The 70,281-nt window shown below is 41.5% G+C and overlaps 1 protein-coding gene across 2 annotated transcripts; it reads right to left on the bottom strand.

Annotated features, from left to right (window-relative positions):
* Window positions 1-9,845: 9,845 nt before the first annotated feature.
* Window positions 9,846-57,616, bottom strand: LRRC8B (leucine rich repeat containing 8 VRAC subunit B). 2 transcript variants are annotated; one of them, XM_060232167.1, is made up of 6 exons: window positions 57,522-57,616; window positions 41,545-41,615; window positions 40,467-40,542; window positions 17,939-18,038; window positions 14,127-16,285; window positions 9,846-13,090 (listed from the first exon to the last, which is right to left on the bottom strand). In XM_060232167.1, exons 5-6 carry the CDS (start codon window positions 16,260-16,262, stop codon window positions 12,818-12,820), a joined length of 2,409 nt encoding a protein of 802 aa, XP_060088150.1. In that variant the 5' UTR covers window positions 16,263-16,285; window positions 17,939-18,038; window positions 40,467-40,542; window positions 41,545-41,615; window positions 57,522-57,616; the 3' UTR covers window positions 9,846-12,817. The 2 variants fall into 2 exon arrangements, with proteins under 2 accessions (XP_060088150.1, XP_060088149.1); XM_060232166.1 differs by lacking the exon at window positions 41,545-41,615 and having other exon boundaries at window positions 12,706-13,090; window positions 57,340-57,537.
* Window positions 57,617-70,281: the final 12,665 nt, after the last annotated feature.

The raw sequence follows: 70,281 nt of genomic DNA, 5'->3' as shown, positions 1-70,281 counted from the left end.
GGGCTGGTCACAAAAGTCTTCACTGGTCTTACAGCCTCAGTATATCTGTCACAATTTCAGAAGTATGATATAAAGGCTGAGAGAGCTCCACTCAGTTCATAATATATGACATTCGAGTAGTCAGAGGAAATCACCAAAGAATTTTTCAACATAGCCACAGCCTACACAGATACTTATATGTGGCAAAATTCTGGTTGCAAGGTTCTATTTTCTGAAGTCTTGCAAACTTATATTTTCTGGAGAATACTGATACTTTGTTGCATTGTGAACTGCTTGAAATTGTCTATATGTCTATATCCTTGTGTTGTATTACCAGGGATGATGTGCCTGCTAGGCGACCTTAGGCAGTCACCTAGGACAGTGGCCCTTGAGGGGCGCTGAATTGGGTGTCCGTCACATGACTCGTGGCTGCACATGCTTCCTCTTGCCCTGGCTCCCCAGATGGGGCCTGGCGGGGTGGGAGCAGCAAGGCACCTGCCTTCCATTTGGTGTGGTAGCAGCAGCCCTCCTGGAGGCCCTGTGCCAGCCAGGCAGAGGCATGGTAGAGAGCAACAGCTCAGGCAGGCAGTGCCAGACAGGGCCCAGAAGGGCAGCAGCAGTAGTGGCAGGAGCAACAAGGCACCCTCTTCCCACTCAGCCCAGCAGCAGCAGCCCTTGCAGCCCAGCCCCATCCAGGACTGGTCGCTGCATGTGGAGGAGGCTGGGCTGGCCAGAGAGGTGGGGACATCCCTCAAGCTCCCCGATGGCATGTCCTTCAGCAAGGGTGGGGAGAGGAGCCCAGTGGCCAAGCTCAGCTGCAGCCACTGGTGCAGGGAAGCCGACCTGCTCTTCTACCAGCTCCATCTCATCCTCAACTTCGTCTTCAGCCAGATAAGGGCGCCTCACCTAGGGTGCCAAAAAGCCTGGCACTGGCTCTGATGATTTTGTTGTTTTTTGAATAATAATTAAGAAAATATAAATAGTCTTTATATTGAGTATACATTTATCTTTGGATATACACTGTGCTTTAGTATTTGTTATAGCATCTTACACTGTGGTCCTTCTGTGTTATCAACATGCATGTGGGACCTGGAGATCTCCCAGAATTACAGCTGAACTCCAGATGACGGAGATCTGTCCCCCTGGAAAAAATGGATGCTCTGGAAGCTGGACTCTATAGTATTATATCTAGCTGAAGCCTCTTCTCTCCCTAAACCCTACCTTTCTTCAGACTACACCACAAAATACCCAGGAATTTAAACTCCCAATGCTTTTTTAATGTCAGATTTTTCTGCCAACAGAGGGAGTTTCTGCAGGTTTGCAGAAACACATTTAGTGCAAGTGTGGCCCCAATCTGCAGATTTAGATATCCACAGCTGGGGGCACACTTGGGAAACATTATATAGATGAATAAATAATATTAATAAATTGAAAGAAAAATTTTTCTCTCTCTCAAGCCTGGGTACCACAAATACTTTCTACACATTTGATTTGTAATGCATCCCTTCCCAAAAGCTTACTTTCTGTGGCATACAAACTACCCCTTTTTGAACTTGCAACAATTTTCCCAGTCTGACATTCTATCTGTTGCCCCATACTAGCTCAATATAATGTTCTTATATAAAGATGGTTCTAAGATAGGCTTGCTAATGTACAGATGGCGCTTGGAGTTCTTTTGGTATTACAACTGATCTCCAGGCTGCAGAGATCAGTTCCCCAGAGGGTGGGGAGGACATGCTCTCTGGCATAACATCCCTGCTGACCTCCTCCTCCTCCCCAATCTCCTTTCCTCAAAAGCTGGAGTTAGGAACCCTACTCTCAGACAAAGTAGATTCATGCTGCATTCACATATGGCAGGGGTGGCCAATGGTAGCTCTCCAGATGTTTTTTGCCTACAACTCCCATCAGCCCCAGCCATTGGCCATGCTGGGGCTGATAGGAGTTGTAGGCAAAAAACATTTGGAGAGCTACTGTTGGCCACCCCTGACATATGGCAGCCAGTCACCTCCTGGATTGTCCACCTAGTAAATTTCAGTTATGAATGATTAACATAGTGCAACCCCCAATGCTATGTGGAAGCAGCTTCAAACTACTAGGTCCAATATTGGTTCTTGAAGATCCTCAGAATTGAGCTTCGCCAATTTTTTCTGCTGAAATACAGATGGACTGGAGGAAAAAGCACAAGGCTCCATGTGTGAACTGCCTCTTCTATGTATGAAAAACACTAAAGTTGTATTTTTCAATAAAACTATGAATGCTACTTCAATTGTTTCTAGTCTCTTTACTAACACCACCAGGCTAACAGCAGGTATAGGTGCAGTTTTCTTCCCAACTGATAGTGCAACTCTCGAATTAGCTTAAAACAGGAACAGTCCATTTATTTTCAACTGGTAATTCACACTGCATTTTAAACTATGTGCAAAGTTATTACAACATACAAACATAACAGCAGTGTGGCAGCAGCTGTAACCACAGCAACAGGCAAAACTGGTCTCCTGTTTCACTAGGAAGCTTTTTCTGTTATTATACCTACAAATTTACATACATAATTTTTAGTCTCAACATGCTTACTATAACACACCTAGAAGACTCAATATACCATTCCTCCAATAAAAAACTTACAATTCTTCCTTCGTACAATGTTTCTCTCTTATTGTGCACTAGCTCGGTCTCTCAAAATCGGCAAATAGTGCTTCAGAACTAATCCCAGAGCTACCATTAAAACTCAGTCTTACAGGTGTGTTCAGTTATCTCCAACTTTAACAATTCCAACCTGTTAATGTTGCTAAACACTACCAACCAGATGACTATTTCATAAAAAGTATGATAGATCCCATTCATTGTTAAGACCAACAGGTCTTTAAATAAAAAATCCATCTAATCTCTTTTTGGATTGGATTTGGATTTATATCCCACCTTCCACTCCGACTCTCAGAGCAGCTCACAATCTCCTTTACCTTCCTCCCCCACAACAGACACCCTTTGTGGGGGGGATGGGGCTGAGAGGACTCTCACAGCAGCTGCCCTTTCAAGGAAAACCTCTGCCAGAGCTATGGCTGACCTAAGGCCATTCCAGCAGGTACAAGTGGAGGAGTGGGGAATCAAACCCAGTTCTCCCAGATAAGAGTCCACACACTTAATCACTACACCAAACTAGCTCAAGTAATTTAGTGGTATTTGTCTCAATATCTCCCATTTGTAACCTTTCCAGGACAAAAAAATCTAAGGGAATCAAGAGTATGCCTCAATTTAGAAAAATGTTGGGAGCATCAGTTACAGAATTCCTCAGTCTTGATCTGTGTTCCAATACATGTCTTGATCATTTTCATGGAACTCCCAATGTAGACATGTGAACACAGGCAGATGATGGCATAGATAGCCCTCTTAGTTGAACAGGTGGTGTGATGTTTTAAATAACCTTATAAATATTTGGGGATGAATATATTCTTTTACCTGAATTCAGAACTGGCATGCCAAGCAGGATCCACATTTAAAGTTTCCAGGTAGAATATCACTTTCCCTTTTATTTCTATTGAGATCTGAATGCACCAATACATCCCTCAGATTCTTGGTCCATTTGAAACCAATTGCTGGTGGTTTTTGACAGTCCAGGATATCATCTACTAAATACCAATGTTTCTTCATAAGTTTACAGACCTTGTGAGTCAATGGAGAAAAAGACATGGCCCATGTGATATTTTTCATTCACACTCCTGTTTGTATTTTAGAAGCTCCTCTCTTCTGATTTTCTCTGCCCTAAACCTGGCTGCAGCTACAATATGCCCAGGATACCCCCTCTGTCTGAACTGCTGAAACAAGTTGGCACTATAGATTTTATAATCTTTCTCATGAGTAGAGTTATGTTTTATCCTGAGAAACTGACTATATGGTAAATTATTTCAAAGGTGGACCAGATGGTGTGACTGGAAATGAAGGAAGGTGTTTCTGGCAGTAGGCTTTTAAAAGGTCGTTACCGCCAGCTTATTATCACTAGTTCGAAATACTATGGTATTTAGAAATGTGATTGAATCTCTGTCCCACTTTTAAGAAAACTTAATAGAATGGTAAATCTGATTTAACCATTGCAACCATTCGTCAATTGTTTCCTCATCATCATAAATGGCCACCACATCATCAATAAAATGTTTATAGTATAACACCTTGATGTAGAAGGGATTCACAGAAAAATTACAAATAAATGGTTGGCCTTATGCAAAGGTTGGAAGACCCTTATCTCAGCCATAAACAACGAGTCACAAACTTTCTGGAAGCTAGTCAATGAGGGCCTCTCTGAGGTAGTTAGCATACCCTTCATGTATTGCCACTGGAGTTTGGGAAAAATATTTTGCTTCTATTTTTGCTGAGACCTCTGGCCAGATTCTGAAATATAGCAGGTTGATCCACCCCAATCTGATCACTGGCCCTCAGTTATCCCAGAGACAGTTAACTTTTTAATCACACATATGCATTCAGGTAAAGCCCCAGGTCTGGATCTCATCCCAATATATCTCTTAAAAGTAAATCTAGCTTGGTGGAGCAAACTCTTGGCCCCACTTTTCACCCAAATTAATGAATTCGGCATCATTCCCCAGTTATGGAAACATGCAGTGATATGACTCCAGTTTCAGGGATACTCACACACAAGTCTGTTAAGCTTGCTTGAACTTTAGGAACTGACATGATGCCAGCTGGAAAATGAAAGAACAAATTCAGATCTGCGGTTTTGTTTCAGTAATAAATTGACCCATCAGAGTCAAATGGTGACAATAGCATTTATTACAGATTGTAATTTAAATCAGAAGTGAAATTCACATTCACAGAGCCAATGTGGTATAGTGGTTAGAGTGTCAGACTAGGCACACACTCTCAGCCTAACCTACACATGGAATTGTTGTGAGGCCAAAATAGAGGATAGTGATGTAAGCCACTTGGAGTCCTCATTGGAGAGAAAGGCTGAGTATCAATGATGTATATAAATAAATGAAACTTCTGTATGATCAGGAAATTCCTTAGTGTAAATCAGATGATCATGAAGTAACATTTGCCACCAAAAGCTATGAAAATAATTAAATGTGTAAAAACCAAGCAAAATGTCTTCATTAACTTTGTGGGCAGGATTGTTTCTATGAATTCTGCTTTCATTCCACTAGGTGGACTCAAAGAGCAACATTTCCCAAAGTTCTGAAACAAATTGTCTGCAGTAAGGTTGATAGTATTTAAATTTAGCAGCCTCTATCAAAAGAACTCACTACAGCTTAAAAACAGAAAGGAAAAAATGGCTTCCTCATACTTTCAAAAATTAGTAAAGTTTCAGTAACTCAGTGGTCCAAAATAATTTGGAAGAAGTTCAAATGAAATCTTTAAGTTTTTTTTTTTTTTAAATCAGCCTCAGACCACACATGGGCTTTTTAGGTAGTGATATCTGAACTATAAGTCATATAAGATCTATAGCTAATGCTCTAAAATGCTGTGAATTGTGTATCTATATAGTTCTTGACAGGTGGTTTAAAGAGCAAGAAAGTTGGCTGGAATTGGGGAAGGTGTGTGTAAGAGAACTGAAGTGACTTTGTGTGTGTGAGAGAGAGCGAACACGCATGGAGAGGCATGCCAGGAGTAAAGTATTCTGACTGGATAAGGGAATGTGATGGCACGCAGATAGATTGGAGAGGCTGAGGAGAGAGAAGAGCAAGCACCTAGGTATGGTGGGGCCCGGGAAGGTGCCATGCTGCTCCATTTAACCCCTCCTTCCATGTGTATGGCTCCTCCATGCGGCAGAAATGGTCTACAGTAGAGACTCTGGTGCTGGAATATGGCTTCCTTGGCCACTCAGCGTTCCTGTGGCCGGCCAGTGTCTCTGCATGGGAATTTGGAAGTCGAGGTTAATTCCCCCCCCCCACCAATACACACACACGCACACACACACGTGCAATTTCTCAGCATGAATGCCTGCTTCAAAAGAGCTGGAGGCTGCAATTCTGGGTGCTCTTGAGCTGGGAGGAAGTCCTGCTGCAAGGAGAAGGCTTAACTTCCAACTCTAGACCTGGTGCTTGCTGCTAGCCGCCCTTTTCCTCTTCTTGCTCTCCTCCTCTCGCCTGGCATCAGTGAGGGAGTGAGAGAAAAATACCATGGCAAGGGTGCAGAACGAGTGAGACAGTGCAAGGGGAAGCAGGCGGGCAGCTGACTAGCTGCCCTGAGATCAGCGATCTTCCCCCTTCAGCTTAATGGTCAAGAGGGGAGGGGGAAGAGAAGCCCCTTCTCTGTTTGGCAGCTCCTGCTGCTGGGGCTGAGCTGGCTGCTGGGGGGAAGAAGCACCCAAGTCCCGCAGCCCCCCCCTCTACAATTTTATCCTCCACCCCCCCCCCCCCAAAAAAAAAAATTCAGGCTACAGGCCTGGAGAGGAGCAGCTTAGTGGTTTTGGAAAATAATATAAGAAAGGCTAGGTTAGATACATATAATGTAGGGATTTGCAGAATAAAGCAGCTAGGAAAGGGAGATATGATAAAATCCAGGTTTACTCCTTTCAGTTACACATTTTTCAAATATTAGTCTGGAGGCAGAGTTTCCAACCGTCAGGTGGAGTCTGAAGATCTCTTGGAATTGTAACTGATTCCCAGGTAAGAGAGATCAGCGCCCCCACCCCTGGAGAAAATGGCTACTTTGGAGAGGGAACATTATGGCATTATATCCTGAAGTCCCTCCCTAGATATTTCTCAGCCTGGAGTTGGCAACTGAAGCTGGACACAGGCCCATAGCCAGGATTTTTTTCTTGGGGGGGGTAGGCAGGGGGGGCAGTTTAGCATAGGGCTGCCAAGTCCAATTCAAGAAATATCTGGGGACTTTGGGGGTGGAGCCAGGAGACTTTGGGGGTGGAGCCAGAAGACATTGGGGGTGGAACCAGGAACAAGGGTGTGACAAGCATAATTGAACTCCAAATTCCTTCCTTCCATAGAAAATAATGGATAGTGGTACCTTCTTTTGGGGCTCATAGAATTGGGCTCCCTGGTCCAATCCTTTTGAAACTTGGAGGGTATTTTGGGGAGCGGCACCGGATGCTATATTGAAAATTTGGTGCCTCTACCTCAAAAAACAGCCCTCCCAGAGTCCCAGATACCTGCGGATCAATTCATTATTTCCTATGGAAATAAGTTTCTATAGGGAATAATAGTTCCCAGCAGACATATCTCTCCCCTCTCCCCACTTTCTGATGACCCTGAAGCGGGGGGAGGGCCTCCAAACCGGGGGATCCCCTGCCCCTACCTGGGGATTGGGATCCCTAGTTTAGCATGGTGAAGCTTACTTTTGAGAAAACCTTCTAAGAGGATCAAGCTGCTCAAAGGAATGGAGAAGCTGCTCTTGTTTTGCTTTGACTGAGCATCTGATGTGTATCTATTCCAGGTCAGGGCTCACAAACAAAACATTTAAAGGAAATTCATACTAACTTTACCTGTAGAGAAATGTATTCTACTTACTACGTTGGACTGTTCAAAATGCACTTTTAAAAAAGCACTTTTCTCTTTTAACATAGCCTCATCCAACAATTTAGAAACACTAATAACCACCTCTCTGGAGACAATGAAATAGAACAGCGGGCCAGTTCACACCTCCAGCTAGCGACTGTAAGCTCGCAGGGAAATAAAAACAACTTTTACCTACAAAAGGGATTTTTTTTTCTTTCACCAGAGCTGACACAACACAGATGGAGGGTGGGGGGAGCATTTGCTCCCTGTGGCTATGGGGCTGGCTGGAGGTCTGGCTTAGAGGTTATTGCATAACCTGAACTCTACAAGATCCTTACAGTTTTTTACTTATTTTATAAAGTGTATAATTTACAATTTTTCTACTATGATTAATGGTTGTAGGGGTAACACTCACACTAGTTGGGTCATTGTTACCAAAAGGGGGGTGGTTTTGAAAAAATTGCATTTTTCATGTTTGCCTGCACCTGGAAGTCATGTTGACCTCTAGTGACTGACCCCTACTGAGGACTTGGAGGATATTCAGAGAGGTAGCTGAATAAAGCCTACACTTGTCCTCCCAACTTGGTATTTCAAGGTCTCCTGTCCAAGTACTAACCAGAGTTGACCCTACTGATCTTCCAAGATCTAATTACATCAGGCTTGCCAGGGCTATCCAGGTTAGGGCAAAAAAGGTTTAAATGAGTTATGATCTAGAATGATTCTGGTGGCAGAGTAGTTTGTTGGTACTGAGGGAGGCAGGAAAGTAGACTGTGCCTTAAATTCAAGATAAGTCCTAAGAAAGAAAGGGATAATAGAGCTGCTATAAAGTGGGATATGAAAATAAGATACAGCAAGGGAAGGACCACACAAATGACATAAAGCCGCAGTGACGATAATGTAGAATAGCTTCCTGTCATCTGTTCTTTCTGGTAGATACCATAATATCCCTTTCGAGAACAGATCATGTAAATATTGTCTACTGGAACCAGATTAATTTACCAATTTTTTCTTTGTTGCCCCATGTTCTGTAAGATTTGCCAGCAACTTCTTGATCCTGCTATTTCTAACTTCTCTGGCCCTCCGGAAAGAATTAGCCAGTATTTACTTGCTGATAAATCTACCAGTTTGACTGCATTAGTGGCTGAGTATTTCATTAATTGTTTTTAGTATTTTTTTTCTCAGTGACATTGTCTTAATTGCTTCTTTCATTTTAGATCCAGTTTGTATTTTTATTTATTTTATTATGCCATTAAAGGTCAAGAAATAGAAATAGACTAGCTTCCCTGAAAATGTTGGGGGGCCTTCATTCAGTTCTGCTTCCCCGAGCTATACAAGGCCAAGTTATTTTAAGGCATGGCTTTAATGGAGGATTGGATTATGTTGCTGGTAGGCAATAATAGATTACTACCCAACCGTTGATAAAAGTTTTAAACTTTTTTACATACTGTATTTTAAATTTTCATAGTAATCTGTTTTGAGTCTCTAATGGGAGAAAAGGCAATTAAAATGATATTAATAAAACTGGTAAATTATGGTATTTAAGCACCTTTCTTTCAAGGAGAGTCCAAAGAATCTGGGCTTTGCAGATTAGGGAAAAGAGAGGTATTATGACAGAGCAGGGATGGCCAAACTAGCTCAACGCAAGAGCCACATAGAATAAAGTCAAATGTTTGAAAGCTGCAAGGAAGAAAGGAAGATAGATGGCAGGAGGGAGGGGGAAATGAAAACAACTATAACTATTAACACATTCTCCAAGCCACTGGCTGGCTTGGAGAAGTGATTTGAAGAAAGAAATACCTTCTCCAAGCCAGCTGACTGGGTGGTGGGGGCTTGGAGAGCCACACAGTAAGTATGAAAGAACCATATGTGGCTCCCAAGCCGCAGTTTGGCCACCCCTGTGACAGAGGTTTACAAAATTAGGCATGGGGTATAAAAAGTGGACAGAGAACTTTTCTATTGTCTTCCATAATGGCAGAAATTAACAGACAGAGGATAAAATGAGGCATTGTACATCGTTGCCAGTGGGTAAAGCGATGGCCACTAACATCAAAAGCTAAAAAGGGTGTAAGACAGATTCATGAAAGACAGACCCACCAATGGTTACTAGCCAAGGTGACTAAATGGAAACTCATCCAGAGACTATAAATCTCTGAATGACAGTGCTAAGAGGCCACATCAGGGGAAGGTTCTATGTCCTGTTTATTAGGTCTGATTGACCACTGTGTGAACAAGATTCTAGATTAGAGTGACATGGTCCCAATGTTATCCAAACCTGAATCAACAAAACTGTGGCTGGATCATGCCCATAATGTTTATAGTTAAAAAGAGGGCAAAATTTAGTCATTTAGAAGCCCAGAAAGTGAACAAATTTTTTAAAATGCAGTTGACACAAACTGGATCAGACATGGAGGCAGACAAGTTAACATAATTTTAATTCAAATATTTCTTCAACAAAACTTGCTAATATATGTAAAATTGAGTTTAATGGAGATCCTCCCCCCACAGCAGCATTATGGAAACAAACTGAAAAGCCATTGGATATAAAATAAGTACTATATACAAATATGGTCTGAGGTTACCATAGCTTGTCCTAAATTATGAAGGTGGAGTTAAGAACCAACTGTCTGAGGTTCTCTTCATTCCAATACAAAATCTTAAGTGTGAAGGCTGAAAATGGAACAAGAGTTTTTAGTACTTATGCTTCAGCTCTGCCATCAGAATGATGGGGTCCAGAAGGGAAACCAAACAAGGCACACTGTGGCATGCATTTAGGTCAGAAATACCAGCCTTTAGAACGTCTCACTTTTTGTTGAGACTACTTTGCAATGAAGTCAAGGTTAAGGGTTGATTTGATTCCTGCTGCATTTTAAAAAGGGAATTTATATGCCCAGTTTATTCAGTTAAGAATCTATGATCAAGCAAGGTATCATCCACTAAAATGTCTGGGTCATGGTCATAAGGTTTTTAAAAGGCTTCCAAGAACAAAGTCTGGTCTTTCTTTAAAAATGATTATTCTAACAGATGCTTTGGAAAGTCTGTTTTAAAAAATCCCTTATTTTTGCTAGAATGCACTTCCAAAACAACAGAGAATAAAAATCTGGGTAAAGGGAATGGTCAACAGACCAATTCATTACTAAAAAATTAAAAACCTTGCACTCAACTGAAAAACATAAAGTTCTTTTAAGGTATAGAATAGGAAATGCATAGAACACTCGTTCGGGCTACTAAAACTAAGACAAAAACTTTTTCTTCCATTTTAAAACTCCAAAAGATCAATGGACATTAATCAAAAGCACAAAGCAAGTAAAAGTTTTAAACACTTATTGTGTGCATGTTCTGTTAATCAAAGACTTTCAATTACAGTAAGACAAATTGCTCGGGCTTGATGCCATTTTACACATTCAGAGGTGCAAGTCAGAAGCTGAAGAGTAACCAAGAAGAGTTTAAAAACCCAAAATGATAAGTCAGAGGGGCAAAATTGAAGACAATATCGTTTACATAGTTGATGAGCACAAGAAGTTGTACAGAGGCATCCCTCCCACCAAAAAAAACAGAGATCTTTCTATATTGCAAACCACATCAAAAAAAGAAAACCACAGACCAGCCTGATTATTACCATTCTTTTATGGTTTTGGTTTTTATATGGCAGCCTCAGGAGATCTCATTGCATGAACCTAGAATGAAAGCTAAACACATGGACTGCCTTTGCCAAATGTAGTTCTGTTAAGCATTATAACTTGTATTTTACAAGGTAAGAAAGTTTGATCTGAATAACTAAACAAAGGTGGTAATCTAGGATATTGCTTAGCAACTAGTTGTAATCTGTACCCCAAAGTATATTCTAACATAAACCTGGGAGAGTCAGAGCTGCATCAGCTCCACAGGAAACCCCTCCCCCCAATCTTCTGTTCCCTGAGAACTATTTAAAAGAGGTCTTTGGAATGCAATTATTGTGATGAACAAATATTAAGATATGAAGATACCGTTGGAAAGCTTTTTCTTTCGTCTTAAGTTTGTGGCGTTGCTAATGGGAACGACATACAGAGATGAGTGAACTTTTTCTTAAAGAACTGAGTAAAAAATTCAATATAAAATTATTACAAAAAGAGCACACATTTCTCTTTCAACCCAATCTCAGTAAACAGGCATTAAATTGAAATTAGTTAAACACCCAAATACATCATACAGAAGTGTAAGGTATACTTTCTCTGAATGCATGCTAGCAAATTTTTACATTTATATTTATATATAATTAGGGGGGAAACCACACACATACAACAAAAGGATGATGTTGGGCAACCTTGGATACAAAATACAAGGTACTTTTGCACAAAGTCTTTTACCCACTCTCTAGTGACTATTAAGACTAGCATAACAGAAACACGTCACTCAGTTATTCAAAGCCCATGGGTTAAGGAATGAGGCAAGCTGAGAGTTTTAATCAACACCAGTTTTTGCTTTTAAACATTTTTTTTAAAAAACACCACACAGTTCCTAATGGCTTTACTCATATTTTCTCTGATGCCTCAGTGTACTTATTAGCACATTAGTACAGCAATTGGGAATGGGCAGAAAACCAGGAAAAACAAAAACAGATATTAAAGAGAACTAGTCTGGAATCTTTACACTATGTATTATAGTTCCAATTTTTTTTTTCAACCATGCAAAGCATACCCAGAGTAGGCGACATATGACAAAAACTACTTGTGTAGTTCCTCCAGTCTTTCAACCTTGGTCCAACTGTATGCAATTATCCTATCTACATACAGAGTTAATTCCATTACTCCTGTTTCTGTGTCCAAACAGCAAGTTGTGTACTGAGACAGTCTGCTCACAGCTCACCAGAGAACTTCTCAGGGGAATTCCAGTTGAGCTTGTGTAGGAGAAGCTCCTGGCAGCTTGCCCCCAAACACCCCAAGCTCTAAAATTACAATAAATTGTTCAGTGCAATAAATAGTGATGGATGGCCTTCACTAACATAGTGAACACATGTGAAAACGCCAGTCTGCATTTTTTTGGTCCTTACAGGGAAGTATTTATAAGAATTACTTTCTAAAAGATAAAGTCTTCAAAACAGGAACCTTACTACACTTAAACAGTAATCTTTTACCCCAGTGCTCAAAGTCTACATATACACTAGCCACTTAACTCTTTCTTTCAAATCATTAATATCAAATTATTTGCCCAGTCTTTTTTCAAGATGTACATTTTTAAAAAGACGCAAAATATTCTTGTGAATAGTGACATGAATCAATGCATACAGCTGCAGAAGAAGCCACAATTTCTTGCATTTCTTGCCTTCTCATGTATAATTTCTGCAGAGGTGTGATAATAATAACACAATGCTTAAGAGTGTTTTTATTGTACACACACACTCTCTCTCAGACTCTGTCCAAACATATTTGCAAGTGCTCTGTCACACGAAGAGGAAGAGTCATTAATAAACGGTCTTCTACAATTAAACAACTCCGCTTCAGTGAATTGCATTCCTCCAGCTCAGCAGGAAGAGACTCCAAGTGGTTTCCTATGAGTTCCAGCTGAACAAGGTTCAAGAGTCCACCAACACAAGGGGACAAATTTGTCAGGCTGTTATATCCCAGAAGCAAATGTTGAAGTTTTCTGCACTGAAACAATTCATCTGGAAGTTCATCAATCTAAAAAAATAAAACAAGAAATTCAGTTAAAGGCTTCTTAATGTGTTTTGCAAATGACAAAATACAGGATCCAACAACTAATTTGTGTGACCTACTTTAGGGCTATTGCCAACACATTATTGACTTCAGTTTTGGCAACTGAGTCTGTAATTGCATGCAGCAAACCAATCAGCTGAGTAGTTTGCTACAAGTCCTATGAAACAATTCTTCATGAGGCTGCACCATTTCTCAGGTGACCTCAATTGACACACATACATTTGATCCATAATAAATAGTTATTGCAATGCTCTTTCTTCTTAGATTCCCCCCCTCCCCAATGGACATCATGACCACCTGGTAAACTGATAAACAAGCCTGATAAACAAGACTCAGACTCCCGTGGTGCTTTAGAATGGGATTTCATATATGCTGTATAACTGTACATCCCTCTGACAATCACGTTAAATGTAACATATAATTTGGACCTTATGCAAGGCTGCTAATGAGCCCTAGAAAAGTTGAATATCAAGCCAAGAACTCTCAGTCCAAATCCTCCCCTGGATAACCATATCAGATACTGTTAGATCAATACTCAATGTATTCTTAATAGAAGGGGAATGTGACAGACTGTCAGTTATGCTGAACACCCACCAATTTTTAATCATGCGCTCCCATGTCTTATGCAGTCAGTGATGTTTCAGGAACATCAAGTTATGGGCCTTTAAATCAATAAAAGAACGCAAGCCACTAGAGAAAACAAAATCAATAAACCTAAATGAAGACCAACCTGCTAAGTCAGCTGTGTTTGCAATAACACAGCCGGTTTAGACACAGGATGGGAGTTGGAAAAGTGAAGTGATAAACAAGAGGCAGGAGGTGGGGCTGCAGCCCATTTAAACTACCTCCACCCACCCACCCCCAAACTGGTCAATTCAAAAAAGGCCACATATAAACTCTTTCCTACGTGGGCTGGCAGCAAACCCCACCTCAGCAAAAAGAGGCAGGAACTACACAATCTTTCTGATATTTTTTTAAAAAATGTTCTGCTTCTACTTACATGGTTCTTCGTTACAGCAAAGTACTGCAGATTTGTTAAATACTGGATTTCTGCAGGAATAATGGTTAATTTGTTATAACTAAGGTCTAAATAATGCAGCTTTGTGCAAAGAAAAAGTTGCAGTGGTATTTTTTTAATGTTATTATGATCTAAGTAGAGCTGCTCCAGATTTGCTAAGGTTCCAATCTGCACTGGGATGTATGAGATGTTGTTGTGCCACAATTTCAGGCAAGAAAGGTTCTCAAGGTGTTGAAAACTAATAATTTCCTCTACTGTTCGGAGATTGTTTTCTTTCAAATCTATTTCATGCAAGTTGTTCAGGCTGAAGATGGAATGTGGAATACGCTCCAGGTCACAGTTGATTAATTCCAATGTTCTCAGGTTTACCAATTTCTTCAAGGTGGTTAACACTAGCAGTTTTTTCCCCTCATTGTCAATAGATAACTTTTGTAGTGAAGGCAACTGGTCTGTCACCACCTGAGGTATGCGGGAAAGGCTAATCTTTAAGTGAATTGCTTTCAGACTCACAAGATCCTCAAAACTCTCATTGTAGAAGAGATTCTGGGGTTCTAGGACATAACATCCAGTAAGATACAGTTCCTGCAAATTTTTTAGATAAAAAGTCCATCGTGGAATCTTTCCCAGGTCAGCTGATTTTAAACGTAGAACCTTTAAATTTTCTTCTAAGAAGTGAAGTGCTGGAAACTCCACAGTTAATGATGAATAATAAACATTTACTTCCTTGAGATTGACTAGCTGGCTTACAGATGGAGGAAGCTTAACTTCAGGAATAAGCTCCAGGCTTAGAACTTCGATCTCTGTCAGTTCAAAGACATCATCTGGAAGACCATTAAGCATGAAAAGGTGAAGTGCCATCTTGTCCTGGGAGTTTCGTATCAGCCTGCTTTTCAACCTGTCTAAAGGCCATTCGTTATTTAGGCTGATCTGCTTCAACTTGTTTTCACTCACCTCAGAGAGGAATATTGAGAACCTTTTTGAATACAGAGGATCATACTGGTCTGCTACATGAAGCATAAATGCAAAGTCATTTTTCACATCAGGAATATCACTGTAATTGCTCTGCTCCCTCAGTTTCTCAAAAGAATATTCTTTGAGTGAACTTCTCAGCATCCATAACAAACTGTAAGTACAAGTCAGGCCATACAAGATCACCAGAATAACATAAAACGAAGCTAGCACTTTAAAAATTTCAGCTAAAGAGTAAACACACTGGTATCTCTTGTACCCAGTAAAAACTTGAATATCAACTACACAGTCAATTTCAAGAGTAATAAAGGTTAAATAATAGGGAACATAAATCATGATTAGCACAAAAACAATGACCTTGAAGACAATCTGTTTTAAGTACACTCTGTAAATTACATCTTTTTCTTCTACATGCATCCTGAATCTTTTCACTTTTTCAAAAATTGCTTTCGCTTGCTCTCCTTCTTTTCTGTCTAGAACACTTGAAGAACTCTCTTTCCCAGCAGCTTCTAATCCTGTCTGTGAGAAAGATATAGATTGCCGCTTGCTCTCCGATTCTGTTAAATTGGTAGGGGAGGGAAAAAATGTTTTAGATTTTGAAAATGACAAAGTCCTCACAGACTGTTCAGTAACTGTTTCTGACAGGGCACGAGTTGTCCAAGGAGAATCAAAACATTTGTGAAGTATGGCTACGAAGTGCTCTAGCCTTGAACTTGTGCTGGGATAGTAAAGCCAAAAATTACTGCAAGCTGCAAAAATGAAAGTATGGAGAAGCACTAGGTATGGAAAAAATTTGGCAAACCAATGAAGCTCCCTTTCATAACACACAGCATCGATATAAGAATACTGTTGTCGATGAAGATAGTTCTGGATTCTGAGGGGGAGGATTACTGGTGTAGCAGAACTGGAGGATATATTAAGGTTGCTTTTGACCAAATCCCAAGGCACCGCACAATGATTGTCAAACTCAAGCTTGCACGGAAGACAACATAATAATCTAGTTTGAGTGAGCTGGAGAGCCCCAGCAAGAACAGCAACAAGCAGCATTATCATGGTGAGGTAATAGCAGAAGACATCCCACCATGGTTTCAAGATGTGGTACGATGACTGGGCATCTGCTAAACATCTGAGTTCAGTTAATGTAATCATGACTTGCTTATGGAAAGTAACAGCTGGAAAAGAAAGAGAGAGGAAAAATGCTTTACTGGGCATTCTGAACTATCTGTTGACCTCAAGAGAATTTCCACCCCGTTGAACAATGAAAACATCAAAAAACATGTTGAGGGTTCAAACTTTATGAAGTCTTACTTGTTGCAGATCAAGTCTTTGAAATGTTGACACTGCATTAGTAATTCATACATATTGCAAGCCATGTGAACTGTATATTACACAATATACCCAGAGTGCTACTAAAGGCAGTGTTGACTTAATTTAACTTAATCTAAGAGAATGTATGAAAGGCCCATAGCCAGAAATTTTTATGGTGAAGGGGCATGAGTACACTGAAGGGGTGAGTAAGGTTGCTAGGGCCCCCACCAACTGAAATCCTGAGGCTCATGGGGTTCAGCAGGACCTAGTGATGTTACAATGAATATCAACAGTGGCAGTTTTACAGTATGTACCATATGATCTGTGCAGTCACAATCATGCAACTTTGAAGAGATGGGCTATTCGGCATATTAAACAATTACCCTGGCAATACGTGTAAATGTAGTTGAGCTGTTAGTACTCAATTACTGCTTCCCATCGTGTAATACCAAAATGGTAAATGTGTGTGTTACTGACTAGTAAAGGGAAAGTGCTCTGCACACATGTAGTGTCTGAAGTTCTGGCCTTCAGTATAGGGGTTATCCCCAACTGGAATTTATTTAGATCCTCCCAAAGATCTCTCTCTCTCTCTCTCTCTCTCTCTTTTTTGCAGTGAGAAATAATGGGACTTATGCCATGTCAGCTCTTTGCCCATCTGCAGTAAAGCACTTCTTATTCTGCAGTGAGAGATTCTAGTTTAAACCTGACTATCCTCTAGCCCTAAAGCTAGAAATTTTGCGTGTGGGTATAAATAGATGAGTTTGACAGTGATTAGGCATTGATGAGTACTCCAAACATACTTAGAGGCATACTTTTTAACACAAGCCGGCTGCAAGCAACGTAGTGGCTTGGTCAGTAAGAGGTTAACTTACTTGGCTCCAGCCATTTGACAGCTCCTTCTCCCTTACTCCTGAGCAATTCTGCAGAAACCACTTGTACATCTCCCCCTATATCCCCACAAGGTAATGTCCTAGACACTTAAATTTTTTAAATGTAAGCTGTTAATTCAGAGAAGGGGCATGGCACATTTCCAGAGGGTACAGCCCCTATATATATAAATTACTGTACCACAAGGCTTGATTACAAAAGTTAAAAGAAAAAGGGGAGTGAAAATATAATAAATATCATGTTAATCTTAGTGTCATCTCACCACTGCACTATTTCATCCCTTCTACAGTAACTAGATGGGAAGGGAATTTTCAAGTTCCCTGCTTCTTACACTATTCTGCAGTTTCTCAACTACTTCCCTTCTAAAACCTTCAAAAGTGTTTTCAGCTGCAGAACAAGACGCTGCTGCCACAAAAATAAAATGAGAGCATCACTCACTGTACAAACCTTTGAATGGGTCTATTAAAGGGCTTTCTGATCACCATCATTGTCAACTTCCTAGGATAAATTTTCTAAGTGCATACTGGAGGAATTATATTCACAGTTCTTCAGTTTAATATAATGCAGAGTATTACTTCTGAATTCCCCAGTTTTGGTTTTCCACAGATCCCCAAATAATTTACACTTACTTTACTAATCAAATGGGATGGAAAACAGAACCATCTTCAGTCAGGTGGTCTACACCTTTTAAAGTTCCGTAGGCATGCCATCTTCACAACGGTCTTCATCCTAAACATGAACATAAAAACATTTAAAATTTATGGAGGCTGTGTATATTAAGAATGGGCAATATCAGACCTCAGAATTTTATCATGCTTTGTTGAGTAAGGCATGTGGGTAATCTCCTTTTTGGTAGTGTAAAGCATATCCAAACATTTAAGCTATTATCTGCTAAAAACTATCACTTTTTGAAATATAACTAATCTATCCAGATTTTGCCTGGATTCTAGACAGTACTGCCAGTACTTGTTTTAGGGAGGGAGGGAGGGAGGGAAGGAAGGAAGGAAGGAAGGAAGGAAGGAAGGAAGGAAGGAAGGAAGGAAGGAAGGAAGGAAGGAAGGAAGGAAGGAAGGAAGAAAGAAAGAAAGAAAGAAAGAAAGAAAGAAAGAAAGAAAGAAAGAAAGAAAGAAAGAAAGAAAGAAGGAAAGAAGGAAAGAAGGAAAGAAGGAAAGAAAGAAAGAAAGAAAGAAAGAAAGAAAGAAAGAAAGAAAGAAAGAAAGAAAGAAAGAAAGAAAGAAAGAAATTTATACTATTTTGACAGTTGTTTGGGAAGAAGTTCTTGAGCATTTCAACAAAACAAGCAAGAAACTTCAAACCCTAGCTTTGATGTATTTGAAGGGTATCTTCTGCTATTATTTTTACTTTCATTTGTTGAAGAACTCCAAGAAAACTCAGCCAACTGGATTGTGCACTATAAATCAGAAGCAAATAGTTTGTGTGAAGATAACACCTCAGGTTATTCTGATGCTTCCAAATCCATTGTTACAAAGAAATTTGCAGATGGAACAAGTGGTAGGACTTTTTTGAAAGGAGCTGACAAATTTAGGATAGACGTTCTAAATCAACTCTATAACTGCTTGGTAATTCAGTTGGGCAAGAGAACTGACCCATATAAGCAGACTGCAAAAAGGTTCAAATTCCTCTCAGAATTGGGGAATAATTCTGAAATTGATGAGGAAAATATTAAACTTATAAATACATTACAAAGATGATATTGACTGCAAATTAGTAAACAAATATTATAAGTTCAAAGAATATCTACATTTTAGGAAATCCCAGAACACAGAAGAAAACACGCCATCTAAAATGCAATGCACAGAAGTTCTTCAGCTTATTTGTGAGCAACATCTGATTGAAGTGTTCCCTAATATTACTACTGCACTTGACAATGCCTATCACAAGCTGTGAAGCAGAGAGAAATATCTCAAAGCTTTCCTTTATAAAGAACACATTTTGGTCTACCATGACTAAAGAAGCACTTAAATTCTATATGCATATTGTCTGTAGAAAGTGACATTGCAAGGAAACTGTCATATGACAAAACTGTATGTGAATACGTTGCTAGAAAAAACCAGAAAAAACGGTATTTTGTAAAATGTGCTTAATGTAGTAGGTATTCTCATAGGTGTGTAAAATAAAATATTATATTAACTGTGGTCTTTGCTGTTTTATTTCATCATTCTATGATGCATCATTGGAAACTATAAGGCTTAGCCTAGGAAATTTTTATTCATGCAAGTGACTTGACATGTAACTCAATATAGCAATTTTAATCAAAATCTGAGATGTAGTTGTTAAATTTTTAGATTTGTGGTAATCTGCCATGGAACAACCCCATTGAAGAAGGTAACAGTGGTTACCCAGACCTTGTTGCTGGTGGGAAGGGCCCATTTTCAAGGACTCCACCCCACCAACCCATTCTCTGACATTTGGGCCCTGAGGTCCTTGCAAGGGCAGCAAGGCCCTTTGGACCTTGTTGGATTTTGCCCTATTGTTGCTGGTTGAGAAGGGCCCTCCGTAACAGTTCAAGCTTCAGGGCCCAAAAATGTCAATCTACTCCTGCCTTGCTTAGCATTTACTAAGAAGCATCTGAAATCTGATAACCATACTGCTGCCTGTGCAAGAGAACAACCTTTCTACCCTTTACGATTTTATAAAGAAGAATTTTGAACAAGCCTTATTTTGACAGAGTTGGATCCCTGTGGCCTTAACAAGACTGATAGCTTTCCATGTCCTACTTGAACACCATTTTTTGAAAACATTAGGGAATACTATATCAAGCCACTTATTACTGAACAGTTACTCCCCTATACCTTGGAAAACATTATTTTATTTGCTTAGAGATAATTATCCTAAGGTTACTTCAACAGTAGCAAAATTTGTTTCAGTCCTTTTATCCCTTGCATTAAATAAATGATAAAAATTTTCTACTGCTCAAGACTTGCAAATTGATGACTTGCTAAAGAAATAAAAGGAAAGAAAAAGCAATCTTCTCAACAGAAAGGTAAAGAGCATGCTCATTCATAAAACAGCCCCCCCCTTCTGCTACTAATTTGGTAGTAAATAGAGACTGGCACAAACAATGAAGCAAAATATGTCACAAGTTTTGCCCTGTTCGTGGTTCATGAACAGAAATTCATGATGGGTCTACTGTCATGAACTTCCATTAACTTTCAAACAGTTTGTGCTGGTTTGTGGGTAGAGCAGAAAGCAGAAGTTTAAAGAGACTCTGACTCCATTCTGTTCCCCACAAAAGCTGCCCCCCAAACCACTGAGAGGCGGAGAGCAGCTTGCTCTTCAAATGACAGAAATCACTTCCCCTGGAGAAAATGGCTGCTTTGGAGGGTGGACTTTATAGCATTATATCTGAAGAGGTTTCTTCCTTCCCCAAACCTCATCCTCCCAAGGCTCCACTCCCAAATCTCTAATTCCCTAAAGGGAACTTTTCTCTGTAGCTGGGAAATCTATTGTGATTCTAGGAAATTATATAGGGGATTTTAGGAAAGGGGAAGAGGAATGTGATAGGTTAATTCTTCACAAAGCCAGAGAACCCTTGAGAGGCAGGCTGCTCCAAGCAATCTGATTTTGATATTCTGATTGGTTAGCATCAGCTGAGCAGAGAAAGTCTGGAGAGAGCAGCATGCTGAGGAGAGATTGCCAGATTTCAATCCTAGCTGACAAGGGTCAAGTACTGACAGTTTTGGAATTCAGCCTTACCTGAGACCAGTTTAACACAGATGGAGAACTGAGGGAAAGTTGGCAAGGGAGTTTGGGAAATAGGCAAAGACTCTCATTCAAGCCAAGGAAATGGGATAGACCTTCTTGAGAGAGAAGAAAATTCCCTACCCAGAGTGTTAGCTCTGAAGATCGCTAAGGCCCCTGGTCTGGTGTGGTTAGGAACTGCCTTTAGAAACTTTAAGAGTCAGTTAAAAACTCAAAACAAGTACTGGTGTTTCAAGAGAAGGGGTCTCAGTACTTGAAAGACTGTACCAGCCTTCTAGAACCCAAAAGAATCAGAGAACACTCAAAGAAAGTGTACCAGAGTGTTTGGGAAAGCACTGGAACAAAAGCCTCTCAAAATAAAGATTTAAGTAACTGAATAGCTTAAGGAACTCTGATAAGAGTGAAACATGAGAACGGAAGATTCTATTCACTTACCGTGAAGTCTTCCTTCTCTATGGTCCCGGAGTGGTCCAGTCCTCACTGTTGGGATCATAGCTCCTCCTCTTCGATTGCAGGGCTTAACAAACTTTGACCCGAAGGGGAGGTGCTTGATCCTCAGAAGTCAGTTCTTCCGACAGCTATCACACCTCCCTAAGTATAACTCCAAACAAAACAGGAGAAAAAACCCCTCTAGGGAAATTTAAACACGGTACACTTCCTCCAGAGCTTATCCTGGGCCCTTTCCTAAGGGGCTCCACGGAGGGACCAATTAACCAACTTGGTAACATCCCTAACACATTAATGACCTCCAACTCCGAAGTTCCAGCCCAAAGCTGATACCCCCCAACACAACTGGGTGGGTAGGACTGGACCACTCCGGGACCACAGAGAAGAAAGACTTCACGGCAAGTGAATAGAATCTTCCGTTCTCCAGTGGTCCCAGGAGTGAGCCAGTCCTCACTCTTGGGATGTAAAAAAGCCTTGTCCCAGGGTGGGCACTTCAGCTTTGTCCCGAAACCACGTGTTGGAGTACCTTTCTCCCAAACGCAGCCTCAGCCGAGGCTGCCTTATCAATCCTGTAGTGTTTAGTGAAGGAGTGCACCGACTTCCATGTCGCCGCCTTACACACTACCTCCAGAGAAGGAAAAGCCCTATAGGCTGCTGAAGTGGCTGTCCCTCTAAGGGAATGGGCTGTCACCCCTCTCGGGGGCTCCAACCCTTTCGCCTTGTAAACCTCGTAAATGCATCCCCTAATCCATCTACTAATGGTAGATGCTGATACTTTCCTTTCGTTATTGGAAACCCTGAAGGAGACAAACAAAGAGTCCGACTGACGAAACCCCTTGGTTCTGTCCAAGTAGAAACTAAGGGCTCTACGGACATCCAAACAGTGCCACAACTTCTCTTTCTCATGAGCTGGATTAGGGCAGAAGGAAGGAAGCACAATGTCCTCTGCTCTATGGAAGCGCGAGTTTACCTTTGGAATGAAGGCTGGATCAGTGCGTAGTACAACCTTGTCCTGATGAAAAACGCAGAGATCCCTATGTATGGAAAGAGCCTGAAGCTCCGACAACCTATGCGCCGAGGTGATGCCCACTAAGAACGCCACCTTGAAGGTCAGCAACTTAAGGCTACATGATGCCATGGGCTCAAAGGGCTTGCCATAGAGTGCCTTCAGCAACGTGTTCAGATTCCAAGAGGGGAACCTATGAACCTGCAGTGGATTAACTGAAGCAACCCCTTTTAGGAACCTTCTGATATGTGGGTGTGTAGAGATAGACTTGCTCTTCCTTGACCCTCTAACTGCTGCTATAGCTGCTACTTGTCTGCGCATGGTACTGGTGCTGAGAACTTTTTCAAGCCCTTCTTGTAGAAAGGATAAGATAAAGGGGACCGAAACCCGTAACGGGTCTTCCCCCCTCTTCTCGCACCAAGCATGAAAAACCTGCCAAGTGATATTATCACTTCTATTGGTGGAAGTCTTTCTGGAAGACAACATTGTGTCTATTACAGGAGTAGAATAACCCAGATGGGTCAACTGCTGCCGCTCAATCTCCAAGCAGTGAGCTGCAGCATTTCTGGTCGCGGATGATGCAGCATGCCCTGAGACAGAAGATCCCCTCTTGGAGGAATCCGCCACGGCTCCAGTATTGACATACTCTGAAGTTCCTGGAACCAGGCTCTCCTGGGCCAAAAGGGGGCCACCACAATCACTTCCGCTTTTTGTTCCTGCACCCTCTGCAGAAACCTCTGTATGAAATGGAACAGAGGAAAGGCGTATAGTAGAGTCTTCGGCCAGTCTGAGTTCAGAGCATCGATAGCCACCGCTCCTCTGCTTCTTGTCCTTGAGAAATACTGGGACACCTTGTGATTGCTGTCTGAGGCAAAAAGATCCACTCCCGGTGTCCCAAATCTTTGGCAAATTTCTCGAAAGGTCTCATGATGAATTGACCATTCCGACTGGTCCAGTGATTGTCGACTCAGCCAGTCTGCTACTACATTGTCCTTTTCTGCCACGTGAGTGGCTTTGATGGATTGAAGATGGACTTCCACCCATCTGAACAACATCTGTGCTTCGTCCTGAAGCTTCCAGTACCTGGTGCCTCCTTGACGATTCACATAGGCCTTTGATGTCATATTGTCTGTTTGTATCAACACGTGAATCCCGACCACCCCTTTTTTCATTTGAAGCAAAGCCAGACGTATGGCTCTTAATTCCAGGAGATTTATACTTCCTTTGGCCTCTTGAATGCTCCACTGACCTTGCGCTATAGCTCCTCTTGTGTGAGCTCCCCAGCCAAAAAGGCTGGCATCTGTGGTCAGCACTACTCTCTTGGGTTCCCTCAGCTCCTGCCCCAAGGAGAAAAGATCGGGAGCCTGCCACCACTCAAGGTCTTTTAGCAGCTTGGCTGGTAGTGTCAGTGAGATCGGACTCCTGATACTTATCTGCTTCTGGAATGGTAAAAGGAATTTCTGGAGTGGTCTCGTGTAGAACCGTGCCCACTGAACTACATCCTGGCATGATACCATCATTCCCATCAACTTGGCTAGTAGCATCAGCTTGACTCGCTTCTGCTGCTTGACTTCTGCTATCAGCTGCAAGATTTTTGACCGTCTTTCTGGAGTCAGAAAAACCCTGTCCTTGTTGGAGTCGATCTGGACCCCTAGGTGTATTAGAACCTGGGAAGATTGTAGCCAACTCTTCTGGACATTTATAACGAACCCATGTGAACTGAGGGTTCTCATGGTCAACTCGAGGTCTCTTCTCGTCTGTTCCGCTGACGGGGCCTTGACCAGAATGTCGTCCAGATATGGAAAAAGGGACACCCCCTGTAGTCTCAGGACAGCCACCAGAGTGACTAAGACTTTTGTAAACACTCTGGGAGATGACTTTAGACCAAAAGGCAAGGCCCTGTATTGGTAATGACTCCCGTCGTAGGCAAAACGGAGAAACCTGCGATGTTCCTTGGCGATGGGGATATGAAGGTAGGCTTTTGACAGGTCTATGGATGCCATGAAGTCTGCCTGCTGAATAGCCAGTAGAATGGACTTCAGAGTCTCCATCCGAAACTTTTTTGTAACGACCGACTTGTTCACCCACTTCAGATCCAATATCGCCTGAACGTCCCTGTTTTTTTTGGGAACCATGAAGAAGACTGAATAAGTGCCTTGAAATTTTTCTATCGCAGGAACCGTTTCAATGGCTCCTATCGCCAGCAAATGGTCTATGGCCAGTAAAAGTGTTCGATGTTTCTCGGGAGATTGAGGTTTTTGTACTTCTAGGAAACGGTGTCTTGGAAGTGAATAAAATTCCATAGAGTAACCGTTGGTAACTGTGTCCAACACCCATTGGTCTGATACCATTTGGTGCCACACATGGGAGAATCTCTGAAGTCGTCCTCCTATCCGACTTGGATATAGAGGACCCTCCCAGTCATGCTGATGTAGGCTTCTTTTGACCTTTAACTGGTTGACTTTGTTTCCCCCCGAAGGAAGTCCTGGTGTCTCTAGACTTTGACTGCCACTATGTCCTGAATGGCTTGAAGGAGGTTTGTCTGGAATCTCTCCGATTTCCTCAAAAGGACCGAAACCTTTGCCTCGACCTGTTATCCCGTCTCTTGAAAGGCAGGACTTTTTTCTTGTTCCTGTCCTCAATAAGATATCTATCCAGGCCTTCTCCAAAGAGTGAAGTCGCTTTAAATGGAACTGCGGCCACTTTAGCCCTGGCTGAAGGATCCACATCCCAATTATGCAGCCACATATTCCTTCTGGCCATGACACTAGAGGCCATGGCTCTGGCTGATAGTTGAACTGCTTCAAGGGCAGAGTCTGAAGCAAAGGCGGTGGCCAACGTAATTTTCTTAAGAACTGCTTCAAGGGTAGAGTCTGAAGCAAAGGCGGTGGCCAACATAATTTTCTTAAGCGAGTCCTTAATGTCCTTCGGTATGTCATCCCGCTTAGCCAAGTCAGATAACCACATATATGAAGCCCTACAAAAAAGAGATGTGGTGGCCGACACCTTCAAAGAATTAGACGAGGCTTCAAAATCCCGATGTAAAGCTTGCTCTATACGCTTGTCCGTCGGATCCCTTGGCATCCCATCCGCATTCATTGGGAGCATGGAATTGGAGGCCAGACTATTCACCGGGTCATCTACCACTGGTAACTTCAGCCTCTTGGTCGCCTCTGGGATGAATGAAAAGAACTTAGAGAAATTTGACGAAACCGTCTTTGGCTTGGCTGGATGTTCCCACTCCGACCTGATTATGGAGAAAAAAACAGAGGGCAATGGGACCTGCAAGGGTTTGGAACCCGATTTAGGGATGATATCTTCCATTGCCAAAGGAAACTGCATCTTCCTCCTCCTTGTTTTTGGGAGTGTACTGGATCTGAAGTGTCCTAATCACCTTTGGAAGAAGGCGTGAATACACTTCCGCTGGAAAAAGTTTGGAATGAGTAGAGGATGCCCCCTCCTCTTCCTCAGATAGTTCTCCGGTGTCTGGGGACAAAGAGCCTTCAGACAAATCAGAGTCCTCTACCTCCTGATAAGATGGAAAGGAATGTAACTCTGACCTGCTACGCTTTAGAGGTCTGGGAGAAAAATTTTCCTCTTCCTTATCTGCTTCTCTGTGTTTGAGTTTGCGTGCTCTCTTGGGGGGTGGTGGTCGCAGAAGCTGCCTGAACCTCTTTTCTGACCAGTTCTTGAATCCAAGAAAAAAGATTAGATTTAGCCTCATCTACTGAGACATCAGCCTGGTGATCTTCTGCCCCCTCTTCCTGTGCTGGTGAGTCAGCCAACTCCAAGTCACAGGTGCCCTCCTCCATTATGGCTCCCTTGGGGAATTTGGTGGAGGTGGCCATGTTAGAGTGAATGGCCCGCCACCGGGAAGACAACCACGCTGAAGGCTCTGTCGTCGGCACTCCGGGAGGGCTGCGTGTCAAGCACGAGTCCTCTCCCTGTTAATCTGTCCCTCTCTTTCTCTCTCTTCTTGTTTTTCTTAGCTGCCGTTCCCTAGCCCCCGGGGTTGCCGGAGTGCCTTTGCTGGGAGCGAGAGAAAAAGAGCGATCGCCTGCCCTCAGTACATCTGTCGGGCAGGAATCAGAGGAGGGAAGAACTGCGCATGCGTGTGCCTCTGCCTGAGGCTACTGAAGCACTCTGCGAGAATGCGGGAGGGAAAAAATCCTCCCTCGAAAAACACAGCGGCACTGTTTTCCTCCCATGCTGGGAGCTTCCAGGCCACTGAACACAGGTAACCTGATCCTTCTTGCTGTGTGTTGATTTTCTTCTTCTTTTTTTTTTACGGGTCAAGAGCCACAAGGGGGCTTTAGAAGCACGTCCTGCTTCAATTGCAGGGCTAAACAAAACTGACTTCTGAGGATCAAGCATCTCCCCTTTGGGTCAAAGTTTGTTAAGCCCTGCAATCGAAGAGGAGGAGCTATGATCCCAAGAGTGAGGACTGGCCCACTCCTGGGACCACTGGAGAACTAGTCTGTCCATGTACTGGTTTTACCTTAGAAATTTCAACCCTTGCTTTCACATGACCTTCCCACTCTGTGTTGAATAAAATATTTTGTTATTCTTGAATTTCAAAATGCCTTGAGCTCCATTTAACTTGCTTGAGTTAAAGTGGGCTCATGATCTTTCCCCTGAAGTTCCTGGGCTGAGTCAACAGCCAAAACATCGTACTATAACGGAGTGGGAAAGTCAGAGTTCTTCAGCAAAGAAGAAAACACATTACTAGGGTTGCTCAGTCAGTAAAGTGAAAGGAAAACAGAGGGAAAATCTTGCCTCTGAGGAAGGAAAGTGAACATGGTCGTCATAAGGTAATAGTGTGAAAGGGGGAAGTAAAATGCCTTCCACAAATCTTTGTGGGTTCCCACTTGTGTATATATTATTAATGATGTGTAACTCCCATATGCAGATAACTAAATCTGTGGATTGGGGCTACACAGATGCTAAACAGATTTTTCAGCAGATCCGGGGGGACTCCCCAAGTTTGCAGAAAAATCTGAAAATAAAATACACTGTGGGGAGGGGGTTAAATCCTCCCAACAATAAAATCTCTTCAGCAGTCTGCACTGGAAAGCCACTCTGGGACCAGCAGCAGTCCGTACACAGCCCAGGGCTCTGCACTGGGTCCAGTGGCAGCACCTACATAGCCCAGGAGCCAGGTTGGGCATGCCCCCCATGGCAGCACAGCCCAGGAGCTGCACCAGGCTTGTTGGTGGCAGAGGTGCAGACTCAGTAATCCTGGGCATGGGCCCAGTAAGAAAGAGGGGGGAATCCCTCCCCAAATATCATGGGCCTCCTCTTGTGTCCACATAAGAGGCAACTTCTTTTAGGATTAAGAGAATTTATTTTTAAAAGACCTCTTTCTCAGCATTTCTTTGCCACAGAAGGGCAAATGTGTTGCTAATGCAGCAAGACATGGAGCTCCTGTACACATAAATGAGGATGGCAGAACCCCAAATGTTGCCCCTCATTTCAAGAACACTTTTGAGAAACAGGTTAGCAAAGGACTCTGGATCGATGTATGTCTGTTCACCAAAACATCAGCAGGACAGGAATCACTGCTCCCAATTTCATTGCCTTGGTGGCAGAATCAAGACTCTGAGGCAAAGCACCCTGTTTCCTTCTCAACGTGAATATTACTGGCTTTGCAGATATCTATATTAAGGCTGTTCTGCCTATACCACTCTTATTTCAAGAATGTAGTAATTAACTCTTCCTGAAAACCTATGGACCATAAACTGGGAGTGGGGAGCAGGAGCGTTGTAATCCTCCAGAGAAAATCATATGACACCAGAGAACAAAAGAGTATAATTGCACTATAGACCATAGGAGAGGAGATTAACTTCATAATTTTACAGGATAAAGGCCTGGACTATACTGAACCATAGGGAATACTTAAGCCTCTGCCTTGGACTCTGAAACTTTATGACTGTGCCATCTAATACCAGGTACTAACATGTTAGAAAATATAGCCTTTATTGTTTTTATGCTACTTGATCATGCAGACTGTGTTGCCTAAAGTTATAATTTTTATCATTCACTAAACCCTTTTCTATTCTTTTAAAGAAAAGGTTTGGGTTCTTGTGTGCACTTAGCTTCAGGAATATAAAAGTCTGAACACTGCTGGCGTACCAGAGGGGCAGTGGTTCAGGGGGACTCCAGTCTGGGTCTTGACACTGCCAGTAAAGTATTAAAGCCTCACTATTCTAGATTATTCTAGCAAGTGCAAATGGCTGCTAGATAATAAGCAGCTTTGGATGTGCTAAACAAAGGGGGGGGGGGGGTGAGAGAAGAAAAAATTTCCTTGTATATTTTCTGCCTATCCAGAATACCCAAAGCTGCTCTAATATGCATATGCTGCTTTAGGCTACAACCCAAAATGCTGGAAGTTCCTGTGACGTCAAGAGAACTTAATTCCAATATATATTTAGAAAGGAACATCCAAGCATAAATGTGATTCCACTGAAGTCAAAAGGGTAACATTCCTTTATTTCCATGGATAACCACCATGTCACTGAATGCAACTTCTTTCTCCCCACTCATGCATATTCTCACTGACTTCAATGGGGATATTCTGGAGCCAATGATTTAGGACAACAGTACAGGGGCATATTTCAGAGACGTAACATTACTCAAAAAGCTTCTGCATCTCTCCAGTGATTTTCCATTTTTATTCTCTGAACAGGAGCCACTCCCCCGTCCCAGATCACAAACCAGTTATGAAACAGACTAGCTTCAAAATGATTTGCCTGCTTCATCGGAGATTGATCTGTAAAGAAAATGAACCCGGAGTTGCAGTGTCCAAACGCCTAGTCATATGTTTCAATTAAACAGCTCCAGGCCTTGTTAAAAAGTGCAGCACTAATTTATTAGCAAAGAAACAACATGTCAAGTGAAAACATTGGTTCACTGATTTTGGCCAGACCTAGAGATTTATATGTAACCTGCCAGTGAATAATCAGATTCAATGCAATTGAACATGTAATCTGTTTGATAGTTCAGAATCTTCTCCACAAGGCTTTTAAACTCATGAAAGCCATAAGAGCTTTTTGAAGGTTCTAATTCAATTGCCAGTGTCCACTAAAATTAGTGTTTAGAGTACCTAAAATGATCCTAGCATAATTGTATTGGGTATTTAGATGATCCTCTTGCCAATTAACTCCCAAAGCCTGCCTGAAGGCCAGCTATGGTACCTTATATTTAAATATGTTGAAGATTAAGCTGAAAACTACTATAAAACATACAGTGCTTATTAATAAAGACTGTCACTTTTAGTAGGCACTTCAGATATCATTGTTTTGAATGGACCAGACAGATAACCTGACTATAATTTTGTAGGAGGGATGGAAGCTATAATATGAAAAGTTATGAGATGCACATTTTGAACTGTTCATGTCAATGCGCAAATTTCAGTATGGACATAAAGTCAACATATTCAGCTATATCCTGTTCAGAACTTGTAAAACATGTAGGGGCCCTGCTAATTTTATAACCCAGAGATGCATATTTTCACATCTTTTCAAGAAATTGCATTTAGTAGGCTTTGCTGTGCTATTCTAGCAAGATAGGTGACACTGTTACAGCTGCTGGGTGATCATCTTTTGTTACTGTTTACTTGTTAGTGGTGATCACTTATGTTCCATGAACAGGACTTGTCTTGGTCAACAGTTGTGGCATTTTCAAAAACTACAGCTCCAATATACCTCCGATTTCTCTAGCTGTATATCTGGTGGTGGTGGGGATCAACTGGTAAAAACCACCATTTGCTGGCAAATGAACCCCATGGGCTTTCATTGTATACAATATATCTCTTTCTACAACTGGATCTATAAGAGCCAGTTTGGTGTAGTGGTTAAGTGTGTGGACTCTGGGAGAACTGGGTTTGATTCCTCAGCCCTCCTCATGAACCTGCTGATATCACCTTGAGTCAGTCACAAGTTCTCGCAGAGCTGTTTCTTTCAAAAGCAAAATAGGAGTCAACTGCAACTACGTTGGTCTTAAAGGTGCAATTGACTCCTATTTTGTTCTACTACTTCAGACCAACACGGCTGCCTACTGGGTCCTCTTAAGAGAAGTTTCTGTCAGAGCTCTCTCAGATCCACCTACCTCACAGGGTGTCTGTAGTGGGGAGGGGAAGGGAAAGGAGATTGTAAGCCACTCTGAGACTCCATTGAGTAGTGAAGGGAAGGGTATAAATCCGATCTCTTCATAGAGCAATTTTACTGAACTACAAAAAGGAGAACATGGAAAAAAAAGATACAGAAATGGTACTAATTTATTAATAGTGGCCTGCATATGAATTATGGCAAAATTAAACCATATGGAATAACCAAAAATTTCTAAGTGCTTATGTATATCTGAAATATTGCAAAACTGATATAAACTGACATATTATAAAAATGTTATATGGGAATAACTGCCTACATTAATAAGTTTGTAAAGAAATGTACTTCTCCATCATGTTTTGGAATAACAAAATGTCAAGGAGTTCAACCATATGTATTTTTACAGTCACAAAATACATTATACAACATTATCCAAAGCTTGCTTCAGCTTTGCAAACGAGACACTGTAAATTACACAGAATATGTGACACAAGATTAATTGGGTACAACACAGTGGCAAAACCATCACAGTTTCTGTTATTTAACCTGCAACCCATAGAAGCATCTGCCTAGTTAAGTATAGTTGTACAGCATCTTTTTTACTGTACTCAAGTGATCCATAATGTATCATTTTATGTATATTCTTCTATTTGAACATAAGGGGTCTCTGAATTTTAAGAAGGGGAAATCTTGTAATTTCTATCTGCCTGGAAGTACCAGCTTTCTGTTCTAGAAAGCTCTCCGTACTTGAATACTTTGTTCTGCCACTCTGCATAGTATTTAGATAGTTAAAGAAACCAGAAATGCATTAATCCATCAGCTGTGTCTCAAAAAAGCAAAGCAAGCAAATGCACATATGCATTTCATAACCCAAAGCCCTGGATTGTCATTTGTTTACTGTTTTATTGAACGAAAGCAACAATGAAAAAATAGAGCTGAACACATTAGTGAAGAGCAGCATTGACTCAGTTCAAATATAGGATAGATCACACCTGTTTCTTTATTTCCAAGGCAGCTAGAAATGTCCAAAATTTACAAAAGCTGGCTAAACACCGCCACTTTAACTGAAGGCAGATTTGTACCACATTCAAGAACTTTTCTAGCTAATTTACATCAGAGATCAACTAGCCATGACCAATATTAGTGGATTGATACCCTGTCCATACATAGTGGACCTTGCATGTTTCAGGAGGGTTGCTGTGCTGCCATTCAGCATTTGCTTTTTGTAATAGGGATAATGCCACCTGTGCTCAGTAACTCACCCTGAACTGCAATCTGAAGAAATCTGAAAATTTACTTTCAAGTTAAGGGAATACTAAGACGCTTAAGACATAGTAGGGGGGTAAGTGCCATTGCCTCAAGCAATTGTTTCCCCTTGCTGAAAATCACCTTCTGCTTGTACTTCAGCATGAGCACCAGTTAAGGGAGCCAGGAAGTAACATCACCTTGTCGTTAAATGGGCTATCCAGTATAAAGACACAACAAGCTATCATTGTCAATATTATAAATGATTTTTCAAATACTATGATTTCTCATAAAACTGCTTTTTAAGTAAAGAATTGCTACAATAGCATTCATTAAAGAGTCCACGGTGAAAGACTCCGACACCTGGGTGGTGCACACAAGCATGCAACAAGTTACAAACAATGAAACAATCAAAATACAGTTCCTTCACAACAAAACATCCAGTAATTCTACAAATGAGAGTGCTTCTCTTACGAAAAACTCTAGTTGTATTCAGAAATCGGTGAAAATTCTGGACAGAAGCCAACAGTCAAGTTGATTATGCATTCTGGTAATGCTTCACGTTCTGAAGTCCTTTATCAGATTAGCTTTGGCTATTAAAATGGGAACCCATTTCTCCAGTAATACTCTCTAACTGGAACTAGCTCATTGCTTGCAAGTGGAAGGGTTCTCAAAACAATTTTCATGTTTGTAACTTGTTGCGCACCTGTGTGCACCACCCAGGTGCCAGAGCCTTTATTAAAAATGCAGTTTCATAAGAAATCATAGTGTTTGAAAAATCATTTATAATATTGATGGTGATAGCTCGGTGGAGACAGTCTATTGCATCTTTATACTGGTTAACTTGTTACCGAGGATTTCCTTATATTGTTTTTGTTAAGAGGGCTATGGCATTTTGCCTTCCATTTAGCAAACTTCTTCCATGAGGCAAAAAAAAAGAAAAAGAGAAAAATGATGAGACCCCATAATCCTTGGGAATGCAGCAATTTATAAATATGTTAAGATACAATGGGACAGCAATGAACCAATCAATGACAGAACTCAGAACTTGGCTTTAAAAAAAACCCCTCATCAGTGTTTAAATTTGCTTTTAAATTAGAATTTAAAGCTTTTGGACAAAGCCATTTCATTATAATTTCCATAATGCAATTTTTGTTTGAAGTGTTCTGCTCATTTATTTATGTTTGTTTCACCCCTATGGATAAGCACATAGGCCAATATATGCTGCAAGGCTTGGCATACCCATCTCTCTTCTTCGTGTAGATCTTGAACACTTGCTTTGTGGACAGATAGGAATTGACACTGTATTGCAATGGGCTGGGTAGCTTGTAGAGGATGGTCATGCTGGCTGAATGCATCGATCAAGGAAAGCCACTCTGTACTCACAACAGTCCAGTCCAAGTCCACTTAAGTCAATGGACTTAAAGGAAGTCTCCTGTGCAAGCACCAGTCATTTCTGACTCTGGGGTGACTTTGCATCATGACGTTTTCTCGGAAGACTTTACAGGGTGGTTTGCCATTGCCTTCCCCAGTCATCTACACTTTCTCCCCAGCAAGCTGTGTACTCATTTTACCAACCTCAGAAGGATGGAAGGCTGAGTCAACCTTGAGCCGGCTACCTGAACCCAGCTTCCACCAGGATCGAACTCAGGTCGTGAGCAGAGTTTGGACTGCAGTACTGCAGCTTTACCACTCTGCGCCACGGGGCTCCCTTCATTGGACAGAGGGGTATTATTTTGCACAGGATACATAAGCCAAGAAAAATAACAAAGCACCCATGGAGGGCCACAAGAGGTAAATTTGTACGATGTGGACTGTTAGCTTTTAGGCACAATGTTACTGTAATTGTGACCTGCATTTGGGATAAGGTAGACAGACTCTAAATATGAACAAATTACATCTGTAACTTAAGGGGCAGTGGCTGCACTACACACAAGTGTCACAGATCCAGTAAATGAGAACATACTAAAAACTTACAATCAAACTTTTATCCTGCTGCCATGAAAACTGCAGCTCTGCCCCCTCCCATTCTTCTACAAAGGAAGAGCTTTATTTCTTGACCTAAGAACATGGTAGAAAGGATCTTCCTTGCATCATTATAGCCAAAAAGAAGAAAGGAACACCAGATCTTAAAATTTTAGCACAAGGAGCTGTAGGGATGGTGAAGCTATTACCACAGCATGAAGCCACATTTTATTTGTATAATAACAATAAATGTTACAGTCATCAGACAATATTCCAGTCACTTGAAATCCTTTAAGGCAACTAACAGGAGCAATTAAAAACTACTGGGAACACTTGTGTTTCTAAATAGTGTAATTAAAGTCTTACTTTCTAAAGTTCCCTAAAAGTGAAATTGCTTGAACTGAGATCTCACTCTGATATTCATTATTCAGTTTACTTTTTGGAAGCTGTGCGCACCTGATGCAGCCTTATTTAAAATGCTTTGGCGGCCATTAAATAGTTCAGGTCAGCTAGATTCCTATAATCAACAACATATCGCACAGGGCCAGGGCATCTTGGCTTTATATAACCAAGTTAAAGTCAATAGCACTGCATAAGTGAATCTGGTTTTGATGAATATGTCCACAAGAGCTTTCATCCCACCTAGAATTTACACAGGAAGGGGGGATTTTGCCAAAAACCCGCCCCAACAGTAGCTCAACATACACCCAAATGTTACATCTGGAGGATGTGGGAGCCCCACAAATGGCTTGGGAGAATCAGAAGTCTGCCATGGGAAAGGGGAATCTCTGAAAGTTGCTCCTCTTTGTGCCTAGAGGTGTACACATCAGAAATTTCTGGATATTGAAATTTAGATTTGGGGAGGGCATGCTTTTCAAGGATTCTTCTTGCTGTTTTGAGATATTTTTTGTGGGGGAAGGGTTTCCCAAAATCAGGACCATTTTAGCAATCCCCCCCCCATTTCCCCACCCTCTTAGAGGCAGCAGGAGCAGGGAGGAAAAATTAGTCTCGCCAACCAGCATCTCCTTCCATTTACATTATTTTAAAATTAGAGTATAGGTCTGCCACTCATAGGAAATAATGGACCCAGGCTTCTCAGGTCTAAATGAACAGGTGTCAGCCAGCATCTTCAGTTCTTTTACATTAAAAATAGGCTGGAAAGTGAACTGATTTGACCATACAGAGCTATAGATTTTTAAAAACCTCATTCTGCTCACTGCCTTTGGGAAGTTTACCATAAAATGGGATTGCTTGCTATAATCCTGAATAAAAAAATCCCCTGAATATTTTCCTCATTAGCTCTAACTCCTTTCAAGGGATTTCAACAAAGCTAGACATACTGAGAAATGCTAAATAGCAATAAACTCAGATAGCATCAGCTTTTAAACCCTGATTAAAGTTAAAATCTTTATCCAACACCTAGAATTTTTTCAATTCCAGTGCTAGAAATTATACTTGTGACTCTGTATGGTAATTTCATTCTTGTATATTTCATATACACAAAGATGCAAATAAAGTAGATATCAAGACAATATCCGCTCAGATCAGTGCCCTTGTTTTACTTTGCTGCCTCGAGAATTTTTTACCCTGCTAGAAAAAAGAAGATAAAATATATTTCTGAAATCCCAGGTTTGCTTGATCTACTACTTCAGAAATGCTGCTATTGTTACTCATGGTCTAAAATTATTAAAAATACTCATAGTTTAGAAGTGAATCAAATTAATCTTATTAAGAAAATATCGAGGGGAAGTTTTAACTAGCTAAAAATGCTAACATACTTGAGATGGATAATTCTATGCAAATGTTCAAGATGGGAACTTAGAAAAGGAAATATGCAAGGTGGCTAGACAATCAACATGATCAGTAGAAAACTAGGAACAATCCCATTTATATACAAAAGATCAAGAACAAATTTAAAAATATTTTATATTCAATTAGATTCAAGATATTTTGCTTTGAAGCACTTAGGGCTTACTTCATTCAATTTTGAAAACAGTGCCCTTTGCATTTTGTTCCTTAATTTGTTATGGTACTTTTCTTCTTTTTCCATGATTGTTAAGTGAAACATTTGTTTTGTAAGCCAATGTTCTATAACACTATTAAAACAGATTGGTGAGACAGGACTTCCAGTATGGTTGCCAGTTATGGTTTGGAAAATACCTGGAGATTCAGGGGGAGACACCTGAAGAGAGGAGGTACCTTGGCAAGGTATAATGCCTCCAAAGCAGTCATTTTCTCCAGGGAAAATGATATTGGTTGTCTGGAGATCAAGTGTAGTTGCAGGAGATCTCCAGGCCCCACTTGGAGGTTGGCAACATGGCTTCTGCAAAGAGTTCTATATGTTTAATAATGCCAGTTTAACAGTGTTTTTGCCAATTTACCTGGGATTGAAGTTGGGCTGAAAATTCTACTCTGAATCCAAGAGGACATACTGATGTTCTGTCAACACACCTCCAGTCCACTGGCACAGCTCAGAAAAGTTTGCATTCATTTTTTAAAGTCCAGGCATTTCACACTGATCATTGCTTTAACTCCAAGGTCTCAATTCTCTGCCCCCCCCCCCAGCTCATTCATTTCCCTCTGTACCTCCTTAATTTCAGTCAAAACTTTTAAAATATTCTTGGTCCTTTTCTCATTTACTATTAACATCTATGGTCTTTAGCTTAGTATCTGTCTATCACAACATGTGAATCTTCTATTTTTGTGAAAAACTTTCCCTCGGTTTTGAAATACATTTAAGAAAATCTCTTATTAAATCTAGGGGCAAGGGTTAAGACGCGACTCTGAGAAAGGTTATTGCTGCCTTTTTTGCTTTTCAGCATTTTACTTAGTTAGACTAACACACTATACAACGTTACTGTACAACTAATCCTAAACCTATCTAACATATACAAAAAGAAAAAGAAAAAAGAGCCAATAGTACTCTTGTTATTCCTTTAGTGCAAAGATGTTCCCCATCCTGGCAATTACACTAGTGGTGTGGCAATTACACTACTAGAGAGGAAAAGGCATACAAGTTCTCATTCATCAGTCTCTACATTTTCTTATGCAGATGTCGATGTTCTGATGCATAGTGGGGGCCTGGAGGGTGGCGACAGGAGGAAGCAGAGATGTGCATTGCATGACTGGATGGAGAGAAGAAGCCACCACAAATTCAGCAGGTGGAGTGCTGCTGATTCTCCTGCTTTCTTCCCCATTGCCTCAGACATTTCACATTGACGTTCTTTAAAGACTCTCATGTGAATGCCATCAAACCCAAGTGACTTTATTTACAATCCATCATCCTTTAGCTTTTGTGCTTGAGAGCGCTAATGTGAAAATAATGTCTTGAATCTCTTCCACAGTCTACAAGCAATTCATTTTGCTTTCCTGCAGTCTCACTGTCTTCTTTCAATACTCCTTTCATACATTTTTTCCAGTTGGTTTCGTGTTCTTGATATATTTTAGGAAATGTTTTTTTTGTACTTTGCTTACTGTATCAACTTAATTCTATTTCGTGCTCTTTTTCATTTCCCTCATTTTGGCAAAACTTTCACTTAAAATCAAGCTCTCTTGTCTTATTTCTTCCTTAATACTGCTATTTAACTATACTGGCAACTGCTGAGACTCATTTAAACCATTCCTAACAAGTGGAATTCTTTATTATTGTGGTTTTAAATAACTTCCAAGCTTTCTGAATGGATCTGCCTGCCACCTTAAATTTCTTTTCAACTAGCCCCCATCTCTTCTTTTTACTAACCCATGCACCAATTACAGTCTTAACAACACATCCCATTTTGCCCTGTGGACGTATTCTGTCTCTGTTGTTCCCAGGTTTTTTTCAATCACTGCTTCAGTACTGTGGAACAGACTTCTAAAGTAGATTCAGAAGGTATTGATACAACAGCCTTCTACAGAGCTTACAAAATCATTCTGGTCTAACGGGCTCTCTTAAAGGGTGCAGTTCCTATGTTAGGACATGGAGCTAGCTTTTGCTGATAGGCAGTAAGTAGTAGGGACAAGTCGGGTGATTACCGACCGGCACTTTGGGCCGACTCAGAGACGGCTCTGAAATTGACCCAAAAAATCCTTCCACACAAAAACATTGGCTGCCCATCCCTGTCCTGTACTCACCCTGTCCTCTGGCCTCCGCAGGCCAGCTCAAAAAGCTACCACTTCCGAAGTGGTAGCAAATTTCTGAACAAACAGGCAGTTACTCCGTCGACATCTGGAAGCCGCAGGGCGGATGTGAGGTGCCTTGGCTGTGTGAAAGCACCAAGCTGCCCCAAGTCACTTTCACCACCACCCTTAAAAACTGTTGGGAATGCTTGAGGGCTTAACTTGTTAAAGGAATAAAGAGCGGTCCGGCTTTGGAGGTGCCCAGCCACCTGGTAGACAGGATGCAGGTGCTTAACTGAGGAGCGTATGGAGGCTTCAGGAGAGCTCTTTTTGAGCTGGCCCAATTCAGGATGCCTCCCAATGGCCCCAAACTGCCTGTCTGTTATCATCTTGTCAAGTCTTTTTGAGAATCTTTACTGTAATTGTCTGTATATTTTAAATTGGCATTTTTTGGATTTTGGGGAGTGTTTGGTAAGCTACCATGGTCTAAACAGGATGGGCAGGATCAGGTCTTTTTTTGAGCACAAATGCAGTTCCAGCTGGCTTGGGGTCAGGGTGTGTGGCCTAATATGCAAATGAGTTCCTGCTGGGCTTTTTCTACAAAAGATCCTATGTGAAACAATGGTGGCATCAGGCTAGGCTTTTTCTACCAGAAAAGCCCTGGGAAGGATATATTTTAAATAAAATTAAAATATATGTGAAATCATCTTCTCTAAACGTATTGCTACTATTGGATAGCTGGACACCTTTCCACTTATGTGAGTTAAATTTCACGGTGTTGTGATCATTGCTCCAAGCAGCTCGACATCTCAACCCACATCTTGGGCACTGCCTATACCAGGGGTGTCGAACTCATTTGTTATCAGGGTCAGATGTTATGTGTGTCATAAAATGTAATGCCAGGTAGAGGAGATATAAACTTTATAAAGGATTGAGACAAACACAAAGATTTTTTTTAAAAAAACCCCTTAAAACAAAACATGTTTAAAAGATTAGCACTCTTGCAATATTTTGTTTATTTAACAGTCTGATAATTGACACCTCTTGCTCTGAATTATTGCATCAAAAACTGGAGAAAGTGTCTGTGTAGGATTCCTGTGTAGGAATCTTAAGTATGCTATTCAGGTGTTGTTCAGGGGTGTACTGTAAGCTACAAACCTATTTTTGATTTATTCACATTCATTACAGAAATTTCATGGTCAATGCTTTGACCCTAAGAGCTAGAGGAAAACATGAAATGGCTAGGCATTGAGAGCTTTTGTTCATAAATTTATAAGCCACCCTGAGCCTGCTTTGGTGGTGGGGGGGGGGCGGGATATATATCCAATAAACCTAAACTTAAGTTACTTGGTGTGCTGGTCACATGTGAAGGCACCATGACACAGACTGAGGGCTATGTGTTTGTCTACAAAACTATAGCTTTCCCCAGAGAAATTACTACAACTCCTACAAGGCAGTGCAAGAACAGAGAAACAGCAATGTATAGTGGTCAGTATCAGCCTACTATCTGGGAAGTCTAAATTCAAAATCCCAGGTCTACAAAGTAAATGCGCTGGTTGAACTTGGTCTGGACACAGGTTCTCAGCCTTATTCACCTCACAAAGGCTTGTTGTTATTCCTCATCGAAATGCTTCACATTGCTTTCCTACTGAGAAAAACTGGATCATAAGGCCATGGATATAGTAAAAAAGAGGAGAGAAACCCAGTTGCACCCAGGAGAGCCCTGGCATAAGGAGCCCAACAAAACTCACACACTTTTCCTCTCTGTGTAGCAAGGCAAAAAGCTCATAGCTTAAATAACACTTTGTTGGTCTTAAAGATGCGCTTTTTTTTTTTTTACCTCTTCCGTGCGATTGAGAGAGGCTGGCAAAGCAACCTCTTGCTCTTTCTCTCCCTCTCCTTTTCTTCCTCCCCAAGGGAGGAACCTCAGCCAATGGAGGGAAGAAAGGCTTTGGTCTCTAGCTCCTGTGTGATTGAGAGAGCCTGGAAAAACAAACTGTGATACAGAAGTAAGAGAGAGGGAGATAGAAGCAGACAACAGCCAGCTGCTTTCAGGATGCATACAAGTCCTGTGGGGGCTGGGTCCGGCCCATGGGCTGCACGCTGGACATCCCTGGCCTATCCTAAGGGTCACTTTCTCTTGTTAGCTCTACAATTTACTGGTCTAATGCCAAGTCATACAGTTTACTGAGAAATTGTCTTTTTATCAACGTGGAGTACTTTTTAAAACTTCTGAACAATAATATACAAATAACAGTAATTGAAAAGGTAACAACCCTGATCTTTAGAACAAAGTTAGAGTCCAGTAGCACCTTTAAGACTTACAAGTTTTATTCAGGGTATGAGCTTTCATGGGCACACACACTTCTTCAGACAATATGTGTGCCCATAAAAGCTCACACCCTGAATAAAACTCTGTTGGTCTCTAATTTTGTTCTACTGCTTCAGACCAACATGAATACCTACCTGGATCAACCCTAATCTTTAAAAAAGAAATTAGTCACAGGAGAGAAACATGATCTTAGGTGGAGTTCAAAGCTTAAAATAAATGCACAAAGATACTATTACCTGTTAAAGGCCGGTCAGTTGCAATTTCTGCTTCTGGAGTGTGACAGCTCCCATAGACACATTGCTGAATTAGTCACTGCAACACAGGATTACAAGAAAAAATTTACAATAATCAGAGAAGTTTCCTTAAGTGACAACTAAAACACTGAAAAACAATGAAGTCTAAGGTACCATCTAGTGGTATGCTTTATACACAACACATTTCCTGACTAAAGAAAGCAACCACTCCATTTTGGATAAACCACAAAATATGGCAAAACCAGCCACTAATTCTTGACTTACCTACCTTATTTCCTGGAGACCTAAACTTTCAAATACAAGAACATGGGAAGGTAGCTTATAACTGTGACATTTTGCCCACCTGAGAACTTTATACACATAGCTTAAAAAAAAAAAAGTACAATAGCCCTGTAGTCACAGGTGCTGGAAAGGACTTCTCTGCCTGAAAAGCTGTACAGTTAGAATAGACAATATGGATATTAATTAGTACAGCTTCTGATGTTCTATTGTATATAGAAAGAAGTCAAATAGCTAACAGGACATGCCTTGGCCCTAACTACAGAAAGAGGTACTTTTATTGTCCACCATATCTGGGCGTGCTATAACTGCCCTCAAGTAGCTTCCAATTTACAAACTGATGACCTCCAAAATATTCTATTAATAACCTTGCTTAGGTCTTGAAAACTGAAGGATGTGGCTTGATTGAGTCAACCCATCTTACGATGCATCTTCCTCTTTCCTTCTGCCATCAACTTTTCCTAGCATTATTGTCTTTTTCCAGTAACTTTCAGCTTCTAATAATTTGACCAAAGCAGAACAGCTTCAATTTGATCATTTTAACTTCTAGGGAGAGTTCAGGATTAAGTTGATCTAGAACCCATTTCATTTGTCTTTTTGGCAGTCTATGATAGCCATAAAACTCTCTTCCAACAGCACATTTCAAATGAATCTACTTTCTTCCTGTCACTTTTCTTCATTATGCAATTTTCACATGTATACATAGTAATGGAGAACACTATAGTATGAATGATGTTGATCTTGGTTGCCAGCAACACTTCCCTATACTTAAGGATCTTACCAAGCTCCTTCACGACTCCCAGTCTCAGTCTCCTTCTTGGCTGAAGGCTCCCTTTTGGTTGATGATTGAGCCTAGAAATAAAAAATGTTTTAACAATTTCTTCATTGACCTTAATGTCGTATGATTTCTCAGTAGTCATTACTTTTGTCTTCTTGATGTTCAGCTATGATTCTGCTTTGGCACTTTCTGATTTAACCTTCATCAGTAGACATTTTGAGTTTTCACAATTTTCTGCTAGTAATGCTGTATCATCTTCATATCTCATATTGTTAATGCTCTTTCTGCCAATTTTTACTCCATCTCAGTCTAAACCTAATCCAGTTTCACTTATATGTTCTGCACACAGACTGAAGACACAGGGGATAAAATACATCCTTGTCTGACATCTTTGCCAATTGCAAACCAATCTATTTCTCCATATTTTGTCCTAATAGTAGTCTAACGTATTTCCAGGTTGATTTTCCAGTGTGCCTAACCATGCTCTTGATTTCTTGTCCTTCCTTTTGTATTGTTTCTTCTCTTCTGTTTCTTTACACTGATTATAATTGCTCTCTTTCTCTCTACATGCCAGTTACTGAAACCCTGCATTTCTTCTGATTCTGTTTGTTTTTAGAAACATAGAATAGAATCATAGAGTTGGAAGGGACCTCCAGGGTCATCTAGTCCAAACCCCTGCACAATGCAGGAAACTCACAAATACCTTCCCCTAAATTCACAGGATCTTTATTGCTGTCAAATGGTCATCTAGCCTCTGTTTAAAAACCTCCAAGGAAGGAGAGCCCATCACCTCCCGAGGAAGCCTGTTCTACTGAGGAACTGCTCTAATGGTCAGGAAGTTCTTCCTAATGTTGAGCCGGAAACACTTCTGATTTAATTTCAACCCATTTGTTCTGGTCCTACTTTCTTGGGCCACAGAAAACAATTCCACACCATCCTCTATATGACAGCTCTTCAAGTACTTGAAGATAGTGATTATATCACCTCTCAGCCACCTCCTCTCCAGGCTAAACAGGCCCAGCTCCTTCAACCTTTCTTCATAGGTCGGTCTCCAGACCCCTCACCATCTTCGTCGCCCTCCTCTGGACCCGTTCCAGCTTGTCTATATCCTTCTTAAAATGCAGTGCCCAAAACTGAACACAATACTCCAGGTGAGGTCTTACCAGAGCAGAGTAAAGCAACACCCTTCACTTCACGTGATCTGGACACTATATTTCTGTTGATACAGCCCAAAATTGCATTTGCCTTTTTAGCCACCGCATCACGCTGTTGACTCATGTTCAGCGTATGGTCCACTAAGACCCCCTAGATCCTTTTTGCACATACTACTGCTAAGACAAACATCCATTTCCTGTTCTTTCAATCACTGAATACAAGAGCAGCTTTCTCAGATAGTATAAAATGTCAAAGTAATGGCTTGTACCTTAACATTCCATTCAGCTAAAGGCAATGTGTTGCATCTGGGCAAGGTGGGACATATCTTGTGCCAGCATGTCATGCTGCTCTCTGCTGAGGGCAGTGGTAGGATACAACCCATTAGGAAGAATCATTCACTGCATAGTGTGCACTTATTAAGTTAAAAAATGCTGTAATGGATTACTTTAAATGTTGTTCTATCAATGTAATATACACTATAGTGACGTGTAATCCTATGCACACAAAGCAAATCTGAGCTTCCTGACTGGTTGGGACTGAGTGGGATTGCACTGCATCAACCTTTGGCCTGTCAAACTATCAATCAAGAGCTCTTGCGTGTCACTGGCTGAATCTGCTCCTCTCTCCCGCTCGAGTGGCTGCTGCTACCCAGCAAAGCTGGTTCTGTCACTGAAAGGCAAACAACCTTAGTTCTGGCAGTTACTGGCTTAAACCTACTCTCCCATTGGCTGAGCCGCCTGTCATACTGATTCAAAGGAGAGAAAGAAAATCTTCCTTCGATTGGCTGAGGAAGGGAGAAGGGAAATAGCCAGAGAAAGTCAGAGAGAGACTGTTGGTCTGAAAGGTATCACTACAGGCCTCTGAGGCAGAACTCCTTGGGGCCAGTCCTGACTATGGCTGCCAGTTCAAGATTGGTAGAAAATTCCTGGAGATTCTGTGGTGGAGTTTCAGGAGGACAAAGGAGTTATAGCTTCAAAACAGGGTCTGCCAGACACAAATTCTTGCTGTGGAAGCTGACTGGGTGATTTCAGACCAGTCACAAACTTTCAGCATAACCTGACTCACAGTGTTCAGAGCAAAGAGGGAAGAGGTGACTGATGTAAGCTGTTTTGTTGCACCCACCCTACAATGGAAAAGACTGTCCTTTTCCTTCGTAGAGGGTACAGGGAGGGGAAAAGCGATGATCAGCTGAAGTCAGAGGGGCATATATTTATTTTTATTTTATTTATTTATTCCGTTAATATACCGTCCTCCCCACCGAAGCAGGCTCTCTATCTCCTATAAAGGGAAGGAGATAGGGTTGCCAATTCTAGGTTTAGAAATTCCTGAAGATTTATGGGGTTGAGCCTGGAAAGGGTGTGGTTTGAGGGAAGGGATCTCAGACAGATACAATGTCACTTCCTCCTGGGGACCATTGTTGCCAATCTCCAGGTGAGGGCTAAAGATCAATCAGAATTACAACTGCTTTCTAGATGGCAGAGATCAGTTCCCCTTGAGGTGGGGGGGGGGGGAGAGTGAATGCCTTCACTTGGGTGGGAAGACAGCAAGGGTGGAGGGACACTCACCCAGAGCCTCTTTTTAGAGCCCGTTGTATTTTTCTTCACAATGGGCCTTATTCCTAGTAGACCATAAAGAGGGAAAATCATTATAAAAATCCTTCCCAATTACTTCCACAGCAGTCTTCAAGGTAAAGGCTCAAAGTTACTGATTTACATAAGATCTTTTGTAAAAAAAAAAAAATCTACCACAAATCCGGATCCAGTTATTTTGCTCAGAAGGCTGGACTTATTTCAAGCCAACCTATTTCATATTCGAATAGTGAAATTGGGATGTCTTTGGATACTTAAATCTAGTAACTGAAGCTGTGAACAGGCAAGACAGATCTTTCTGCAAACTTGAAAAGGGCCCCAGGTTTGCTGAAAAACAACACTGGGTAGCTTTAAAATTTGAAAATGGTAATAGGAGCATCTGTAGCTTTAAAGCAACAGTGGCTGTAGCTAGACAACTGTAGTATTGCAGGCTTGGTTCTCTCAGTAAAAGGCAGGGGGAGGACTTTTTCTAAGCCTATTTTGGTCTTTGAGGGAGGATTCATTGGGGCCAATCCTGACTTGGGTTGCCAGTTCTAGGTTGGGAAATTCCTAGAGAATTTGTGGTAGAGTTTGAGGAGGGCAAGGTTTGGGGAAGGGAGAGGCCTCAGCATGATATAATGCCACAGAGTCTATTCTCCTAAGCAGCCATTTACTCCAGGGGGACAGATCTCTGTTGTCTGGAGTTCAGTATAATTATGAGATATTTCCAGGTCTCACTTGAAGGCTAGCAGCCATATGCCTCACAGTAGCCTCTGAGTGGCTTGATACCTTCTAATCTGCATGACTTAACTAGGCCTGGCTGCTTGCTGCTGTTCAACAGTGGCCACCCTATGAAAGCCAGTGTAGTGCAGCAGTTACAGCTTTAGAGAAGGGTCTGCAACACCCAGGTCTGAATCCCCATCTTGCTGTGGAAGCTCACTGGGTGATTTTGGGCTAGTTACATACTTTCAGCCAAACCTACCTCACAGGATTGTTGTGTGACTAAAAAGGAGGGGTAAAGAATAATGTAAGCTGCTATGGTCCCCACTGGCAAAAAGTGGGGTATACATGAAGTATAATAAATATAGCTGAAGATGGGAGGCAGATAAAAGGTAGGTTGGTGAAGAAATGAGAAAGAGAGAATAAGGCAGGGAGAGGATATGGGGATTGCAACGAGGAAGGAAGGAGGAAAGAGGAAATAGTAGAGAGAGGAGGAAAGTGAGATGCAAGTGAGATAAAGGATAAATTCATTCAGACATTCAGAAGCCACTTAGTTTGCTGTGTGTTAGTTATCTATACCCTTCACCATGTGGTTGAACTCAGCTTTACCATCCCTCAGGTTCCTTGGACTTTCAATCACTACAGAGGATGGTAATGCAGGACTTGTCTCTTTCCCCATATGGTTGTGGATACATGTCAGGAAGATATTACATGACAAGTATATGAGATCACTCAAAGGCTGCAATCTGCTGGGGACCTTAGGGCCCAATATTTCCTCACAGATTTCCTCATTGGCTACACATTAAAATGAGAAAAATTCTATACCAAACTCGTATAACAATTTCAATTATACCCAAAGCAAGAGGGGAAAAAAATCTGTATTGTATTAATGCCATTAGGAGAACAAAGCACAACTATTGTTAGCTAATAAGTACAACACACCAGAGGTATCCACCAGGCAGCAGTGCTTGCCACAAAGGACACTGGCACATAATTTTGACAGACTCAACTAACCTAGGATGCATGAATACACTAAATATCAAGGTCTAATCAGATCCTGAGGATACTAAGATCATCCACAGGCACTGAGAATTTGATAACACAACCATAGCTATCTGATACCTGGTTGTAAAAATTGCATCAGACTACAATGGAAACCAACATGTTCTGGTCTCTGAATCAGATGCGTTAAAACGTACATGGCTCACTTCCTGCTGGAGATAATTTCTAATCATCCCTATACCTCTAGTATTAGCTCATGTTTACTAGAAATTAATGAAGCAGTGTTTGTTAAACTACAGGACCTTCAACCTTTAAATGAACCTTATCAAAGTATTGATAAGACTTATTTCAGACCATCCCCATTTTAAAAGCTACTAAACAGTCTGTTTACCTAGAGTATTAGATATCCTTTATACAGAAAAGCTATGTTTAGAATCTGGTCAAAGGATATACATCTCTCACCTTTAAGAATATGTTTTCTAAAACTGGAACCTGTATTCTGCTACAAGTAGCAACAGCCTTCATAGCCTTAATGCATAATACAGAATAAAGTATCAAAAGAAGAAAGTATTCCTTTAACACACAATACAGATTTTTAAAACTTAGTATATCCCAGCCTAACCTACCTCACATGCTTTCTGTGAGCATAAAATGGAGGAGAGAACTAAGAGCTTTGAATCCCCATTGGGGAAAAAGGCAAGGTACAAATAAAAGAAACACACTGCTATGTTATTCTAATCTCAGATGACAGTTCAAGTATTATTTTGAATCATACCACTGAAAACTGATACTTAATAGTGAGATGTAAGCTGCTTTAGATCCCCACTGGAAGAAAAGGCAGGGCATAAATGAAGTAAATAAATAGATTTTGTCCAAGTGAAATGAAGCTGAACTACTATGAATAATGTTTTACTGATTCCTATGTTAAAAACTATACAGGAATTAAACTAGAAAATTTCCTCCATAAATATAATCCCTTTTTATCTTGACAGATACTTAATGACTAGAAATGAACTCAAGTTTTTTACAGATTTTCCATAGTTAAATTTTTTTAAAAAAAATTCTATAATTATATACGCTGATCACAAGAATCAATTTTGACTGTTCTGTTAATAAAAAGACAAACAAAAGCCCATCACCACCCCAATTCTTGTGGTGTTCTTTGTACCTAGATCTTCACTTTCCAGAGAGTCTTGGAGCAGCTTACAACAGAAACCCTGTGAGATAGGTGAGGTACAGAGATTTCTGAGAGACCGGTGACTGACCCAAGGTCACCCAGCTGGCTTTACATGGAGAAGTGGGGAATCAAAGATTAGAGTTCACCGCTCTTAATCACTCCACCCAGTTTCTATACAACCGCCTAATTATGTACAGCAAGAAAAACAGATGGAAGGAGCAGCCTTGTATAAAATCCTATCAGTGAAGCAGACCAATAGTTACCAACCAATGAGACATCTTGAACCCAGGTTAGAAGAACCCTTGCTTCACCCTGATCTGACATTACTTAATGGGGCAAACTCAGGGCTCATGCAGATGTGACAGATGCCTTTGCCACTTTAAGGATGAAATTCACTTTACAACTGTCCTGGCTGGGACTACAATGAGAGGGAGGCTCCCCCTCACAGGCCTTTTTCATGACCCTAAACCCCTGATGTTTGGGCTCTTGAAAACAGCACATGGACAGGGGAAGAGATGCCCCTTCTCCTGCCCCATGTCACAGTCTTCATCAGGACTGCCACCCCAGGCATTTGTAAATACAAGGAATGTCATCCTAAAAATGTTGAAGGTATCCTCATGGTGTACTCGAGGACTCTGTCACATCTAGTTGAGCCTCAAGGATAAGCTGTTGTCAGGGGGAGGAGTTCCAACCAGGAAGACCAGCTGCTCAGCACCACCCTTCCCATAAGATGTACAACAAAAGGCCCATTGGTCAAATATGGCCTGCCAACCAAAGATATTCAGCATTTTAAAATAAAAAATACCTTTATTCATACAAGGCGCTTTACTGCTGAATTCTGTATGTGATAATCTTAGTTATTCATCAGAAACCCTAGACTGATAATTTAACAACTCATGCATATTACAGCCTTGTAACTACATTCTCACCCAGAGTCACAGAGTGCTTTAAGTACACATTATATGAACCAAGCATACACATTATTTATGTTTATAGATGACATAACATGTCAAAATTTCTTTCCTGCCCCATCAAAAGGACTTTTAATACTATTCCAGCCATAACAAACAATCATTTTCTTTCTTCGTAAAGGATGGATTGTTCAAGCTACTTTGGCAAATTCACAGGAGACATTTACAAGAAAGGCACTGAAGCCAGACCAAAGCAGACGCATGGGTTTTCAACGTACACATCACTGGTTATGTGTCAATGCTGTCTTTTGGAAAAAACAGCAGCTGTTCTGAACAACCAAGCCAAATGAGATTAACTGGTCAAACTGTTCACTGCAAACACCAACAAAAGTATATGCAAATGAAGAAAATATGTGAAGTTAGTTCTCATACTGAAAGCTGCAAGTCTGTGTTTGATACTGAAGCACTCTCATAATTTATTTAGAGGCTATTCATACGCTTTCTCACTGGGCATCTATTAACGCAATGCCCCTGAAAGCTTTTAAGACAGAAAAATGGAATTTAAATTTATTTTTGTTTTTCTTTACTCTGAAACAGCAAAAGCTACTTTGTATATGTCGTGGAAGGGAATGCAGTTAAAAATGATGGAGCCATGCATCCACTCAGCCAAAAAAATCACTTTTTATTCAAAAATGTTTACATTGTAAGACTGATCTGGCAAGACAGATTTACATGCAATACGTAAACATAAAATGATAGTGTTAAGGAAAAATAAAATTCACCATCATGCAGTAAACTGTGGCTGCATAAGGAGGAAAGTGAACGTGGAACCTATTTTTATGAGCCAACCACATGAGAATGCTACTCCTGTGATTGCTTTTCTACCTCAATCCCCTTAGCTGCTACAGGTTTCTCATATTCTCCACTAAAGGAGGAAGAAAGAGGAGGAAGAAGAGGAAGAGTTAGTTTTACACTCTGCTCTTTACTACCCAAAGAAGTCTTAGAGTGGCTTACAACCACCTTCCCTTCCTCTCCTGGGGTTGAGAGAGCTGTGACTGACCCAAGGTCACCCAGCAGGCTTCATATGGAAAAGCGGGGAATCAAACCCAGTTCTCCAGATTAGAGTCCACTGCTCTTAACCACTATACCAACATTCTTGCCACAAGGAGCCAAACAAATATATTAGGCTTTTAGCTCAGGGACATTTTGGACACCTCTGGAAGAAGGCCCGGTGGTAAGACAAAGGTTGTCCTCAGGAGTACATACAGCAAAACAGCAACTTACCTGGTACATTTGAATAAAGCTTCGGATAGGAAGTTTCAGGAACGGTGATCCAATAAGATAGTTCTAGCCTCTAGATCTCATGGTATTATCTGTCACCCTCTCACACACCAGTTGTATTTTGCACAAAAGTGACTAGTCTTCTCCCCCAAATACCTTTCAACCATTGTCTTCTCCCCCAAATACCTTTCAACCATTCAACCAAGTGACACTGCCTGGACTTCAGCTGCGGTGAAACACTATGATTTCCTTAGTTGGTATACCTTAGCACAGGAGTAGGTGGAAAGTAGACAGCAATCTATTGGTAGATCCTGGACTGGGATTAAGAAGAAACGTGGGAGTTTGCATTGCCCAGTGTTCTATGGCTACATGTACCTCTCAGTACAAGTTTGAAAGTCTTCTCCACCTTCAATACTATTTTCAAAGAAGTTCCTACTGTAGGAATCAATTGCACTTTTAAGACCAGGCTGTGATCTGAGTAGCAAAGGTTTGCTCAATTTGTTAATTTTACTATTCTGTCATTGGATTTTATATTTGTACCATTTTACATTCTAAACCACTGCCTACCAGATAATTTTACTATTCTGTCATTGGATCTTAAATCTGTACCATTTTGCATTCTGAGCCACTGCCTACCAGCTATGTGTGGCTCTGCTCACTGTGCCGGATTCCTCGTCTGATGAAGTGTGCTTAAGAGCACACGAAAGCTTACGTTCTGAATAAAACTAAGTTGGTCTTAAAGGTGCAATTGACTCCTATTTTGTTCTACTACTTCGACTGCGGGGTGACATGATAGAGGTTTACAAGATAATGCATGGGATGGAGCAAGTAGAGAAAGTACTTTTCTCCCTTTCTCACAATACAAGAACTCATGGGCATTCGATGAAATTGCTGAGCAGACAGGTTAAAACGGATAAAAGAAAGTACTTCTTCACCCAAAGGGTGATTAACATGTGGAATTCACTGCCACAGGAGGTGGTGGCGGCCACAAGCATAGCCACCTTCAAGAGGGGTTTAGATAAAAATATGGAGCAGAAGTCCATCAGTGGCTATTAGCCACAGTGTGTGTGTGTGTGTGTGTGTGTATATATATATATATATATATATAATTTTTTTTGCCACTGTGTGACACAGAGTGTTGGACTGGATGGGCCATTGCCCTGATCTAACATGGCTTCTCTTATGTTCTTATGACCAACACAGCTGCCTACTTGGATCTAAGTTCCTACTGTGTCCTCATGACAAAGTCTAGTTGCTCATTCTGCAGCCCCTTCTTTCTAACACAAAAAAGGTTTACGGAAACCGCTGTTTAAAAACTGTAAATAACCACTTCTACCAACCTCAGAGTTCTTCACCTGTAAAAGGATAGTATTGAATAGCTATGATCACACCTTTAAGTAGCACTTCTGAGGCTTGATGTTAGAATCCCTCATGTGAATTTGCACTTGTACAAGCTGATGTCCCCAATACATGGCTTGAATGAAACAGCAAATAGCTCTGTTTACAAATTGACTGCAACTTTATTTTTAAAAAACCAAATGAAAAACAAAAACCAACAAAATCCAACTTTCAGTCCCTTAAGTCCACGCACATCAAGCTAAGCTATGGTGCAAAGAACCGTAAAATAACTGTACAGTATAAAGTAATAGAAACAATTGGTCAGTAATTAGTAATAGAAACAATTGGTCAGTTAACAGCATGTAAGGATCCTAACATTTGACATTTCTGCTGAGCATGGTGTACAAGGAACTGGGATTCAACTGTCCCTTTATTCATGTTCTAAGCAGTTATCCTGCATTATCAAAAGCTCCTCCAATAAGGGTTATATCTACTAAAGAAGAAACTTATTTCTGTTTGTTAAGGACTTGCCTTAATATATATGAGAGCAAAATGATATTTCCAGACTTGGCAGGTAGCAATCTAGACTAATGAAACCCTATGCTCAGACTTTTGGGAATCCTCAGCTCACCCATATGTAAATATAGCCTCCTGAAGTTCATACAGTAGTGGGTAATCCACACAGAATTAGAGTAGCGGTTTTCAATTCATGGCTTGTGGCCTCCAGGTCTGTTATGATGCCTTACAGAGCTCTCATTTTTTGCTGCCTATGGGAAGGACCTGCTATGCAGAGCACAAACATGTAATGCTTCATGCATCTCTTTACATGCATGCTGAGAAAAATACCAGGACAATGCAGTGAAGTCACTTAGCGGAGAAATTTCCCCTATGGCAGTGGTGGAGAAGATTCTTTCATGGCTCTGAACCTTGGATTGTTCCTCACTATGGTACATCTCCTGATGTTTGGTTTGTGTTTCCTGTCCCCAAGTCTGTTGCCTATAGTCCTGGCCTTGACACCATTAAGGCCTCTTCCTGTTGCAAAATTGGCTCCCCCTCTTCCGGTTGCAAAATTGACATGCTTGCAGCTATGGAGATCTCATGACCAATCAGCCTGGAAAGCTTAAAGACCACTGTTTTAGAGAACTCATCTCCTGAACTTTGTAGGTGTGTCAAGCAACTCTGTCAGACTCAGTTTCTTATTGCTAGAGTACTGTGAAAGGGAAGCTGCACCTATGTAGAACATGGAATTTCAATGGCAAAGAATACGCAGCCTTTCATAGCACCCTAGGGTAAGTTTGGGTCTCTCTAGGGATTTTAGCATATTTTAGCAAATATGTTCAGTACAGGACCTGTCAGCTGCCAGTTACATTAATTTTAGTTCCACACTTCCATGAAGAAAATTTCTAAACACAAGTATGTTCTTTATATGCTACCAGAGAAGCTGCACAATGTAATATAGGAAATCTTAAAGTTATATAAGGGTGCAAGTGTTACTTAACATTGTTATACAAGTACACATTCTATCAAGTGTCTTTTTTAGTGACAACTAAACATTACAACATGCCCTCCATAGAACAAATTACAGGAATGCCTTCCTGGTATACTGATTGGCTTAACAGAAACAAATTATCATTCCTGATAAAGAACCTAATTTATCCGTGAGCACTGTTAATCCATTTTTCAATATACCACCTTCTGAAGGACGACTTTTTATTGCATAATTCACACTGAGAATGAAGGCATGTTCCAGATTTAAAAAAAAATACACAAAATACACACGATTAGAATGCCGATTAGGGGCTGGGGTCACACTGGAGGCTTGGTGAGGTCTGGATGTGTCTCTAATTTCTTTGGAACAAATAGTTTGACTTGACACGCCACCCTTATCCCACACTCACCCCATGGTTGATGGATCCAGATGTCCACTGTGCGGTAGCTATGGTGGGAGGGGGTTCAGACAGTTTCTTTATCCGTACAGGTCTTTGTGCGCATGTGTAAAATCACTCAGTTGCCAAGGGCAACTATGTGGTTAAGCACACATCACTTCCTAGAAGGAAAAAATGATGGCCAAAAACCAGAAGCCTCCCTCCCCAAATGGCTTGAGCATGTGACAGAGGATCCAGACATCTGGAAGTATGGGGTGAAACTGTGAGCACCCATAAACACTGGACTTTTCCCAGTGCCTGGAAACTCTAGCTCCAAGACAAGTAAGCACCTGGTGCCAACAACTGGGGGACAGGAGGCAGATCTTGCTGTCTGAACCTGCATTTTAAAATCCACAGGGCAACAGCAACTACACTGGATTTAACTTCCTGTCTGACCACAGCCTGGGACTTGCTACACCCTCCCCTCCAGGCATAAGACTTCACACAATAACAACTGTACTGGCATAAGGTCACAAAAATACATAGCACTGGAAATTCAGGGAGATATAAAGTATTACATTGATGCAGCAGAAGAAATGTCATCAACTGACAGTATACAAGTGTCATGCAAAGCTGCAACACTGAACAAAATGACAAGACAGGGAGGAACACAGCAGTCTGTGTGCTATCCTAAAGCCATTACATAAAAGCTATCTCATAATAACAAGGGAGCATCACAGTTGGCATACTTATAAGTGGTTCAAATTGATTTAACTTGTTCAACTTCAAATAGATTTAACTTTTTCAACCTTAACATTATACCATTCTAGTATTAAGACACTTTTCCCACACACACACTTTCTCAGTATGTTTGAACAGTTCTTATAATTATGTTTTAAATACTTATAAGTCTAAGAAAAGTTATTCATAGGTGATTATTTATTATTTCTCTCTTCATTTATAGCCTGCCTTTCTCACCAAGACTCAATGCAAATTACAAAATACAGAAAACAAGTCAAACAGCAAAGACCTCCAACAAACAATTCAGTAGGACTTGAATTACAAAACTGGAAAACAATGAACAAAAATGGTTGAAGCAAACAAAAGTTGTCTGAAGAATGGCATACCTTAGCAAAGAAAGGGGGTTACAAAGGTAGAGGACAGCAAGAGACGTGGTATGCAAGTTAATACTTTTTTTAAAGAAAAATAAGGCTTTCACAGAAGGGGGCAGAAAAACCTGCTAAGTTTCTATAATTAAAACCAGGTCTTTGAAATCTGCCACTTATTTATTCATCAAAATTTATTCATCATGTTGGAATCCACCCTGAGCCCACCATGGGAAAGGGCGGACTACAAATTGACAGAAATAAATAATAAAGACATTGAAGCTTTTCCTTAGTCAAATAAATTAATATAAATGTTAAAGGTTGAGACATTGCTAAACACATAAACCTGAAGTGCAACAATCATATCCTCATATGTCGCTATTACTATCACATTTTTATCCCACCCTTCCTCAAAGGAGCTCAGAGGCATACATGATTATTCCACTTAAAAGTACTTAGGATTTCAGTGTTACAATACAAACTACACAGCAGAAATTATGATCTGCATGTAGCAACCAATAAAGATAAAGGGGAAAGGAGGAATGAAGTAAACAAACATGTATTGAGTATGCATATAATTTTCTTAATCTGCTTGCTCTGAGGCTCCTAGATAAATGCAGGATGATATAGTCAATGTCACTCTAAAAAACCCTTCTTTGGGTATATTTAAATAGACACTTCAGTAGAGATGTCTACGATTAAGCACACCAGCTGTGTTTTGCTTTTGGATACACTTCAAGCATGTATTTGAATACTGACTTTCTAAAAAAGTTGAGCCAGATAGTGAGCACATTGAGATGGCACCGGACTTCTTCAAATGGTTTAATGGAGTGGTGCAGAAACTACACTCTTAATCATCCTTTAGCTTTCATTCTAAGAACAATTCTTCCTGAATTGGCAATTAATGACACATTTGAAACAACAACAAAAATCAGTGTTCTTTTAGGTAAAGAGCTAATTGACTTCTGAGTGTCATAATTAAAATCTGATTCAGGAAAGAGGATCCATTTCACAGCAAGAAGGTAGGCAGAAGTACATAATGGTATTTTATTCTACAATGGTGATGTATAATTCGATATTCCCAGAAAAAATAAAAGCCACCACTTACAGAAAAAGCTTATGCTCCAAAGAAAATTGACTTACCATTTGAAAATCAAGTAAAACAGTTATTAACAAATTATATAAAGAGGGTTTTTTTGAGGATAGGGCATGTGCTCTTGGGCCCAGTCTTATTGTTTTTTGGGGGGAGGATTGGAGCTGTTGCTAACAGCGGCTTCTTTCATGAACACTTGATCAGTAAATTACCCTTCTTTCATCTGCATTGGGTTCATAATGTTTTTCTCTTCTAGGCTCCACTGACCAGGTAACACTGACTTATGCTTCTTTGCTATCACTTCTAGATTGGATTGCTATAATGAATTTTACGTGGGCCTCTTGAAGACAACTCAAATGCTGTAATATATGCCAAAAATAGCCATTCGCTTCATTAAAGAGTGCAGCCACTATTAGTATATTATGCCAGTTCTAAAGCAGCTGCAGTGGTTACCTATTCTTTCCACATTCAATTCATGATTCTTTAAAATGACCTTTAAAATCCTTTATGACTTGCAACCCTATGACAATCTTGCCCTCTTTCCATCCTCACACACAGTATTTTCTCTTCTGTCTCCTTTCTTGCTGAAGAACCCCTTTATCTATTTTCTTCTTATTTGTTTGTCTAGCGCTGTCCCATTCAGTTGCTTTATTTCTTTTCAGGATGGCCTTTGCGGACTGCTGATTGAAGGATTGATGGACTGATGGGTTCATCTAAGTGACTCTTGCCATCATACTAACTGACAGAATAGCACCAGAAATGCCTATTGCTATTACCAATTTATGCTAATGTAAATTAGAATGGTTTTAAGACTAATGTTGATTTTAAAGTTTTGTATAAATTACTGTATGGACATGTTGTTAGCCGCCCTGAGCCTGCCTCGGCAAATTTTTATTATTATTATTATTTGATAGATAGATGCTGGCCCAGCCTAAGGAACCTTCTTAAACTTTGCTTTTGAATCTGACTTTTCCTGTTATTCTGCTTTCAAAGACTATGAATCTAAACTGTAATTTTGAAATTAATATCCTTTAAAAAAAAGTCTTCAGACCCTCAGTTTATAGTAGCCTCTGGTCATCAACAGGCATTTATATACTGGATATGGATAATCTCTTTAAAAATCAAAGTTCACGTTTGCCCTCCCATGACAGATTATTCTGAAGTTGTTGACTGTTCAGTAATTTGGACATTCACTGGAGAAGAATTAAAATGAGTCATCAAAACTTCTGGGGTCATTTGAGGATGCAGGCATAAATCTACAATCAACTTCAGTAGAACATTTTGTGGGTTTCAGGCTACTCTAGCAGGCAGATTCAAGTCAGAAGCAATCTCTTCTGGGGAATACTCATGCAAATCTATTTAATGTTTAAATAACTTGCCTATTTGGTGAGTGCAATTAAAGATAAACTGTACTTTCTGTTCTTATTGCTGCACTGAAAGCACAAGCAAGGATTGCTTAATAACTTGAAGCCTGGGATAGGGTGGTGTGAATAACTCAGTGCCAATACCAGTCTTGTAAGTATGCAAAATCTGGCAACACAACCAATCATCTGCTCCAAACTAGAGATTTCATGAGTAACTTATTGCATCAATGCATATGAACCACTATCTCACACAGAGAACATGTGCAGACACACTCTTCAGGCATATTTTACCATCTTCATGCAATAGTCTTCAAATCCCTCTTGGGATTTAGGAACAATTTCTATAAAATACAGAAGGCTGACATTTGAAACATGCAAGCTTTGTTTAACACACACACACACTCAGAAGCCACACATTCATGGTTCATTATGGGAAACACACATTAAGACATATACTCAATTATATCTCAGGACAACGCCAGGGAAGATGAACCAATGTGTGTGTGGGGATCTTATAAACATCCCTGATCCCCCTCTCATCAAGTGGGATATCCCAAAAGCAACATAGAAAATCTCTGGCTCATAGATTTTTCATGGAGACTGCAGTAACCTGGGGTCACAGACTGGGAAAACACACAGCAAAATACCAGCTACTAATCTTGTCAAAACAGCTACTCCCCAGAGCTGTTTAAAGTCATGAGCCATTTAAAAAACTTGGTATCATTTGGGAAATTTCAGTCTTGGAGCTCACTCCTACTTAGAACCTTAGCAACCCTTCCCTGTGATCTACAACAAGTGGTGGTTACAGCTACTCAGGGGTAAAGAAAGGGCACATGCTCAAAGGAACTTTTTTTCCCCCTTGCATTTTCACATGCCAGAAGTTACTCTTGACTCTAGAGAACAAGCTGCATGACTGAACTTCGGAAGCTACTGCAGAGAAAAATTATTATTTTAGCAGGTATCAAGAACAGACTGGAATGAACAGGTAAGGGCTCTCACTGTTGCAGTGCGGAAGATCACATATTGCTCATTCTTGCGCGCACCTACTCCGAATTAAGCCCTATGTGAGCTCAATGCGATTTACTTCCACGTAGACTGCAGCCTTCGACAGGCGAGCTACCCCCTTCCCTAGCCTCTTGACGGAACGCGTGGGAACACAAATCTAGCCGCCCCCACCTGCCCACCAGGTGAGCCATCTCTGCCTTCAGCGTTGCTTACCTGATCCAGCCGCGTCTCCCACAACACAGCCAATCTTCCCGGTGCGTGCGGCCGCCAGGTCAACCGCAATATCCCCACGCCCCCCAACGCGACAGGGTGAGGAGAAAAGCGTTAACAGACGGAGGAGGAAAGGCAAGAATAAAATATATATATCTATATATAAAAGGGGGCGGCGCAAATACCGGCTTCAACCAGCGCTTCTCTGGTCGAGGCTCCACCCGGCTCCTTTGTCGCGTCATAAACCGCATCCACCAATGGAGGCCCCGCTGGTGGAACCGCTGATTAGACGAACAGCATGGCGTAAGGGGGGGGGGACAGTGGGAGGGGCCAGGAGAGAGAGAGGGACTAGAGACAAAAGGAACCCTTGAACTTCCTCTAAGCCGAAGGGAGCTCGCATTCGATCTTGTTTTCACCTGTCAGAAAAAGGTGTTCCCAGGCTGTGTCTTTAGGAGACGCCGCCGAACACTGCGTGGCTTCAACCTATCCCGGGTATGAAGAGAGACTCTTTAATTTTATAGAACTTCCTTCAGTAAACTTGCCATTCTCAAAAACGTCACCATAGATTCGCTTTCAGTGTCAAGATAAAGTGACTCTTTCACGTCGCAGGGCTCGTTGGAAATAAAGACACGAAAGCAACCACTCCCCGTCCCGACTCCTTACAATTGTTCAGATGGGGCCGGAGCACCACCTTAGTTCGGAACGGGGCTTGCCTTCATCCCTTCATGCAACTCCAGGCGGTTTGTGTGGGATTCCCATGCATTTTTCCATCCTGTTCAGTTCAGCAAGGTTGCTGAATCACAGGTGCTACTGGACTCCTACTAGGTCCTATAAGTGTTACTATCTTCTTGGATTCAGCATATTTGCAGGACAGCAAGAAGAGCAGATTAAATAGTGCATATGTGTTAACTGATCCAGGGTATGTTTCCCCAGGAGTAATTAAGGCTAACGTTGATACACACAAGGTAATTAGGCACAGAACCTAATTGGAGGCTAGTAGAATGTAATTTGTGGTTATGGCTCTGGAAGCATTCCTAAACAGCAGGTCTACTTATAAATGCTGTGTTATTCAATGGGGCTTACTCCCAGGAGAGTGCCAGTAGAATCTCAGCTTCTGCACACATGCAGATTGAATTTCCCTCCTCTCGAGTCAATCAGTGCAGCCAGGATAAGGAAGAAATGTTTCTAGCTCAGGAGTTAGCCTTTTGAAAAATACATGTTTCCTATCAAGTTTCAGAGCTCAGGGGAGGGGGACTCTTGCAGTCTACTTTTTTAAAATGTGAAATATGACAGATTTACAGGTCAAGTATAACAGAGAACAGTCAACTGTCTGAAACCCTGCCTGACTTAACAAACAGGAAGTTGCTTAAATGTTAGCAACCTGACCAAATTCAAATATATCCCACTTTTACTGTGACTCAAGGCTACAAATCATACTGAAAAGCATAATAGGAGTGGGTAAAAAATTAGATTTTTTCCGCTGTTCCATTGTAGCCTATGCGGAGTATTATAGTCAATGAGCCCCATGGGCTATAATGGAGAATCATTTCAGGGGTATCTGGGGTTCACGGGGGGGGGCAGGTGTTTTGAGGTAGGGGCACCAAATTTAAAGCAAAGCTGTTAGTGCCTCTCCTAAACAAAGCAACTCAAATTTCAAAAAGATTATATTTTTGTTTGTTTTTCTATCTTGTATCCCCTTCCCTATTTTTGCTTCTATAACGCCGCATTTCCTACCCTCTTTATATTCAAACTTAATAAAAAATTTAAAAACCAAATTTCAAAAAGATTGGACCAGAAGAAGACAAAAGTCACTCTGCAAGATCTGATCCATGGCACAGTGGGTTTTTGAACCTGGGTCTTGATTATTTTAGTCTGAAATTCTAGCCACTATACCACACTGGCTGTCAGCCTTTCATCCTGTCTTTCTCCTAGCAGTCTCTCCCTGGATAAAGTCTGGCCAAGTTGCAAAAGTCATATGGTAGCAAGTCACTCAGGTGACTTGTGTGGTAGCCACTGCCAGGCTGGGCCAAGTCATGCATGTTATGTAGAGGCATCTGCTGGGCCAAGTCAAGTTGTCTGGCATCAAGTCATAGCCATTGCCACACCAGAATGAGTTGTACAGATTGCATAGTAGCTAGTTCACTGTTGCTTGCTGCTGAGCTTAGCTCTGATGAGTTCTGCAGGGCAGGACGGAGGGGAGCAGAGGTGGAATGGGTGTCCAGAACAACCTTGAAAATGCACCCCGTTTTTTACTGACAGAAACCAAGGGTTGAAGGCTGACAATATGGTTGTAGTTGGTCACTGAGGTCTCAGAGGATAACCATTTTCTAGAGGTACATAAAATTTTTCTATTATTAAGGGGGTTGATCCTAACAATACTTTTTTGTTGTTGTTATATTGCATATTTTTATACAAACCTGGGTGTTTCCTGTTCCAGCAGGTCTAATAAGCATGTAATACATTCAGAATGCCTACCTTAATGGCACCTGACTTACAACCATACACCTAATTATCTTGGCATTACCCTGGATAGGACCTTGAACTATAAATACCATCTTATCAATGTAGTAGTGAAAATACACATACAAAACTTTTTCCAAAAATTATATGGTACAACTTGCGGTACGTCTGCTGCAACACTTAGATGCTCAGCTTTGGAGTTGGTGTATAGTACTGTGGTATATGGTGCTTCACTGTGGCTCAACAGCCCCCATGTCCACAAACCTGATGTTCAACTCAATTCAACAATGAGAACCATCAGCAGATGTATTAAACCCAGTCCGACTTACTGGCTACCCATGTTGTGCCACATTGCTTCCCCGTATCTCCTAGGACAAGATTCTCTTCTTCGTGAATATAGAAAGATAACTGAAAACAGAGAAACCAATTTTGCATGAGGCTTGTTTCGGGTGGAGAGCCCTTTTGCTCCCAGGACTTCTCTCCGTTTTCGCACAAGTTGCCCTGGATCGGCGAGTTGGCGCGACACTCTTCCGCAGCAAGCAGGATCCTCTTCCAAGCAGTTTCTGCTTGCCATGGGAGAACAGCACGCCAACTCGCAGATCTGGGACAACTTGTGTGAAAATGGAGAGAAGTGCTGGGATCAAAGGGCTCTCCACTCGGAACAAGCCTTAGTGCGAAATCAGTCCAAGTTGCCCATCTACAAACACACGGCTGAGGTGGACCTATCCAGACTAAGATCCTGACAACCAGCAATAAGATCTCCACAAATCCTGCAATCACAATTTCAATCTAGGGAATCAATGGTTGTGAACATGGATGCAATCAATTCTACCCAATATCCATAACCTGATAAACACCAATGAGAAGTGCACATGATTTGACATGCCATGTAAAGCATGGAAGATGGCTAACAGAATATAAGGAGGCTTTAGAAGCTGTGCAGACCTGTTATTTAAATGGGGCAAAATACTGGGAAACAAATGTGATTGCAGTAAAGCCTACCAAACTATTTTCCATTTGTCATAGGAATGTGAGTGTCATGCTTTCCAGGTTGATGTAACTGAGCTCTTTGAACTTTCACCAGCTACGATTGAGTGCGTTGAAAAATTAGATATTAGTATTTAGGGGGATTGCCCAATAGGTCTGCCTGCCTGTTGGATCAACTTGGTTACATATTTGATATTACTATATGCTTCCTGTGTGTAACTCTGCTGTACAGTAAATAATAATAAATGACATCACAGCATATGTTGAGCGTGTGTGTGGATATCAAACAATACTGAAATAGACATTCAGATTCAGGTTTTTTAGTTTGGAACACATCATTTTTGGTTTGTTGTATCAATGTCTCAAACAGGAAACCATAAATAGTCAAATGACTTTCTGGTCTGTTCAGTTTCACGTTGTTTATCTACATTAACATAAAAAGTTTTGATTTTCAAGTTTAAAATAACGAAGTTTTTAATTTTACTATTTTTCTTTCTTTCTTGGTTCTGTAAAAATAGTTTACAAACACATATCCTAGGGGCCTAGCACTACCACATTTTCCACTTAAATAGAGTATATAGCACTTAAACAGAGTATATTCCCTGTAGATTACTGAGCAAAAATACATGTAAATACTAGTAATAAGGCCCATTGTGGAGAGGAATACAATGGGTGCTAGAAATTTGCTGTGGGTGAATGTCATGGCATTGGGGAGTTTGGGGAGGGAAGGCAAGATATTTCAAGAAGGCAGCTGTTGGGAAAGGAAATGGAGAAAGTGGGGGAATGTGGGGTAGGTTATCAGAGAAGGGGGGTAGATTGAGAAAGAAGGGATGGGGGGCAACAGGGTTGGGAGTAGATTGCTTTCCATCTCCTCCACCTGCAGCCTCTACCTAGGAAAAGTATAGTCTTTCTCCACAGTGGGGACCAAAGCAATTTATATCATTCTCCTCCCCGCCTTTTGATCTGCACAACAACCCTATGAAGCAGTTTAGGCTGAAAGTCTGTGACTGATCTGAAATCACCCAGTTGGCTTCTACAGCAAGAAAGTGCCAACTGCCAAGTCACACTGGCTGTCATGGGAGGAAGACCTCAGCAAGGTATAATGACTCAGAGTGTACCATTTTCTCCAGGGGAACCAATATCTGCCCACCTGGAGAGCAGTTGTAATTCTGAGTGATCTCCAGACATCACCTAGAGATTGGCAGCAATGGTTCCTCAGGAGGAAATTGCTGGTTTGGAGGGTGGAGTCTATGACACTGTACCTGTCTGAGGTTCCACTCCTCAAACCCCACCCTCTCCAGCCTCCACCCCTCAAATCTCCAAACATTTTCCAACCCGGAGTTAGCCACCCTCTCCTTCCCAGTCAACCATCAACTTACCTTTATCTGCCTCTCTGAGTTCAGCTTTTAATCTCTTCCCCCCCCCCTAGGAAAAGGACAGTCTTTCTCTGCAGTGGGGACCTCCGCAGTTTACATAATTTTCCTCTCCCCTTTTGATCAGCACAACAATCCTGTGAGGTAGTTTAGGCTGAATGTCTGTTGGTGGTCCAAAATCACCCAGTCAGCTTCCACAGTAGGAACATGGGTTTGGCAGATTCTGCTCTGAATTGCTGACTGCCATGTCACAGTGGCTGTCATAGGGGGGCTGCTGCTGAACAGGAGCAAACAGCCAGGGCTAATTAAGTCATGCCAGTCAGGTGACATCAAGTCACCAAGAGGGTGCTGCCAGGCCTAAGGTAGGAAACCTCCAGGTGAAGGCTAAAGATCTCCTGGTATCACAACTGAACTCCAGATAATAGATCTCTTTTCCCCTGGAGAAAACAACTGATTTGGAGGGTGGACTCTATGGCATTATATTCAGCTGGGGGTCTCTGCCCTCCCCAAAGTCTGGCTTCCAAAGACTCCACCACAAAAACTCCAGGAATTTTCCACCAACCTAGAGCTGGCAACCCTAGTCAGGACTGACCCCAATGAGTTTTCCCTCAGAGGCCAAAATAGGCCTGGAAAGGGCATCTCCCCCGCCATTACTGACAGAACCAAGCTTGGTTGTAGGGTTGCCAGGTCCCACTCAGAAAACACCTTGGGACTTTGAGGGTGGAGTCAGAAGACTTTGGGGGTAGAGGCAGCAGGGCAGTTCCCCCCCCCCCCAAAAAAAAATAAATAAAAATGCAGCAGTGCAGTTCCCCTGAATAGTCTTCATTTCCTTGTTCCCAGCAGCTGCCTGCACTTCTGTTCAAAAAATAAAAGTGAACACGCACACACATTCTCTCACAAAGCAGCAAAAAATAACACAGCTTGCAAGTACACACTTTTGTGATCTCACTTAGGGTAATTTAATCACTGAAGCTGATAAATGTAACCATCTGTTGCATTTCAGTTGACTTCTTTAGACCAGTGGTGTCAAACTCATTCATTATGAGGGCCGGATCTGACATAAATGAGACCTTATCAGGCCATATCATGTGTGTCATAAAATGTAATGTCAGGTAGCAGAGATGTAAGGGAACAAGCAGGGGAGGAGCCTCAGCCAAAAGAAAGAAGAGAGGCTTGGCTCAGCAGCTCTGCTGTGCAATTGAGAGAGTCTAGCAAAGCAAGTTCTCCCTCCCCCCCCTTCCTCCCAAAGAGAGGAGCCTCATCCAACAGAAGGAAGAGAGGTCTTGCTCTGTAGATCCTGTGTGATTGAGTAAGCCTGGCAAAGCTAGCTGTGACACAGAAGGAAGCAAGAGAGGGAGAAGAAAATAGACAAAAGTGAGTTGCTCGCGATTTTGATAGGAGTTATCTAGGGGCCGTCCCTCAAGCTGCATGTTTGACACCCCTGCTTTAGACTAACAGGAAAACAAAAGCAGAACATCCTAGGGTGTTGAGTTTTCCTCCAAACAAACAGGGGGACTATGTTCACTTCTCTTCCTTTTACACATTCACCAGGAAGACCTAGTCAGGGGTGTCAGACTCATTTGTTATGAGGGCCAGATCTGACATAAATGAGACCTTGTTGGGCCGGGCCATGTTCTCTTTCTCTCTCTCTCTTTCCTTCTCCCTCTCTGTACCTAGAATAAAATGTTCTGCTGCAAAGGGACACATTTTTTTTTGTCTATGTCTCTCTGGTTGCCCAGTTTTCCAGGGAGAAATGGGGAGGAGCCCACAGCCAAGTGAGGGAAGGTTTTCTGTGGCTGTTTCTCTCCTCCTCTCCCTCAGCCAATGAAGGGAAGTCTTTCTTAATCTCCTACATGAAGCAGTGCCAATCAATGGAAGGCTTTCTGTGGCAGTTTCCCTCCTCCCTGTGTCAGCCAATCTGGGGAAGGCTTTCTTTCTCTCCTATGCAAAGCAGTGCCTCAATCCTCAATTTACCTTTAAGTCCAACTTAGTTTTATTCAGAATGTAAGCTTTCATGTGCTCTCTAAGCACACTTCATCAGACGAGGAATCTCTCTTAGATTCCTCTTAGATTTGCTTAGAGAGCACACGAAAGCTTACGTTCTGAATAAAACTAAGTTGGTCTTAAAGGTGCAACTTGACTCCTATTTTGTTCTACTACTTCAGACCAACACGGCTGACTACTTGGACCTTTTTAAGTGTATCAAAGTTACTGGGTTTAAAAGAGGTTTAATTCTGTTTAGGACTGAACTGCTACTTCTGGGTAAACATGCATCTGACTAGCAAAATTTTATTCCAGCGTAAGCTTTTGTGGATTAGAATATATAACTGTGATGAAATAAAATTATGTTGGTCTTTTTTTATATAATTTAAATTTTTTATTAAATTTTTAATTAACATTACAATAACCAAAAACTCACCCCAACAAGGGGTCCATAACATTGCTTTACATGTACCATCCCATTTGATATTGTCCACATATTATTTCTAAAGAGGCATCCTTAAGAAGTACAAAAAAGTATCATTTCATATAGCAATGAGTTACAACTAATTTCAGGTTAATAAATCATAAAATTCATATATTTTGCCGGCAGTTTTCCAAATACAGTATCAGCATTATTTACATAGTTAAGGAAGGAGAACCACTTCTGTATAAACCAGTCTCCTGCTTTAGTGTCATCTAGAATAGCAATAGTAGTAGTTAATTTGTCCTGTATCAGGACATCCCACAATGTTGGTCTTTAAGGAGCCCCTGTGTAGATGACTGAGGAAGGCAATGGCAAAAAAAGGAAAAAAGGAAAGGTCCCCTATGCAAGCACCAGTTGTTTCTGACTCTGGGGTGACGTTGCTTTCACAACGTTTTCACGGCAGACTTTTTACGGGGTGGTTTGTCATTGCCTTCCCCAGTCTTTTACACTTCCCCCCAGCAAACTGGGTACTCATTTTACCGACCTCGGAAGGATGGAAGGCTGAGTCAACCTTGGGCAGGCTACCTGAATCCAGCTTCCGCCGGAATCAAACTCAGGTCACGAGCAGAGTGTTCAGACCACAGTACTGCTGTTTTACCACTCTGCGCCACAGGGCCTATAGGCAATGGCAAACCACCCTGTAAAAAAGTCTGCCGTGAAAATGTCATGATGTGACGTCACCTCAGAGTCAAAAACGACTGGTGCTTGCACAGGGGATTACCTTTACCCTTTACCTTTAAGGAGTCCCTAGACTGTTTGTTTTTGCCATAGCACACTAACATGGGCTACCACTCCGGAAGAAGAAAACATGAAACATATATAGTATATGGCAAATATTTTCTTCTTCCTATTTAATTCTTGATAATTTTTTAAAATAACTTTTCATAGAAGTTCAGATGGGAAGGTTTCAGTATTGATGAATATGAATCTGCAAGAAGATGCAATCACACACCCCACTCCCCATTAGATGTGCTTTAAAATCTAAGGGCACTTTGGAACTTTATTTTAAGTAAATGCTGCACTCTACTGGCCATTGATAGAGGCAATTAGATTTTTAAAAATTACCGTACTTTCCCCCCATGTATACAACATGAAGGCCATTTCCACATGGGTGATTTGCCCCAGCTATAATGTTTTTAGGAAGTGGGACTTTTTCCTAATTCAACACAGCATCATGTTACTTCTGTGTACCACCTGGGTTTCCCTCAGCTTTTCTGAAATCTTTCCCAAACCTCATTTGTTGTGATGTTTGAGAAAACAAAGTTAAGTTGATTGCCATGTGGGTGGGGAAGTCTGGATTTCCCCAGTCCCACCTACACAGCAGCCATTTTCCTTGCCCCAATACCTGTGACTGCTGCCCCACCACACACATGCTTTTTTGAAGTAAAAAAGTTAGCTATTGATATATTAATATAATGGTATATCACTATGCCCATTGCCAGGTTTTTAAAAAACCCTCAGAAAAAGCCCCCCCACCCCAAAGCAGAGTGTGGGAAGAATGGGCATTGAGGACTGAGGCAAGGAAAATGTGAAAAACCTGCTAATTGACAGCACCGTTGCTGTGCTGAAGGCCATCTGAAATAGTTTGGGTGTTCTAGGGTAGGCTGCCCAACCTGCACTCCTGCTTCAAGGAGGTGACACCCACACTGCTGGCCCTCCTCATTCCCCAGCAGAACCCTTGCACCCCACTGGGCTTCAGGGAAGTGAGAAACTGCAACCCACCCTCCTTGTCCCTCCTGCAGGAGGGTGGCTGGGGTGCTGGTCATGGTGGCTAGGCCTCCTCTACTCGTATCCCACGTGGTTGCCTAGAGCTGTCTAGTGGATCAACTGAGCCTGTCCATGTTGCATCAACAGCTGCTGTAATTCTGAGGCTTTCATAGTAAAGCATTGCCAGGTATAAAAGGTATAGGACTGTTGTATTTAGAAAGCAAACACCAAAATGTGCAAAATTAACTTCCTTGGGCTAACTGGCATACAATGAATTCATGAAAGGGTGCTGAGTTTTTTCTGCATTGTTCATCTCTGTATCATTCTAGAAAAACCAATCAACCCAGAAGTCTAATTCAGAGCAGAGCAAGATTAGTTTATTGGGTATGAAAAGGTCTATAATGTTGACACAGTCAAGGAGGTAGAGAAAGCAGGCACCACTGTGCTGGACCAATCACCTAACCACTTGGGAATTGTGTAGAGATAGGTGGTGTGCTAGCATTCTGGTGTTCACTTTCTCTCATAACATGAACCAGTGTACAAACACATCTTGTAAACAGGGCCATTGAGGAGTTGCATGCTTCAATGCACTCTCATGATTACCCCCCTTCTTTCAGGTAGAAAATGTGTCAGACTAATGGCTGTGAGCCTTGACCTGATGCTGGCAGATAAGAGAATCACCTTGGTCGATAAGGCAGTTGGTTCCCTTTCTTGAATGCAACAACTTAGCGACAGTGATCCATGCTATGGTCACTTTGAGGCTGGATTACTGTAATGCCCTCTACATGGGGCTACCCTTGTCTCAAACCCGGAAACTTCAACTAGTGCAGAATGCTGCAGCCAGGTTGTTAATGGGGCTTATGGGAGCACATTCAACTTGTGCTGAAAGTATTGCATACTGGATTCATTTCAAGGTGTTGGTTCTCACCTTTAAAGCCCTATATGGCCAGGGATCTGCATACCTTTAGGATCGCCTTTCCCCACATGTTCCCCAGAGAGTACTTTGATTATGGTCACAAAACCTGCTTTCAATCCCTGGCCTCAAAGAGGCCAGACTCAGGACGACCAGAGCCAAGGCCTTTTCTGTTGTAGCTCCATGCTAGTGAGTGAGCTCCCTGAGGTTAGGGCCCTGTGAGAGCTTCCACAGTTCTGCAGGGCCTGCAAGATGGTGCTCTTCTGCCAAGCATTTGCTAATTAAGATTAAAGGCAACACAACAGACACCGAACTATCAGGACCACCTCAAAGTACAATTATGACCTTAAGATGTTATATAGAACACTTAGCAGGAACAGCTGAATAGCAAAATGACACACGATGGCTATCCGCCATAATTAAACGCACCATCATTTAAGATCAATATAGCACCTGATACTGTTTTAAGTTTTTACATATTAATGTATTTTTATAATGTTTATGGAATATATTATTGCTTTTATATTGCGTTTTTATTAATATGTAAACCACCCTGAGTCTGCTTTGGTGGGGAGAGCGGGATGTAAACTGAATAAATAAATCACACAGTCTTTCACACACCCAGGAATCCATTTCAAGTACATTCTCAGCTGCAACTCTAGGACACTACAGATACAGGGCTTGGCGAGCTGTGTGGCTAGCACACTAATGTCACATCTATGTAGGAGCATGCCAGTGCAATTTAAGAAAGGTGCTGGGCATGTACAAGATCATATGGTAAGTTCTTCTTGTGTTATATTTAAATTGGCTCTTAGTGTAGCCTTATCAGGCATACTATTTTTACACATGCAGGGAGTCTTTTTCAAGGAGTCCTGGTCAATCTGCAACTCTGACCAGGCATGGAGCAGGGGTCACTGGGTATGTATGTGTGTGCAGGAGGCAGGCCTTGAATTTCAGCAGGTCACAGGAGCAGCTCCTGAACCTTTCTGACAGTTCCCCCCTCCTACCTACCTTGTCCATTGAATAGTAGGTGCAGCTGCATAACAATCCCTGGATGAGCTCCGCTATCTATTTTTCTACAAAGTGACCCCTGGTGGGAGGTATTTGTGAAGTTCCTGTACTGTGCACGGGGGTTCAGTTAGATGACTCTGGAGGTTGCTTCCAACTATATGATTCTGTACCTGCTATCTGCCAAAGGGAATTTTTTGACATGTATCACACATGCACCTAAGTACCTTAAATGCCATAAAAAAAAAAGTGGGGCTAAAAGGGCATGAAATACAAGTACAGGGTGTAATATTTTTATTCACAGCTCACATATATTCAAAGCAAGCATTATAATTATCTACAACAGCAGTATAACATAGGGTTGCCAGGTCTGTGTTGGAAAATAACTGGAGACATTGGTGGATTCGGGAGGGGGTGAGGAGGGGAGGGACTTCAGCGAACTTCAATGCCAGTGTCCAGCCCCCCAAATAGCCTTTTTCTCCAGTGGATCTGCTCTCTGCCAGCTGGAGATCAGTTGTAAATGCAGGAGATCTCCAGGCTCCACCTGGAGGCTGGCAACCCTAAATATTAGAAAAACAAAACTCATGTAATACGTTTTATTAGAGCTATCCCCAAATATTTTATTAGGACCAACAAAACAGTGCGCAAGCTTTTCAGCTCTCCAGAACTCTTAACAAGGGTGGATGTTAAAAGCCATTCCCCAACACAGCCCGATTAAACGCTCTGGAGAACTTACAACAGTTAATTATACAATAAAGTATTACATGGCCATTGCTTTGGGCCAAAGTCGCCACCTCCATTCTCTTTTTACCATCTCCCAGTTTTGCTGCGCTAACTGAATTTCTATCGAGGGAAAGAAATTCCCTATCTAGGGGGACGATTCCGAATGCTTGGGAGCGGGCAGCAACTACCCGTGCCACGCACAGCACCCCCCCCCCCAGTTGCGGCCCGCGTACTGGATGCAATCAGCTCCGGAAAGGGAGGAGAGATAAAGAGGCCTAGCTTACCGCTACCCTGCCGCGTCTTTTTCGCCGTTTCTCGAGTGGGCGGGCAAAGGGGAGGGAGAAAGGTTGCAGATTTGGCGCCTGTGAAATCTGACGAGACGATCCTAAGTGGTTCAGGCTGCGTCCGTATTTCTTTTCAGCAGCCCCTGGTAGGTTAAGGCTGTGGCCGGAGAAGCGAAATCCGAGCTAGTGTCTCCCATTCCGCACTTGATGCCTTCTTGAAGGGGTTTTTGCTTCCTTTACGACCCTAGAAGCTGGCGGCGGGAGGAAAGGGCGTTAGTGGGGCGCCTTTGCGAACATACAGCCCCTTGAGGGAAAGCGAAATCCATTGAAGTACTTCCACTTTTCGGTGAAGGTAGAAGGTGGCACTGAGTTCCCGCTACTGCTCTTCGGAGCTGGGAAGAGAGGCGAGGCGAGAGGGGCTTGATTTAGGCCCCTGCTTAGCCTTAGAACAGGGATGGGGGAGGCGTGACTAGACTCTGAGCATGTATTTCGCTTAGAGCTAATAATGGCACCCGCTGTTCCTTAAAGAGACAATCCTGAGATTCCTGTCTTTACAAATTAACCTGTCGCTCAACGCAGTTATTCTGAGTCCCCCTGTTCTTTTCCAGTGTTAACTTTTAGGAATGTGATATTTGTAAGGGGTGTACTGGTTAGATGGTTGGGCTGGGAAATTGGCTTCAGATCCCTGCTTGGGCCTACATTGGAATGTTATTTCCTGCGTTTCCATACATTTGCATGGCATTTACTGAGGGATGTTGTAAAATATAAAAGTTCAGTAACATCTTTTTAGTCTGACCGAGGTTTGAAATAGAAACTGAGCTTGTGAGAATAGAGTAGTTGCACAGGGGAACATCTAGTTGTCAGTAAAAATAAAAGTTCAGTAACATCTTTTTAGTCTGACCGAGGTTTGAAATAAAAACTGAGCTTGTGAGAATAGAGCAGTTGCACAGGGGAACATCTAGTTGTCATGTAAGTTTAAAGGTAAAACTCATAGCAAAATCATTTCTTTTCCAGTTAAAACAC

The sequence above is a fragment of the Heteronotia binoei genome, chromosome 2 (assembly GCF_032191835.1).
Source record: "Heteronotia binoei isolate CCM8104 ecotype False Entrance Well chromosome 2, APGP_CSIRO_Hbin_v1, whole genome shotgun sequence".
Lineage (NCBI taxonomy): Eukaryota > Metazoa > Chordata > Lepidosauria > Squamata > Gekkonidae > Heteronotia > Heteronotia binoei.
Note: the sequence above shows the minus strand (reverse complement) of the source record. Positions and strands in the feature narration are given on the sequence as shown.

Coding starts and splice junctions, on each gene's coding strand:
- LRRC8B (XM_060232167.1), bottom strand. CDS start 16,262: ATGATTACATTAACTGAACTCAGATGTTTAGCAGATGCCCAGTCATCG. Junction 13,091..14,126: donor TTGCTGTAACGAAGAACCAT/GTAAGTAGAAGC, acceptor TTATTTTTTTAG/ATTGATGAACTTCCAGATGA.